Below are 63,158 nucleotides of genomic sequence, written 5' to 3' on the forward strand. Positions count from 1 at the left end.
TTTGAAAATTAAAGGTGACATGGTAGGAAACACATGTTAATAAACAGCAAAACGGTTTACAACAGTAGAGCAGATGCAGGCACGGGCTGTTCCACTCATCCAATTTTTTATCCCTTCTATTCACTCATCATGAAATTTTCTCACAATGTAAAGTACCAATGTTTTCAAATTGAGACAAAAACTGAAGAACCATATGAAAATCATACAGTACTGGACATAAATATTAGAGGAAATTCTTCTATGGTTCTGACCGAGTAAAACCAGAACTGGACTCTGATGAGCCTATGATTTAATTATGATCCACATAACTGAGTTTGAACGCAGTCTGCTAAGCAGGGGAATCACTCATCATGGGCGCAGCGGCCGGACCAATGCCATTATACTTGATGTGCTCTGTTAGGAACTTGCTTCCTCCATAGATGATTATGATAAAGGCCAGATGACCCACACCCTGATGTCAAAAGCATCTGCACATAAATGATTCACACCAGCACAATGCCCAGTACTGTAATATGTAACATTGCTGTGCTTAGTGTGGTCAGCTGCTCAAAAAATACCCTGTGCTTCTGTGTTAAGACTGTGAGCAGGGTTAAAAGGGGTAGAAGGTAACTGATAAAGGTAAGAAAGTAACTGATAAATTGTGTACAGTTTGTAATTCTACACCCATAAAACACACAAGATAGGTATAATGTTACCTAAAACAGTGGCCAGTGAGTAGCAATGCTTGGATAAGATACTGGAATAAACTACATAAAATAAAATAAAAAATTCTACACTTTGACACACAACAGGATGCTTCCAAATCACCTGTTAAATAATCATCCAAGTCAACTGACCTAACAAGTTCAGTATTGCTGCAATTCATTTGTTTAAGAACATGTGCAGACCTTTCAAGCCCATTATAATGTATAATAAATGGCTCATGAGACTTCATTTGGAGACTGGAAGTGTGTGATGATCTCATGTGCTGTGTGATGATCTCATGTTCTGTAAAGCCATCAGAAGCCAAGTATGACTGTATATAGGCCAGGATTGCGTAAACTATCTCATTGTTCTCTTTGTTTCCACAACGTAACACCCGCTCCTCGGGCTAGTGTGAGACATCGTTTTTAATATGAACAATCATAAGGTTTCAATCTAGCATACCAGGCCTACAAATGAAACCCTAATAAACAACAAAGACTAAAAGAACATTTGATATTGACTGATTATTGCCATATTAATAGTTACTACGGAGGCCCTGAAAGTCTCTGCTGCAAGCGAAAAACAAGCTGTAAATACGCAAAGCCAATGCATCAAAATGACAATGCGTGTATGGAGGTTATCCTGTGTCAATTTCAAGTACCTCGGAGTTGACATCACTGAGGACCTGTCATGGTCTTGTCACACCAACATGCTGGCAAAGAAGGCCCGCCAGCGTCTCTACCATCTCAGGCGATTACGGGACTTCAAACTACCAACCAAGGTACTCCGAAACTTCTACACCTGCACCATTGAATCAATTATAACTGGAAACATCACTACCTGGTTTGGGAACTGCACCAAGCAGGACAGGCAGGCTCTACACAGGGTGGTGCGTTCAGCTGAGCGCACAATCCAGACTGTGCTTCCTGACCTGCAGTCCATATACAAGAGATGGTGCAGCACAAGAGCCAGGAGGATAGTAAAGGACTCTAGTCACCCCAGTAACGGATTGTTCTCCCTGTTACATTCCGGGAAGCGCTTTCACGCCCTAAAAGTCAGGACAGAGTGGATGAGAAGAAGCTTTTTCCCACAAACTATTCGAATCCTCAACGAGCATGGTTTTTAATGCAAAAATGCACAATCTATATATATATATATATATATATATATATATATATATATATATATATATATATATATATATATGTGTAGATGTATATATGCAGGCATATGTAATGTGTATAGAGGTATATGCTTGTATACTGTCCTTATGCCTTTATGTACATATTTATGTATGTGTATAGATTAGAGCTGAATAACACCTATGAGGCTTTATAAGTATGCTGCACAACTTATGCACCAGCAGTCACTTCACACACCTCGTCACCTTAAACTAGCCACTTTAAACCTTGTCACTTTAAGTCATTTCACTTAAATGGCTCTTTTTAACTGTATTATTATTATTATTATTATGGTTTTAAATATTTCTATATTCTATATTTTGTCCATTTATTGTAGTTTAATTTAAGGTGGAGTAGTCACCAAAGCATTTCACTGCCTGTCGTACTGTGTATGACTATGTATGTGACAAATAAACCTTGATTTGATTTGAAGTTGTTTTCTGCACTATAGCCTATGTAAAATAGTAAAAGAAAAAATTTGTGCAACACCTTTATATTTATTTCTTGTTATATGGTAATATTTATAATTCATTTGCTTTTTATTTGTTTATTTAATACTGATGCAATCAAACCGATGATTGATGATGCAGGGGGTTTAACTGACATAAATATTGTCATTTGTTTTGATACTTTTTGTTAAATATTTATTTCTTCATTTAAATAATTTTGACTGTACTAATTTGGGTTGCATTATATGAGAACGACCATATGACAATCTGTGTTCTACATGGACCCTTTTTACTGGTGCTTTTTTTGTTTTATGAAGAAGGTTATGCACAAGTCAGACATTAAGGCACCTTGCTAAGCTAAAGGATAGCTAAAGTTAATAAACGGTGTGATGGAAATTTGATGATTTCCATTTATGCCAGGCTTTCTTAGTATACATTAAACACATTAGATGTATAGGTTAGAGCTCTTTTTCATATGTGTGTTTTAATCATGGCACTGAAGCCATCCTTGTGTTCTCTCTGGACGGCCTCGGCTCAGTCCTAATCTGATGTTCCTCTGGTGTTCCTAAACTGACCAAAACATCAAAATGTATGTGTAAATGAAATATGAATAGACGCCTACCACATTTCAAATGTAAATGAGATTATTGCATTTGAATTTGAATTTTGTGCTCAAAGTTGCTTGTATGATTGGAACATGTAAATGCAAATTTAGGATTACATTGCTATTTTGTGTATTACATTTTAATTTTAAAATTGACACAGAATAACCTCCATTTACAACTTCCAGTTACAGAAACACTGTGGCTGTGTTCGAAATAGTCTACTACATACTACTGGCATACTGATCGAGCCCCAAATCAGTATGCCGTACGCAGTATGTGACCAAAATGAAAATTTCCAGTACGTGAAACATACCCGGATGACCTACTACTTATATTACTACCTACTACTTATATATACCGCAAAATATTCCAGTATGCGAACAGAGCTATCTTCGTGGTGTACTGCATCCCATCATGCAACGCTACGTTCACGTGACCCCGTAGTGTGCTTTGCTTTTGTTGCATACTGGAAACTGTACTGCATACTACTACGAGGACCAGTATGCAGTATCCAGTATATACTGAGTCCAGTATGCAGTATCCAGTATGTAGTAATCTATTTCAAGCACAGCCTGTAATTCCAGTCACGACACAACGGAAGTGGGCCACAACACAACGGAAGTGTTTCTGAACTGATTATTTTACGCAGGGACTCTGTAGGTTTTTATCCATAAACAATAGTTGTGTTATACAGTTTCTCATTATTTTGAATGGGATTAAGTATATTTAAAGAGCTTTATTGAATAAGTCCCCTAGCTAGCTATTTAGATAGACTAAGTTGTGTTAAATTGGATTTTTATCAGGGAGTTTAAGCCTTTGTTTCAGTCTAAATACCTAGCTAGCTAGCTACATTTAAAGAGCATTTATCCCTTTACCCATGATGTAAGCAGCGACTACCTAGTGATAAATAATAAGTACGCGATTTTATCACGGGTGATGCTATCACAACTCTTGTTTCTGGATAAAAACCTGCCAACTCTTGTGTTATTTACAAGATTGTTATACAATATAAAGGTTTTGATATCGTCTTCAGACATACATCATAGACACCAAGGTTCATAAACAGCATTATAAATGTGTTCAGCCCGCAGTGTGTTAAGTAGCTGGCGCCAGAAGAACAGATCCACAACACATGGGAGTCAAGAAAGTTTAATAAGAAGAGAGAGAAAGAAAGGTTGTAACTGAAGTAGACAAACAGATAAGGGAATGAACAAGATGTAGGAGTGCTCTGATTGAGCGTGGACAGTGGATCATAAATCCATTTACATTGTTCTGAATGTAGCGTTGTTCCGAATTCCGACTCCTCGCAGAATCAGAAACGACGCCCTTTCATGCTGAGAATTACGAAAACATTTAGCCTATATATTTTCATTCTCAGGACTGGAACAGTAGCTACTTGCTATGGCCTACCGAAGTTAACCTCTGACCACGGGACTTCGCAGTATTACTTGTCTAATTATCTAGACTAGAGTGCTCAATTAACTAAATTCAAATAACGTCTTATGACTTTTTTATGACGTCGTATGTGTTATTTTATTTTGGTGACTTGTCTGGATGTGTAGGCTATTCCATATAAAGCATATGTCTACGTTCAATAAGGGTCATATTGGGGGTTACAATTTTAGTGATGCCAACACAATGTCTGTCGAAATTATACTCCCGAATATCATATGCAGCGTCTTTATGCGCGTGCTAACGAGGGGAGTCTACATCTGTTTAGACGAAAACTAAGGATTAAAAACTTTTTCAGGCCTAATTAACTAGCTAGCTACATTTAAATGGTTTTTTCTAATTCAATCCCTTTCGACGTAATGAGATACTGTCTGACACAACTCTTGTTTCTAGTTTTAAAACTACAGTGTTATTCCCAATCTCTTACCAGTTTTTTTTTTTTTTGCAGTTTTGAGACATACTTCATCATTTTAGCTCCCCGTGATAAAATCGCGTACTTATCACTAGGTAGTAACCGTAGCTTGCCCTCCAGGCTGCATTATATCACGCAGTAGGGTGCTTGCCGAACATTGTCATATTGCTGAGTACGACCTCGAAAAGCTGCGTAATCACGCCACCACACGAATGGTGACACAGTGAGTTTGCACGGACCGTTATGTCTTTTTTTAAAGACATAGTACGATTTTAACTTGCGAGTGACACGGCACTTTCAAGTTTTCAAAAGCTTTTTATAAGGCGGTAACAGATCGTGGTCCGCTCGTTCGTGGTGCTGAATGGATAGCTCCAGTGCGAGGGTGAGGAGGTGTGAATTATATAACACGATTTAGACGTATTTTCATTATTGAATATAATCGGTGGCGATTAGCGTCTAATGGTATGTTAGTTACGTTTTAGAGCTAAAGCAAGTTTTACCGACCGATGCAAGATAGGTACAAAATGGTTGCATTAAAGTTCCATTTAAATGAGAACTTATATTCAGAACTGTGGACTTAAAGTTGCAAATACCTTTATGTAATGACAAGATTTCTGTTATTTATTAAAATGGTGGACTACATTAGAAATATTAGGTAATATTAGCCTTCCTATTTATTTAGAGCTATTTCTTGAAGCCTGGGTTCACGTTAAATAACCTAAGAGCTATTGCCGACACACATCATTAATGTACAATGCAAGTGTTATGCCATTGAAATCAGTTCTGTCAGACAGCAGTGTGGCGTCTGTCATGGTCCCTCTTTTGTTACTCTGACTCTCTTGACTGGGGCTTCCTAATCGCTTCATAAACATTTGAATGTGCTGCTAAATCATGCTACAGTTTATCTCACAGAATGTTTAATCAATGGCTTGTCCCTTACTCCTCAAAAATATTTGGATCACCACGGTCCCTAACCAAATCAAAGAGAACCTCAACAAACCCAAATTAGGTTTTTGCTCTTTTATGCTAATACTTATGTATGTTCTCATAAGTCTAACACTCCGAGTCTGCCTTTAGGTAGCATTAGTTAGATCTTTCATCTCTATGATATAACCTCTATTTAATCAAAGTATACTTCATGTGACTATGATTTCAAGATCTAGTGCTGAGGTCGGGTTCCCATTTTGAGCCTGGCCTCCTTCCAGCGTGTCTTCTGCGTGTCTCAGGTCTCCTTGCCACAGGTCCTTATAGGTCCTTTCATTGCTAATTATATAAATGCTCCTGCATTTCGTTTAACGTGTTAAAACATGTTGCAATATAGGACAAACTATAGCGATATTATTCACATGTGTTATTATTTCTACACAGGCCCCGGTTTTCGTAAAAGTGAATTAATTAGAAATTCGCTTTTCAATCATAAAAGTAAAACTAAAAACAAACAAAAATGTATTCCTGCAGTATTGAATGTAGGCTATTTAATATCCGATCTTATTATCTCTGACTGACTGGAGCGACACGTGAGGTGCGCTTTGATGCTCCGTGGGGATCCAGGACCACACTGCCACCTCGGGTTTTGGGTTTCCACTGCTGTTTAGTCCCCAGTGCGCTCGCACTGACTCAGTTCTTTCTCTTCTCTTCCAACCCCTCGCTGCGCAGCATGGCTGAACGTAGACACACTTTGAACAGGGACGATGACCTACCGGTTTATCTTGCTCGGCCGGGGACAGCGGATCAAATACCCAGGCAAAAACAAGGAGGGCTATTCTGCAACGTTGAAGGAGCGTATGAGAGTAAAACCATCGACTTTGATGCTTTGAGTGTCGGTCAGCGAGGGTCGAGAACTCCGAGAACGCAAAATAAAGGAGACGCAGTGAGCGAGGCGAGGAGTCCAACTAACGACAGGAAATGTTCACCCCCAAACACAGCAAAACAAACGAAAGAAATTAAAGACACCGCTGACAGGGAGGCACTTCAAAGCGGCAACGACGTAAAGGTAAGCGAGATGTCCCAACATATTTTATACTTTTTTCATAAACTCACCTGATAAACCTTTCTTCAGCCAATAACGACGACCCTGACGTTGTATACCTGTTGGGGAGATTTCTGATTGAGAGAATTCGTTGACTGAATTTTTGCAATGCAATACAAGCTATTGCATGGTAGACCTTAATATGTCTGCGTGATGTGTCCCTTAGATTTAGCTAAATAAATGTTTAGATAGGGAAATGTAATGAGAAAGGTGATGCTACGGAATCTAACATCACGTCGGACACATTATAAGTGTGTTGCAAGGAAAGTTTAACGTCAGTCAAACACTCATTATCATGATCTGATACATGTCTAGTGACTTGTGATGTTGAAGATCGGTGTTAGAGCCAGGAATTTCATCAAGTCATGTTTTTACACATTCGCAGGCTGTTGAGCAGCAAATATAGTTTGAATGAGTTTTAATTAGCGTACCCAAAAGAAGCTAATTTGTGTCATCATATTTCTTGATGTCAGTAAGTGATCTCGAAAAGGGCCTACTCACAGTCTTCCTTTCAAAATCATCCCCTCCAGCGTTCAAATCCCCCAATAAAACAAATAAAATAAACAAATAAAAAGTATCATACAAAAATCTATGTCAAAACTAAACTCATTGTGTCATCATCAGCAACCTGCTGCTGTTTTCTTTCTCTTTAATTATTAATGTTAATCCTTTGTAGTTAAATTAATAATAACTAATTGCAGCTTTAGTAGTACCTGTGTCTCACATGGTAAAGTTGGTAGAGTATGGCCATGATAACAGATTATGGGTTAAATTACCAGTAAAATGCTACTAAAATAATGTTGCTACCAGCTTCATTTCTCTAATTCTCCCACAGTGAGAGAGCTGTTTTCAAACTTTCAGACTCTTTATTGAGTTTTTCACTGGGTGACTTCAGTTAGTGGAACATGTAAAACACAAACTGACTTGTTTTCAAACGTAGTTTGTATTTTCATCAAAAAGATTATGTGAAATGTAAAGCTCTAATAACGCGTTACTGCAAAGTGTGTGTGTGTGTGTGTGTGTGTGTGTGTGTGTGTGTGTGTGTGTGTGTGTGTGTGTGTGTCTAAATGCAAGTGTAAGAAGTGCTTGCAGAACACTGTTCATCCAATAAATAAATTGCACTGAAAAGACTTCAATTAGATTTTAAATGACTGCTCAGCCAAACAAGATGGTTGTTGTGGCGCATGACTTGAATGACATGATTGATTTACTGCTGGTGTTTTCCCCAGAGGTGAAGCAGCAATTAGCAAAATTAGCATTCTATGGTAAGGATAAAGACAAATACAAGCAGTATTTTGAATGAGAAAATGACAGTAGTGCTGTTCAGTTAAAATTGATTTTAAATGACCTAGAATCACTTTCGCAGTTTGGTTCAACATAATGTTCAAAGGGCAAATTGGTGCCTGGGGAAAAAACTAGTGAGGGCAGTCACCACTTCTCTGGCTGAACATAAAAACCACTTAGGTAGGAGAGTGCCCCCCTGTGGATAGATCATACCATTACAATCCAGATTAAAATAGTCTGCAAAATCAGGAGGAAAGCAGGACAAGGTGCACTATGATAATGAAGAACTCTGTCCTATATATTATGGAGACGAATTGATCTACAATAGATAAAATAGATACAATACAATAGATAGAATAGATAAGAAAAGAAGCATATATTTTTTAGAAGCATTAGTTTTTACTTTTTACAGTATTTACATATGTGATCAGATTTCTTAATGTTATTTGATTGTTATTGTTCATATCATATGTTTTGAAAAAAGTAACATGAAAGACGTGAAATATGCTTGTCCTAATGAACATTGTAAATTTTTTTGCTACTACGGAAGATTACAAATCAATATCATTAGTATATTGGCAACAACTCACAGACTGCTGCAGAACATTGGTAATTCATGAGCTAATGGGCGAGGTCCTGAAAGTTGCCAGAGCTCGCGCTATTGTGTCCCCTTCTTGTGTGTGTGTGTGTGTGTGTGTGTGTTTGTGTGTGTGGGTTTGCTTTTGTATGTACATGGTGCATGTGTTGACATGACTGAGGTCAGCTAATGTAATCCAGGACAGGGTGGCAACACTTGGCAAGTGCTTACGGTGACACACTGGCTTGTTGTGGACTTACTCGGTATCTCAGACATTAGTTATTCAAACTGAAATTAGCGATGTGAGGTGTGTGTGTGTGTGTGTGTGTGTGTGTGTGTGTGTGTGTGTGTGTGTGTGTGTGTGTGTGTGTGTGTGTGTGTGTGTGTGTGCATGTGTGTGTGTGTGCATATGTGTGTGCATATGTGTGTGTGCATATGTGTTTGTGTGTGCATGTGAGTGCATATGTGTGTGTGTGTGTGGGGGGGGGGTGGCTGGTGGGGTGGGGGGTGGAGGAGGCTATAAAGGGGGCGTGGACGACAGAGGCACATGGCAGGAAGGGGCTGAGCAGCTGTTCCCTGAGCCAGACTGCATCCTCTTTGTTTTTATTCACAGCCTGTGTAGTCAATATTCTACAAGTTCTTTAAATTCAGTAAATTATGTTTAAATATTGTTAATTATTAAAACAAAACTGACTATTTCTTAATTATTCCTACTCCCATTCCTGTTCATGTTTGTTAGTTTTTCTTATAGTCTAATAAGTCATGAACAATGAAATTTAATATTGCCTTAATCCAAAACTATAAAAATGTAATATAAAAATGTACCCTACCATGACTTCTGTCTACAACAAAATTAGCTAAATTGTTTAAAGAATAATAGATTTTAAAATTACTATATTAGAAAAATACGTAGCCTACATATTGTCTGTCCTGTCGTGACTGTATTTTGTGTTTTATAAGTATGTACTGCGTGTTTGTTGCCCGCCTAAAACTTGTGGCATTGCTATATGCTAGTGTTTGCCAAATGTTATGAAAATTGAACAAAAATAAAAATAGATTTGGATAACAAGCGAGGCATAGTTAAGTAGTAAGCCTTAAGTACAGCAATCTTTTTGCTAATTTTGCTAACTCCCGCTGGATGCTTTAAGAAAACACAAATAAAACATTAATATATAAAAGAATAAAATAATAATAAATGAAGAGAAAATGGCTAGAGCGTCCTCTTGTGGGATGAATCGTCGGACGACGAGGGAGGAGCCCGTGGTGTAATGCTCTTACTGCGAATACACGGTCCACTCCAGTGTGTGCAGCTACAACATACAGGTCAATTCCCCTGTTTTGCACCAGCTGCAGATTGAGCACAGCAAAAAAACAGTCCAAATAAAACCCTTGGAATAACGTCCACATCCACGACGCATAAATCATGTCCTACCAAGGCAAAAAGAATATTCCAAAGATCACAGTAAGTAGATATATTTTCTTTGTCGAAAAACGAATCTTTGCAACGCAGCTCTTTTGTTGTCTGTGTTTTAGTAAAATCTTAAACAGAGGCGCGTAAATGCACTATCGATGAACTACAGAAAGATATCTCAGTCATGGGAATGCTTTTGTTAGACAAGATTTAATCTGCAGCATGGGACGGCATGACAGGCTCCCATAGCGACAGAGAAGCAGAAATGAGGCGTTTTCTTAAAGCTAAATTGCACCATTGTGGAGGTCTGTGTACATATAATTGAATATTTTGCATGATACACTTGTTAATATTACCCCGATGTTTCGTTTTTGCATTTGTTTACAGTTTTAAAATGTCAATTGCCGAATAAATAAGGTAGGCTATATAACCTTTTTACAAAGGTGCAGAAAAGTAAGCAGCATAATGCATTCATGGTCGATATATATTGTTAAAAGTCGAAACATTAATCGGCTGTTTTATTCAAGTGTATGTTCAAAAAATCTGAATCTCGGTTTATGGACTGCAGCAACAGAAATACACGCCCATAAAGGCTGATAACTGGCAAACGCCGGTATTCCCCTGCTACAAAGAAGCAAACGGACGTAAAGGCATTGTCCTAAAATATATGAATTAAGAACATTACGAGAATTATCAGCACATTTATTTTAATGCGGAGGCTTTTGTTGGTTTTCCTCCAGCTGCTGTATAACGGTTCTTTGTTCTGTTCCGTACCATGCAAATTGCTTTTAGGATGCTGGGGCGTAATCTCTGGCTAGTGCGATGTAGTTTATAGCCTACAGTGTAATGACATAAGTGTGTATTTTAATGGCTGGCTTTGCTGGCGGGTGAGGCAGCTGTTTTTCGCTTGTTCTAGTCTACAGAAGCTTCGTGTGTGTAGAGGCAGAATGAGGGTATGGTCAGATTTCTAGGTGTGGTTTGCGTTTTTCCCGTCTCCCCACTCGCAGTAGCTCAGTGTTTGGTGCGCTGCTCGTGTCATCAATAATTTTCTCCAGACGTACATGTGGGTAGGACTGACGGGACCTACCAGACGCGGGGAAGACTATTTGCCCATTCTGGCAGAGCAGAAAACGGGGTTGGAGACTGCAAACCATCTGTCTGAGGGGTGCTGAGGGCGAGCGAGACAGGCAGCTGTGCTCCTGCACCACCCTGACCAACATTCATTCACCATGGAGACTAAACGTGACGATGGAAATAGACGTGCGGGTGGATGTTGACCTGAAACACGCTCCATGTTTTTACATGTTGATTTTTGAAGGTTGATTGGGGGGTATTTTGCGCGCTTTGCTCCTAGGCTGCCTGCAATTAAATGTCAACAGTAACTACAACTAAATACCAGATTTGGGGGGTTTAATTAGATCACCATAGTTAGTTGCCTGATAATTCATTGGCAGGTTTTAGGGCTGATCTAGGATCAGTCGGAAAAGGCATATCTTGATCCTTTCAGACGTAATGGTTTACTGAATAGATGGGCAAGTCATAGTAACCACAGCTTTAGCTACCATGGCAACCACACTGCCTCCGTTGTAGGAAACGGATATTTTGTCCCTGGTGCATAGTATCGAGTTAGTGCAACTTATTTAGATTGATATGTTCCTTTGTGTCAACTGCTATGCCGGCGAAAAAAGAAAAAAAAAGAGTTTGAGTATTTACCATGAGTGTATGGTAAATATTTTGGTCACTAAGCAACAAGGTTGCTGTACTGGCTTTCATGCCGCGTTGGTTTTCTTCCATCATCCCGCCCTAACTTACGAGCGGGGCTAGCACAGCTAATACCACCGGTCATGTCCTCTTGGCTCAGAATTATGCGATTTTTTTCCTTTCTTCATTTTGTACAAACGACACCACTGTTCGCATTCAGAGTCCAGACAGATCGTTAGTATCTGTTGAACTGTAGGCTACGTGTTTTACATTAGACCCAAACAATTTACCAAACTGTTTCAGTTAATTCCACCGCAGATGTTGAGAAAGTTACCTTCACAGGTTTAGGTTACTCTTGATCTTCCTGTAGAGTTATGTTTGTGAACAGTTTACAAACATCCTCAGAGATTTATATTAGTAGAACAGTTGATTCTGGACTGTTGATTTTTAAAGCGTTAAAGGTGTGTAAAGAATATGAGAAATCTGATCTCAGATTAGGCATCCTCTGCTCAACATTTATCTCTCTCTTATTCTTTTAATGTCTATGTGAATCAATTCACTGTGTTGAACATGCTCATTCCACAGTTGGCCTACGAAAAGCACAATGAAATTCATGCTGTAATCACTTAAAAGCAAAACAACTTAAGGTAGCCACTTAAACTATTTGAGAACATCAATACCAGCTCTGCCATTAACGTTATTAGCTGATACCAGTTACATGCCAGTTAGGGTGTTTCTCAATTGATTTTATTCAATTTCTTCATCTGGCACAATGAATTGCATGCAGGTGAAATGTGCTGAAACATGATTTTCGTAGTGATGACATTCTTTAATCCACACTACTGTATACTGGAAGCCTTTTCACTCTTAACTACCACAAGCCTTCCGTGCAGAAAGACAATGAAAGGAATCTTTTGTCCATGTCTGAGAGATTTCCCCCTGTGCGGCCTTCCTGTTTGCCTGTGCTTCATCAATGTGGAAAACAGACGCTCTGCTTGATTTCTGTACAATCTCTGCATAAAAGGACATGTGTCCTTTATCTTCCCTTTATTGTCCCATGAGTCTCGTTTGTCCTTTGCATATTGCATAAATTATTGAATAGAACATTCCAGTCCACAAACAAGGGAAAATAATATAATATCAAGTCTGTTGATTTTGAATGTAAAATTGAGATCAAGTACAGTATCATTCTGTGGTGATGCTAGCCTTCAGCTTGGCACATGACTGGTTGGAAAGCGATCTTAAGGAAGCTGCCTTGTGTCATAACTGGGAATATATACAACATAAAAATTCCAAGAGGTTTTCTAAGAGCTGTTTTATAAGAAAATGAACACATTGGATTGAGGCAAGTAATCTGATTAGGTTATTGAAAAGGTCATGATTCTGTCTGTAAGACCTGTGCTGGTCCATTGAAATACAAGTTCCCTCGGCAGGTGTGTTGATTTACGGGGGACCTGCAGTTCTATCCAAAGCAGAGCAATGTGAAAATTAGTGATAAGTACCTGTCAGAAACATTCTGACATTTATAAATTGTTTGTTAAAAATGTTGGGACCCAATAAGTGATCTGAAAAGTGGTTTAAGAAATACAACTGCAAATGTGAAGTGTCACCAAATTGTGTCCACTGTGTTTTCTTCAGTGTTGTCTGAAAACTACCTATGCATTTTCACCGTGAAAGCTTGAATGGATATACTCATGATACATGAAGGAAATAGGTCACCATATCTCTGGATTATTGATACCATATTTTTACTTCACAGTTAAAATGATTTATTTAAAATGTGATTGAGTTTCAAGGCCTGTGAATGTCCAAAATTATAATGTTACCGTAGTCATTTCCAGGGAAATATGTAGCAATTGGAGTCGATTATGAAATAATGTCCTTGACAAACATAGTTATGGCACTATGTGTCAGTAAATGGATTTGATTACTAACAATCATAGAACAGACATCCCTTATTACATGGCTCAACAATATAATAAATTTGCTGCTTATATGTAATGAGACTCCACCAGCTTACGTAAAGTGCGTAAAGGAGAAACCATGCATAGACTGTGTGAGACTAGTAATATGATTGAGGATCAATCAACACGGCACTTTTGAAAATGCATGAAAATAGCATGCCTTTTGGACATGCCCTCGTGTGGTACTTTGTGTCAGTGTTCAAACAATTAGGCAGGAATGTGTTGACACAAGTTATTGAGATACCAGTTAATATCCTCTTGCAGTAATGTGCAGCAAATGGGGTATGAAAAAGAAAAGTAGCTATGTCTAAAAATGGCAAATTTGGCTGATATTGTAAATGTGGTCATATTTTTTATAGCACTGCTGTAAAAATACCTTTTAAGATGAAAAAAAAATGTTAAACAAAAATAATTTGTACCAGTGAACATGGTCTAATTACATGCACAACACTATAAACCTGTAGGCTGGGAAACCGAGTAGCTCCACCTCTACTTGTCGTGTGAAAGCTAACCAGACTGGATTTCCCCAAGTGTTTTGAAATGAACTTCGATTAACCTGTAGTGTCTAAACAAATTGACCACCTACTTATAGTCTGTTATAGTCCACAATGTGTGCCATACAAAAGGGCTGAAAGCCTTTAGTCCATTGATAGCATGGCTGTCCTTGATCATACTGTAACCCAAGCAGTAGTACCTAAGTCCTTTACTGGGCAGTGATGGAAGGTATTGATCCAGGGCTCCATGTCCCTGTAACTGCAACTGCCCCTGCAGGTCAGAGAGGGCAGCGCAGGCTTTATGGAACTGCACCACTACTGCTTCACAACCGGCACTGGTGGCACGCATGCTCACCCGCCTGCTGCGGCAAAAACCCGGCAACACCCTGCCTTTCGCCCTGTGACATCAATGAGTAATTGGCCAATGGCCATTTCAGGTGATCTGAGTGGGGGCAGCCTTGCTATGGTGTATGTACAGGCTGTTTTTACCACGCAAAATATTTATACTTATTTTCAATACACTAGAAGTTTGTTAATTTCATCATGATGTTTCATGCAAACATTTGCTAACACTTCTAAAAATTGTATGATATTAAACAGTTCAGTGCAGAGCAGCTCCAAAGCAGCTAATCATAGCTTTTAAACATCTTGATCATCATATTCTCCAGATCTGCCTCATTGGTGCTCAACAAATGAATGCAACCAATATTTTACACAGCGTGTGTTCATACTGTTACATAGAGTATAAGCCTTTCCGTATACATTTCTAGTGCAGATGACAGATGTGCAGATAGTTCAAGATTGTTCAAAAGCTGGTATTGAGGCACAAAGCTTGAGAAATGTGGTGTGGGTGAGACTAGTGCTGTCAGGGAGGAGAAAGGAAGCATCAGGGTTTAAAATATGAAGTCCCCAGCACTGCAATACTTATATTACTGTAAAGAACACTTGACTTCTTAGAGAGCTTGTGTCTAATTCCCAAGCATCTCTTGACTCAACTGTCAGGCTTCACAAATATATATATATATATATATATATATATATATATATATATATATATATATATATATATATAATTTATTTTTATTATTTAGCCTACACTTATTCAGAGATGGAGTGTGTGTTGGATGTGAGGTGTGCGGGGTTCTTTGGCTGTCCTTCAACCCTCTGAGTCATTGTAACGTTCTGTCCCTCTGCCAAGAACGCAGCCCTTGTGATTCAGTGCCTCTGCATGGCACAAAGGCAAAGTTCTGTGTGAAAAAAAGAAGAATCCATGCCTTCTGCAGTGCCGACGAGATGGTGTGTCTGATAGAGAGATGTTGGTAACAATCTAGCGGCTGTTGCTGACTGTTGGAAGATGTGACAGTGGTTTGCATAGCTTGCTATGATGCCACTAATTATGGGAGGCATAGTGTCACTAAATGATATGACATCAAGTTGTCTCAGCTGATAAATGTGGGTTATTGAGGACATCGACTTCGTCTCTGTTGATTCATATCAGTTAGTCATGTCCCTTAAATTATGTTTGTCACAGAAAGCATTCTTTTTTATCTTTTCTCTTCCAGCTGTTGGCTATGGTTTTCCAGAAAGAGCAGCGAGAATGTTTTGAAATATGCATCTAAGACTGTCACAGTGAAATGACATGTGGCTCATATGTCCTCCTTCTGTGCTTTCAGAGCGACAGGCTTCTGATCAAGGGAGGCAGGATTGTGAATGATGACCAGTCTTTCTACGCTGATATCTACATGGAAGACGGACTCATTAAGTAAGCTGGATACCAGAACACACACTCCCCCACCCCACATAAAGGCACACACATACAGGCACATGCATTTCCTGGGACACAAATCTAGGCTTTTGGCTCCAGCCCTAGTTTTCACATCCTCCCCTGTGGCCTCTGTCCAAACACAGCACTTGCATTCTTCAGTCCTAATGGAAGCTCACTCCTAACCACATGCTCACTTTCTAGGTACTCAGCTGACTAAAGTTCCCTTATTTGCCTCAGAGGATCAGTGCAGATCTGTTCACCATTTTTTAGCCAAGAATGAAATAAACAGTGATTCATAATGCAAGAAAGTCACTCCAACTACAAATGGAATAGTCACAGACACTCCTATATAGGCCATACCTACTGTGCTAAGTGATTACAAATAATTTAGATGGAGTTTATATTGTAGCCTTTTCACCCAGCTCATGCTGATGTTTTTGCTAATTATTTGTCATGCTGAATAATAATCCAGCATCCAAATACATTTGTATTTATTTAGTCACGGTACCATAGCAGAAATTGAAATGCTACATGACCTTTCCAGACAGGCACTGCATCGAAATGTGTCAGTCATTTCATTCTTGCTATTTCTTTGCCTGTAACAAAAGTTTTTTTCCTGAAGTACAGTTCAGCTATGAGTCCTGCTGTCTGTGTGAAGTAGTGACGTCTGCAAAAGGAGACCATGTTTGAGCAGACCCTTTCCTTAAGGTCATATCTCCCTCTGATCAACAGGCAAATTGGGGATAACCTGATAGTCCCAGGGGGGGTAAAGACGATCGAGGCGAACGGGAAGATGGTGATCCCTGGGGGGATAGACATCCACACCCACTTCCAGATGCCTTATCGAGGAACCACTACTGTGGACGACTTTGCACAGGGCACAAAAGCAGCACTGGCAGGTGGAACCACCATGATTGGTAAGAGGACATGCAAGAGGACAAATAGCGACAGAATATGTTAATATCTTACCAATTCTTGAGGTTTTTGAATGTTTTACCATGGTAGTTTAATTTGAAAATGGGTACAAAGGGCCTTTAGTGTGAGGGGCTTTTCAGATTAAGTGGACCTTTTAGCTTCTTTTTGACCATCACTCCTGCAGAGCAAGGTCATCCTTGCTTTTAATAGGCAACCAGGGTTCTCACAGTGTGACTCAAGGTGATGAGGTGAGCTAAGGGACCCAGGGATAAGTCACTGGCTGTAAAATGTATGGGGGTGGAGGGAATGCTTACTATGGTAAAGTGGTCTCAAATGGCATGAAGCACGCAGTGGTACAGCAGACCACACAACGCTCACGTGAGAGCCAAGGGAGACCCACTATGAAACACTAGTCCCGTGGAACTCCAGCAGCACTACGAGAGTCTCTACAGACCATAGAAACAGAAGCAGCAGCTGGTACAACAACATTCTCTCTCTCTCTCTCTCTCTCTCTCTCTCTCTCTCTCTCTCTCTCTCTCTCTCTCTCTCTCTCTCTCTCTGTAACTGCTTTGCTGGAGCACTGATGAACCACTGACTGCTTAATGCACTCACCTCAGGGAAAGCTAGGTCTGTTATTCTGCTGACAAGCAATGTCTTTCTCTGCTCTGTGCTTTTGTGTTCCTGGAGATAATGAGTGCTAAATTACACTGAGATGTATAGACCGGGTTAATCTGAGGCAACATTGCTGTGTAAGACTGGGAGGACCTTAGCTGGAATAGGTTTCACTTGATGGAAGTCTTTCAGTTCAGATTCAGTTGTGAAGGTGAATTTAAGACCTTTAAGACTTATGCTTAAATGTTTTGTTCATAAGGAGGATGGGCCTCTTTTATCTGTTTGGCATAAGATGTGCACTAGCTGATAATGAATGGTATACACATCTAATCACATATCAGCAATCTGTAATGAAACATTTTAGGGAATAGACCCTTCGACCAAATATGAAAAAAACCAGGATGCACTTTAGTAGAATCATGTTGTAGGTGTACTTACAGGCAGGGGATGGGCTAGTCATTAGCTATAAATGCACCTATAAGGCATGAGGACTTCATTAGTGAGCAGTGAATGTAGGTGGAAGAATGTGCTTGTAGCATAATGTCATTAGCATAATATTCAGTGTCAACCTTTAGATAACGCAACAGATAATGCATCACGCTCACTCTGTGAGTTTTTGAATTCAGATGATTGCTGGTAACAATGGAAACCAGCGGTCATGTTAATGTCACCATGGCACTATGGCTAAACTGTTGTTAGCCAGATTGAGAATGAGTGTCATCATTCACAGCCACCCTCTCATCCATCTTTCTCCCTGTTGCCCATTGTGGTGTTTGTCTGAAGTCGACCATGTGATCCCCGACCCTGGCTGCAGCCTTGTGGAGGCATTTGAGCGCTGGAGGGAGTGGGCGGATGAGAAGGCGTGCTGCGACTACTCACTCCACGTGGATGTCACGCATTGGAACGACAGCGTTAAGCAGGAAGTGGAGGTTCTGCTGAAGGAAAAAGGTGAGAGCTTAGCAGGGATGGGATGAGTGTGGCGGTCTACTTATAAATATATAAATATTATTAATACTTGATGAAAATGTACTGAACCCATAAGGCAGTCAGCACAGACTGTGTCATTTAATATTCTTCATTTTTTCTTTTTTTTCTGACTCACTCTGTCTCCATCCATCTCCCAGGAGTCAATTCCTTCCAGGTCTACATGGCTTACAAAGATCTTTATCAGATGAGCAACAGTGAGGTAAATTGGCCAAAGGAATGGAAACTTGTGGTAAAAAAGTCTTAAGTCCTTAATCAGAAGCATAAACCTCACACTCACACATGTGAAGTATGTAAAACACTTAATTGTGAAGCTTTTGAGTGAAAACATGGTAGTGTTTGTGTAATTGTTTAGAAGTGCCTAGCAGTCTGGACAAAGTTGCATCTGGTGATCAGCTAGTGATTCATGCTGATTAATGTGTTCTCATTCTCTCCTAAGATGTGTGTATATTTTAGGAAAGAAATGTGAGGATTACATCATGTAAATCTTTGCCTCCAGAAGTGTGTGTCTGCGTGTGTATGTGTGTGTGCTTCTGGTGCTTGCGTGGGTAGGGTTGTATGTATAAGGGAGGCCACTTAGGGACCAGGCTTATGTTTCTTTCATCTTCATGCAGCTCTATGAGATCTTCACTTTCCTTGGAGAAATGGGAGGCATTGTGCAGGTCCATGCAGAAAATGGAGAGATCATTGCTGAGGTATGGGCAGACGAGTGCATATACTTACAGACACAAACTTTATCCTTTAGCACTCTGTCAAGCCTGCCTTATATTTCATAGCTAGACAAATAAAAACACAGCTCAAAGGTACAAAAAGCTCCTTCGTCCTTTTTAAGATGTTAGTATACTATCCTTATTATAGCATAGTACCCATAGCTTTATTTTTGGTTGACTATTCTTGAGAACAGGAGAAACCTCCTAAACACCTCAATGTTTTTAACTCCTCTGGTTTTTGTCTGTGGGTGAGCACAGGGCATTTCAGGGCAGTTATTTTGTATAGATGATGGATTAAATGACACTCCTAGGTCCTTTCAGCATAACATCTCACTGTCTGGATCATGTCTTGTCATTGACTGGACCTTGACTGTGTGATTTTGTGTGATCTTGTTCATGCCAAGTCTTCCATTTCTCTTTATTCCAAATAATACTAAAGGTTTTAACTACCATTAAACGCCCCTGGCCAGTAAAGTGTAGTTTAAAATGAAGGCACAAAGAGTTCAAGATGCTTTGAGATTACAGAATAATCTTCACCTCTTCTGTCCATAAGACCCAGAACTCTTGATATGTTCTTGAAACAGTTGCTTACTGAATGTAATGCTTTTGTTATCTGTTGCCCTAGAGTTCTCGGTTTAGCTGGATATTTTGCCATTGTTAAGCCCGTCAACATGCAGTGGACACGTAACAACTAACATTGAATGTTGTAAAGTTAACCTCAAATTAAAGATAACAGTGTTGCACTATGTAATGAACACTCAAAGAAAACATCTAAATGACAAGGAAGGTTAAATGAATACAGTTTGGGTTGCCTGTGATTCCATACAAACCTATTTTATACTAACACTAATTCTGGCTCTGTTTGGGCATTTAGCTCTTGGTGAAGGACTGGATATGTCTCAGCCCTGGAACTCATTTGTAAATTGTCACTTCTGTCCCTGTGACTTTATGAAACTGTGTCTGACTGTGTGTGTCCACAGGAGCAGGCTCGCATGCTGGGGATGGGCATTACTGGGCCAGAGGGGCACGTCCTCAGCCGACCAGAAGAGGTGAGTCTTCAGAATGTATGGAGAAGTACAGCTTGCACTGATCTTAAGCAGTCTAGCTGTTTCATTGTGCTACAGCCTGTCACACTTGGTTTAAGGTCTGGTGTGAAGAGTCTCACATACCAAATATGAAAGCCATTAAACAGGCCACACTAAATGCTGAGACAGTCTGTCTGGATTGTAGGTGGATTACTATAATTAAGAGCACATGTTTCTGTTTGCTCTACTAATAACTAGAACAGTAGTTTTCAATATTCCTTATTTTGATCAAAAGAAATTAAACAAATCATCTAAACATCTAAGCTCTGTGTAGTGATTTTAGAATCTATTTATGCAAATTATATGTTGTGTTATGAAGTCATTATAGGTCTGCTGTTCCTTGGAATTATGTTAGCATGTTCACTAGAAAATAATACAGTATAACAATAACTATCTGTAAGAGGGTTTGTCTAATTCACTCCAATTCATTCATAACACCAAGAAAATCTGATCTGGCATCTATTTATCAGTGATTTCTTCCAGACTAGGTCTTCTAGTGCAGCATACTGCAGGCAGCCAGTCTCGATAGATGGATACAGATGGATGTCTGGTTATGATATGGGTGCTGTTTCAAAGCAAGAAGGGACTGTGTCAAACATATAAAACTATTCAGTTCATAGTGGGCCAGTGAATGAGAGTGTGCATCGTATTTAGCTGGTAATGTTATTTGCTTGAAAAAGATAGTAATTGTAGAAACACTCATAAGTGTAGTTTTGGTTGTGTGTGTGTGTGTGTGTGTGTGTGTGTGTGTGTGTGTGTGTGTGTGTGTGTGTGTGTGTGTGTGTGTGTGTGTGTGTAGTTGGAAGCTGAGGCGGTGTTCCGCGCCGTCACCATTGCCAGTCAGACCAACTGTCCCCTCTATGTGACGCGTGTAATGAGCAAAAGTGCAGCTGACATCATCTCACAGGCCAGAAAAAAAGGTACCGTGGACATCACCATGTTGACATATTGGTGAACATTAGTATACAGCCACTGATGTGATACAAGCTTATCCCTATATCCTCATCATGTTTCTTTCAGATGCTTACTGGCACAAGCCCTAATCAGACTGGTCATACATATTTGTCAAATAATACTACTCAATCTAACACAAGTAGTTCTCACAATTTCTAGAACTATATCCAGATTGTAATGTGCAGTCAAAGCCAAATTAAATGTTCATCACGTCTACTCTAGAGGAGCAATTAAAAATAGATTGGGTAAGTGTTGAGCCAATTCAGTAATGCACTAAAGTCATGGCAAGAACACTTGGCGTAACCACTTACATAAACACACGTTTCACATTCACCACCCTTGTTGTCAGCTGTGGTTCTCCTCCAAAGCTCTAGTACATAGCCAAAGGGAGAATGCTGCAAAAGAAGGTCAACTGCACAGTGAGAGAACATAAGTGAGTGTTAAAATAGGTAGCAGCCCTGTTCATTGCTTAAGGGTTGGGAAGATACTTGTTATATCCAAGCATGAAGCTGTACATTTACTTAAGCTCTCCAGCCATGATAAAGATTTATGAGATGGCTATAGCTGAAAAAGTGGGCTCCATCAATAATGACACGATGCTTCGTCCTGCTAGCTTTGGGAATCACATCTGACATTCATCAGGATTTTTTGAACTTAAGGTGATCCAATATGGTGGGTAGAATGATATATATGAACAAATCCAAAGCAGTGGGTGAGTTGTTGATGTAGTGACATGTTTTTCACTGCCATATGTTGGACTCAAATCTCAGACTCTGGCTAATTTATCAGTGGAGACCTGGATTGCACGCCAAACCATTAGCCTAACCGGCTGTGTGTTTTACCAGATACTGTAACTGCAGGTGAACATCTGTTCGCTTCATTAGCCTTTAACTAAGATATTCCTTGTATTTATACGTGTGTGAAACTTTGTTATTCACCAGATACATTTGTTTGACAAGACACTTAGTTTTCTCAGCATTGCATGTCAATGTGAACATTTTCAAAGCCCAAACAGCTTGACATGCTAATTTGCTTTTGGACTTCGTCCATAGGTAATGTGGTGTTTGGTGAGCCAATCACAGCTAGCCTGGGTACAGATGGGACTCACTACTGGAGTAAGAACTGGGCCAAGGCTGCCTCTTATGTGACATCCCCACCTCTCAGCCCAGACCCTACCACTCCGGATTACCTGAACACACTGTTGGCCAGGTGATAGGAATCAACCAATTACATTCAACTAAATTTGACATGATTTGCATAATGTAAAGTGGCCTGCCACTCGCAAGAAACTGAGCCACAGCACTTGCATCCATCTCATCAAGATTCATGTATTGATTCACTGATTCAAAGTACTGATATTGAATTGCATGATCATGCTGACTAATATAATTTCAAACGAATGATTTAACCAGATCAAATTTAAATAATTTAGATTGACTTTATGCAAAATTTTTATGTTTTCACCATATTGTATTTGCATGTCATTATTAATGTCAACAGAGAACATCATTATGTGACGTGTACCATCTAGACTTCAGAAAAGTGAAGATACACTACATGTCATAAAAAGGGGATTTAGAAATAAAACAGCAGCTCTTGATTTAATCTGTTCTGGTAGTAAATCGTGTGACTTTCTGCTAAGTCACCATTGGAGCACAGATCACAGCTACCAAAGTATCACTACTACCATATGTGCAGCTACACAGGGGCGCGATCACAGCCTACTTTGGGTATAGGAGACATACAGTACTTCTCATACTGTATGTACTTGGAAAGGCCCTTGGTTAAAGCCAAAAATAATAGGCTTGGAAACACAGTGGCTTTTAAAGTGTGTTTCCTGTGTTTCAGGAAGGCCAGTGTCATAGCTAGAATAGTGGTTAATTATATCCTTAGTTTTTAACTCATTCCCTGCCAGCAACCCTCCAAATTCCAGACTAGCTTAAAGGCATGCCAAGAATTTTGGATATAACCTCTACATTACACAATTCGTCAATGCAATACTACAGTACAGAATGTCACCAAGAGGATTTGTGTGGTTTTGATCTCAGTGTGTTAATAGATTACTCTGTAATCCTTTGCCAGTGGTGATCTGAATGTGACAGGCAGTGCCCACTGCACATTCAGTGTGGCTCAGAAGGCCATTGGGAAGGACGATTTCACCCAGATCCCTGAAGGAGTGAATGGAGTAGAGGAGAGAATGTCCCTCATCTGGGACAAGGCTGTGGTAAGGCCCTTAAGCTGATTCTTGACAACAACTATGACTCTTCTGTTCTATTGGTGCAACCATCACGTTGAGACCAGATGTGCTCCAAATGTTCATTTATTTAGCTATTTCTCTGTTTGTTTGATCATTAATTTAACAAAACACTTCAGTAACAGGGGAATGTAAATTCCATATTCTATCTTGAATAGGGATCTGTGTGGATATGTCTCTCTTGAAAGCTCCATTTGCAACTTATACAGCTATAACAAGTCATAATATAACAAGCTATAACAAGTCATAATTCTTACAGTTCCCATTATTCAATATTTCACCTTCGTAGCCATCTATAATCAAAATGATTTGTTTTACCTTTCACTTTATACTATTAATTGATTTTAAAAATCATATCAGCTCTATGCTTTTGTTTAACCCCAGGTTTTGTTTACACTGATGGAATTAAGTCATCTGGTCAGAGGTAGAATGTGTGTGTGAGAGAGAGAGTGAAAGAGAGAGAAACTTTTGAAATAATATGTCTAGAGTAGAAACATGTGCATAATTAGTTGACAGTCCTACAGTGAGATTGCTAGTGAGAGAAATGGAGAACCTAAAAAAAAAGATTTAATTTGCCTATGTTATGTGTTGTGTTACATGCATACAATTGTAAATACATGCAATGTAAAATATTTCTAATTTAAGCATGGGTCATTCTTCTAGGAATAATAATAATAATAATAAGGAATAATTTGCTACAGATGTGTCTCAAACATTATTATTTCCAGCATACATGATTTTTTTGTTCAGTTTTGTTGATGAAGCAAATTCTTTTCTTTGTTTCAGGTTACTGGTAAGATGGATGAGAACATGTTTGTGGCTGTAACAAGCACTAATGCAGCTAAGATCCTGAACCTGTACCCACGCAAGGGTCGGATAGCCGTCGGCTCTGACAGTGACCTGGTCATCTGGGATCCGGATGTAGTCAGGACAATCACAGCAAAGACACACAACTCGGTAAGACAACCGGACGGCAACAGAGTGGATAGCCTGCAATTTTTTGCAATTTGCATTTGGAAGAGACCGGAAAGATCAGACATAGCCAGAAGGGGACAGGGAGCTTTCTAGCAACAGAGTGAGAGAAGCATTGAGGCAGTCCTGGCAAGCTTCCACTGACCTCCTGGTTCTTCTAAGAGGAAATTGAGGTCTCTGTGGAGGGTTGGTATTAATCGAGCATGTGATGGATGCACTTCGTCCTCATAAGGAGCACTCCTAACTGCTCACCATTGAAAAGAAACATGAAGTGTCCAACGCATGGGAAAACCTGCATTCCAGGCTTTCTTTGACTTACAAGCCAGTCAAATGTCACTAAGTGTCTCTCATCATGCTGTCTTATGGGGATTTTATTGGTCACCTGCAGTTACAGTGGGTTGTAGAAGTCATAGCAACCAGTTTGAACTGTGCACTGAAAGTTGATCAGAGAAAAGGGAGATTTGAGGCAGGGGATGAAATTTCAGAAGAATGTATTCCAGCTTTTCAGCCACTTTTATGTTAAATAGTGCCAGTCGAATTGAGAGCAGCAAAGGAATCTCTATTGGATTAGTAACACATGGGAATGCAGGCATAGACAATGCCCTCTTGTTTTTTTAAATGTAAACAACAGATTTCTGAAACTTCACACTGTTTGCAGTTACACACAGGGGGGCTTGGCTATGACATAATCCTGGGCAGTGCTTTTTGCTTTTTTTTTTTTTTTTTGGTGATCTCCTGTTGTCCCAATACAAGAGTGTCGTGTGCAAAGAACTTCACAGACAATAACAGGACGTGGGTTCTTTCAAATTTCCATGGATTTTGAAATGGTGAAGAACGTGAAATAGTGGAAAGGGGATTGGTGAGAGAGAGAGAGAGAGAGAGAGAGAGAGAGAGCTGCAGAATGAAAGTCTTGAGCAGAATAGCCTACTTGTTTGAGGAGAGAGGGATAAAATATTGGAAAAAAGGAAAAAAAAACTTATTAATGGTAGCGTTGTGTGAGAGGAAAGGAGATATCGGATAGCAAGAGAGAGAAAGAAAGGAAGATAATGAGAGAGAGATAGAAAGAGAGACTGAGAGAGAAAGAAAAAGCACATGGAGGGCGGGAGAAGGAGGAATGTTTTTGCCGTCGCTGGATCTGGCTGTGTAATGTCAGCTGCTGGGATTTCCATGTCCAGTAGACGACTGTGAGAACAGGATGGATAGATGGTGTAAAACAGATGAATAAAGATGGGAAGGGTGTCTAGGATCAGCTATATCCCTCTGCTTTCTTCACTCTTCTCTCCTCACATGCTGTTAATTAGGGTGTAGCCATGGTCTCATTCCCAAGTCACTCACTTCTTTTCTCTCTGCTATTTTCCTCCATTTCCTCTTCTTCCATCATTCCCCCTCAGTTAATGCAGAAAAAATAAATGCCAAGCATTTTATGAGTACATCAGTAAAGAGGAATTACACTGCTGTTTGTATTCAGAGCAGATTTAGTTCTTGTGCTGTTTGTACAGAGGATATTCGAATAAATCCTTGTGGGAAATTGCTCAGGAGTAACTGATACACTACCATGTTACTTTTAAATTTGGAAAATACACAAAGTTGTAGTAGAAGATCCATGAAAGTAAAGATATCAGATCAATTTTGTGCTTATTACACTGGCATCCCAGAATCTTAGCTATTTAGCTGTGCAATTCAGGTTTAAATTTACACTGTGGCTAGTGTAGTTTTGATCTGGGAGCTCAAACATTTATTTTAATAACCAATTATGTCAGTTTAAATACTGAATAATTATTATTGGCATAGGAAAAGATGTATAGCTATTATCTTTGACTGTATTCAACAAATGCCTTTTAATTTAATATTGTGCCCAGTGTATCTAACATATCTTAAAAGTCCTCAAAATTCAATTTCCACACCAGAATTTGGCTGTAGAAATTGCAGTACTTGGCTTTAACTATGACCACATTTGTTCCAGGACCTTAAATATATGTGGAGATCCTTTGTTATAGAATCCAACACATGTTGCAATAGTATGGACCCCAAGAATAGAGTCAGTGTTACATTAATTTGTTGTACATGTCCTGTTGGGTTACCCTCTAATGTATCTGACATGTGTTGCAGAGAGCATTTTTGTGCATGTGAAAGTTTCATAGCATCTGTTCATCATTCGTGTCAGGTGTAAATTCCATAGATGAGGTCAGTCCCAAAGGAGCTGAGGAAATGCAGGGAACTCTTGTTCTGACTTTGTTGAAATGCATCCTACTGCTAGTGTAGCCTACTGTAAGCTTCATGACATACGGCTCAGGCTGAAGTTCTGTGGGGGTTCTCCAGCCTTCATTACCCCCCATGGTATGGAATGTAAGAGACACTGAGTTGCGGTTTGGGGTGGGGGGTGAAAACTAGATCTACCCTGACCCTAGTAGTAGGTGGGGAATATAGTTAGGAGGGCAGAGTCTCAATGTGGTCTTTTTCACCAAACATCAGGCATTTGCTGCATTTGTAGCATAAGTTCTACAGAACAACATACATTTTTAACATAATGATACTGTGTGTGGTCCCTGGAAATCGGACCCATTATACAGTGTTTTTGACACATTCTTTTGAGAAATAGGGAGAGCTAAGTTTCATAGGATGATATAGCTAAGTTATTAATGAACTGTAGATCGTGAAAGGATCATATATACGAAGCCATAGAAATCCCAGTCAGAGTAATATTTCATTTATTGGCTACTTTACAAAAAAGATTAGTTAGCAAGCTAGTTGGCTAACGAGGTGACTTACAATTAACGATTGAAGTGTGCAAACTGTAAGTCAGTAACTAAATTTAGGCTTCTGACAAATCAGTCAAAAGTGCTGATGCTCAAACAGGTTGGATTATATCTTTTCAATGGTATCTCTCCATTATGAAACTTAGCTAGCATTTTATTAGCAGGGGAAGCTGTGGAAGGACTGGGCAAGTAAAAGGTTTCCACTTTCATAGAATCTGGAGGTCTCAGTGAACGTAAAAGTGCTTTGTGTCCACAACAAGCAATTAATCATTCAATTACTCAGTCGATGTCAGAGGAACCTGATGGTTTTGATAATGAGCTTTGAGTGACTGTAAGCCCATAACTTTAAGCTCTGACTTGAACTGCACTCTCTGCGACCATGGAGGCTTCCTTACCTCATCTTGCTGATTGGATTTATCTTCTTCTGTCCCTCCCCAGGCTGCAGAGTATAATGTGTTCGAGGGCATGGAGCTCCGTGGAGCCCCCATGATGGTGGTGTGCCAGGGCAAAATCATCCTGGAAGATGGGAAGCTGCAAGCCACCTCCGGATCTGGCCGCTTCATCCCTTGCTCGCCTTTCCCAGATTTCGCCTACAAGCGTGTCAAAGCCAGGAAACAGGTGTGCCCACGCTACTGGCCACAGACCTAACACTGCTGAGTGCAGGAATTAGTTTGTTCTTGCACTACTACGATGACAGAGGTTCTTTCTATGATTTAATCCCACAGCACATGTTGATGCTCAATGGTTGAACTTAGTTGTCTAGAAATTAGTTGTCTAGAAGACCAGGTTTTCTTATGGTTGGATGCCAGTGCATATTCGTCAGCTTTGTAGCACAGCTGGTGACCGAGGCCACTTTGTGCTTTGACTGTGATTAGTTTATTAATTCCTGAGTGGTAGGTTCCATTTTGGTCCGAGCCTCTTGGCTGAAATGATGTGATTGTCAACCGTTCCTGGTACAGAAACTGCAGCTGGACTTGGAACAGTTTTTTTAGCTGATTCTTTGACATTTTATAGCAGATGTGTTTTGTATTGTACTGATTGAAAGATAAAAATGTATTAACCAAACTCAGACACAAAAAATGCTGAAGCTACAAAGAATATAAAGGGGCTATGTTTTTGGCAGTGATGTAGTCCAGCAAAGGACCATGGTGCCAAGCAGTTGCCTTCACAGCTCTGTTTTGTAATTGGATTTTTATCTGGCATGCTGCCCACACTTACACCATTTTTCTTCAAGATATAGTCAGCTGCAGTAATTAAAACCAGTGGACGTCATGCTAGCAACTCCACTACTGTCAGTTTAGCTGAACACAGCTGTGAGAGAAGAGGGTCAAGGCACCTCCTTTGTGTTCATAATGGATGCCCTGTTTTTACTGTGCAGTAGTGGAAGATAAACTGGTCAGGTAGTTCTAAAAGGAGTAATTAAACAGTAGGAAGAATTTCTTCGATGGGTGATGTGGCAAGTGAGCATTGTTGAGAATTGCTGCAGCTTCAGGAACAGTATCGTGTTTCAGTAATGCAGTGAATGTGCAATTTGTGTCAACACAGTGACATTTTGTCACTTGCCTTGATTCCACCCATCATGTATTGCACAAAGAGTTATTTTTCATTAAGGCTGTAACAGCTGCACAACAAAAGAGGCCATGAATAGTAGCCTCAGATCTTTATTTATTTATTTGCTGTTGTGGTCTACTTGGTAAATTATACACTCAGGCATGGACTATGAATTAACAGTACAGATGTGACACTAGCAGTAACAAATCTGTACTGCTAGTAATTCAGCAAGTTAATTCAAACTAGATTCCTGAGGGAAAAGCTAGCTTCCTGTCTACAAGTTATGGTGGGGTTATTTTATGACTGCCTTGTCTGCCCTTCAAGTTTTTTTTCTGCTCTGCTTAGTTTGCAGGCCATCAGAGCTTGTTTTAGGTGCTGTTGTTAAGAAAACAGCATTTAAAATTTCATTTTGGGGGAGCTCCTGCTGAGTTTTGCTACAGCAAATATAAATGCAGAAATTCCATCATGTCTTCTTTCTGCAGCTGGCTGTGTTAAGGGCAGTCCCCCGGGGCATGTACGATGGACCAGTCTCAGACTTCACCCCCATGTCCAGGGGGGGCACCCCCTCTGCCTCTAACCGAAGCTCTCCCACCAAGGCCCCCGTCAGGAACCTCCACCAGTCAGGATTCACCCTAGCAGGTAATCCTGAGCTTTGCTGTTTCTCTTCAAATGTTAACTATCAAACCACTAAACTTAACAAAACAGATAAATATATACAATTAGCAGTTTATGCTACACATAAATTATAGATGCTGAATTCCAAACATAAATCAATAAGGTCTTAATCATGATTTGCAAATAGGATCTAATTATAGTTTCTTGTCAGATAAATTGTGTCATTATAAAATAAGTACAGAGCTACATATTTCTACATACATAGTTATACAATTTAGCTCTATTTGAGTAATTGTGCATTTTTATTAAGATGTATTCCTTTTATCTTTTTGCCTACATGTCTAATTTATGTTATTCCTTTAAGATAACCTCTTTTACCTTGTTGCTCTGTTTCCCATTTTTCCTATAACCATTTTGAAATACCTCAGTGTGTGAAACAAGCTTTGCAAATAAACTTGTTTTGCCTTGTGTAGAGCTCCTGGATATATTTCACCTCTAGTAGTAACATTTGTAGTGTTATCTATAATAAGTAGTTTTGTGTTTTAAAGATTTCTCTATTAGCCCAGTGTGTTTACATAGCCTAAGACGTTCCCTATAAACTGTAGAGCCTGATCCTACATGTATACCCTTTTACTTTAGGATGTTTTTAGAATAATCACCTTGACTCTTACTGAAAAAAATTATTAGCCCTTTTCATACAATTTGCAGTCAGTCATCTGCCCCCAAACTTTGGCTTTAATTAGACCAAGTCCTACTTGATGAAGAGTAATCAGAATTACTTCCCAAATGCATGTGCCTATACTTAACTATGCATGGGAACAAATACCCTTAAACTGAGCATCTGCAGCCTGTTAAAAACTAAAGTAACCTGTCAGAGTGGATGGGTATAAACAGCGTTTTATGAGAATGGTTTATGCGTGATGCACTTATAGTGGATAGTGATCTAGATTGGAAAGTATTCATCCCCCCATCTCTTAAGTAGGGAGGGTAGAGAGCTTATTTCCCATCACCAAGGCCAGTGAAGACTCGTGTGCTGTTTATATTGCATCACTTTGTAAGCTTAAGTCTGGCTTCACTGCAACACACTGAGAACTGAAGTGATGGGATGCAACATTATCTTGCAGGACAGGCCCTTCGTAATATTCTTCATCTTTCTCTCCACCCATGCTATTAGACCATCACTATGGGTTAATGCAAAGACCATATGTAAAAGTGTCTTTACCAGTTAAACATTTCCTAAGATATTCACCTGCTTAGACTGCAAATGACCACATTTTAACTACATAGAAACAATGTAAAACATCCTAAGATTCACGCCTGAAGAAAAGGTGATGGGGAAAGTAATTAAAAAAGAGTGTGATTGGAAATTGATCACTTTCATATTAATTTAACAACATAAAACAATAAAACATCAAAGATCATGTTTACACAGAAACACAAGAAATATGATTCTTTCTAGTATAGGTTATAAAAAAATATATAAAGGATTTAAAATTTGTTTTACTGCTACCTTATGAAGCATGTGGTATTTACATTTTAACTGGGTAGAACAGAATTTTCTTCAACACTAACAGATGGATAGGTGTGTAAATGTGCCTATGGAATGTTGTGATAAATGTTTTTATTTATTCATCAAATACCATTCAAGGGACATCTCAAGACAAACTTTGTGAAATTCTTTGATTCCTGCACTCTTAATCATACCTCACTTTCTGCACATTCTTTCTCTCAACTTTGTCTCCCTCTGCACAGGTCCTGAAGAAGCCCCCATCAGGCCAGCTGGAAGGCGGATTGTGGTGCCCCCTGGTGGCCGCTCTAACATTACATCCCTCAGTTAAGAAGGTTGGTTAAGATAATTGTTCGGGGCAGGAAGAGGTCATTAGTTAAGAGTTGAAAAAAAAGAGAAGATAAGCAAAACATGGAATCCTCATGCCTTACCTTTCAAATACATTACCTGCATTACGCTTTAAAGAGTTCTGTAGTTCTTCTCCCAGGAAAGGATACATTAGCAACTTAGTCAATGTAGAAACTAGTTCAGGGTTACAGACGTTTAGTTGAGAAATCACAGGAGGGCTTCTGTTGATGTCATTCAACAAATTCAAATGCAAATTAAGATAAATAAGGAAAATGGTGCATTCATTATTACAGTTCAGATATATGTTTTCAAAACCATGTTTACCTACAAAACACTAGGAATTGTTTGGAATATTTAACTCCTGAAAGGTTTTCCTGGAGAGGGACCGCTGCCTTGGTCACGGTGAAGCACTCACATTTTGTTTCCATCATGTTAGATATTAGTGACTTCAGACATTCAACGCTAGCTTGCAGTTTTATCTTGTGCTACCATCAGTTGTGGAAAACCTACAATGTGATCACATACCTTTGTGAATGAGGCTATTTTTCATATGTTTGGTTTTTTTTTTTGGTCACTTGACCAGCAGCAGATGAGTGTGTGAATCCTTGTAGAAAGGCATCATAAATCAGCAGGTCATCCTGAACATTGATTGGTTTAAAAATGCCATTCATATCTGCTTGTCAACCTTATTTCTTTTTTGTGAAGTTACTGAAGCAAACTGAAAATCCATGGAAAATCAAGGACAAAATTATGTAAAAGTTAGCAACTAAGGCTTTACAAATCTGAATAAGAGTAGTAAGAAAGCAAATGATGAAATTGTGCTATTGCTGAAAACCTGCAGAGAAAAGTTATGTTTGGACATTATTTTCAACATTGCTGACTTTCTTTCTGCTGAGCTAACTGACTTTCTTAACAGAGTGCTAAACTTTGCTTAGTGCAAAATGAGCAAGCATTTCCCCCCAGTAATTATACTGTAAATTGGTTGCTTTCCTAGCTGCAACCAGCAACAATTTCTGAGAGATTTTATTTCTTCATTTTGTTTGTTGCAATAGTAGTAGTAATGCATGCCTACCGCTGGGGGGCAGGGTCAAAATGAATGGGGCTCTGCAAAGTATTAGTCACACTAGAGGAAGTCAGCACTGTCAATCAGTTCACTTACCAATCTTGAGTTTATATTCAGTACTGAGGCTTACTGCATTGCTTTCTGGTTCAGAGTGCACAGAGTTGTTTTGTCTGTACAACTGGTTACAATAGTGTGAATTGTTTTAAGGAAATAACAGAAAATCCAAGTAGTTATTGTATTTATGTTAGTTTGATTGTCTTTGTTTGAAATTTTATGTTCTTTTCTACTGTTGAATCAAAAAATAAAAAATAAAGATAAAAAGGAGGCAGGTCTAAACTAGTGATGTCCTAATTTTGTTCTTGAACAAATAGTTGCAACAGTTGTTTAGCTTTTTTTAAAGAACATTGTGATGTGCTTTAATCAGCCATAACTATTTACAGTTGAAGCGGGACAAATGTAATGGGGAAAAAAAACAACATACAATGTTGTGTAAGTCTTTCAGACACGACTTTTGAAAAAATCATAGGTGTAACGGCGAGGCACAGGCTGAGTGACGAGACGGTTGCGGAGAAACACACACGTTTATTTATTATATCTGTGGAGCAGGCAGCACACATTACACTATATTACATCACATTATATTCACACAAACCCACACCCGCGGATATACACATATGGACGGAGATGACATAAACACATGCCCAAAGGGCATCAACATGATCCTCTTCCTCTGATCAATACCACAAGAATATTCAGGAGTGTTTTGGGGAAAACTGACATGGCTTTACATGCTCATACAATTGTAATTACTAAATGAAGTTGATGAATGATAATAATCGTGCTCACCTTGGGAAAGAAAGGATGAACCAGTTTCAGTTTGAGAAAGAGTGGGAAATGTGTCCTCACTGGATAAAGAAATAACCAATAAAGAGCAATAAAGATTTCACCTTAAATGAAGGTTTAGACTTGGGTTGATAGGAGCACCTTACCTCATCTGTTTTTTAAGAGAGAAAGAGGATATGATTAAACTATATAAATAATTTAATAATAATATTATTAAATTATAATAATATTTAGATGTTACTTTTATAATTACTGTATTGACTTATATTCCACACCATTCTTTTATGCCAAAGAGGTCAAAGTGAAAGCACCTTCAGGCCAGAACCTAATAGTCCTAGATGTCATCTTTGCACTTTTACTGAGAGGGGTGTATGCCGGAATTAAAAACAGGGACCTATGGTCCCAATGGCCCAGATGTGACAGTGGCCCTATAACCCATGTTTATGTTGGTGTAGACCCTGTCCAGTATGTTCTGTCCCCCGGAAGCACATTTCATGTAGTGGTGGGATTTGGGCATCACTGTTTTTAAATCCACGTGGTTAAAATCCCCTGCGATGATAAAAACAGATTCTGGATACATGCTCTGCTGTCTGCATACTCCAAGTCCTGGGAGCAGCGGCCGCTCACTGTTTTTGTGTTGGTACACCATTTGTTGTTTACATATATGCAAAGCCCTCGCCCACTGCACTTACCGGAGGCTCGGGCCCTGTCATGCACATGGAGCGTATAACCATTTAGCTCGATAGCTGTATCTGGGATTGATGAATGAAGCCAAGTTTCCATGAAGATAAGAGTGTGACTGTCTTTTATGATGTTCACTGTCTACCAGGAGTCTCAATTCATCCATCTTATTAGCGAGGGATCTTGTGTTAGCAGGCCCGTTGACAGTCTTGCTGGGGCCCGGGACAAGAAAGATTCATGTGCCCCCCCAGCGCCAGCGGCGCGAGGGTTCGCGCGAAAATGACGTAATCGCAGTGGCTCCGCCCGTGCGCGACGGCCTCGCGCGCTGTCGGTTCGCGAGGTCGTGCACCTCTCGAATTTTGTAACTTCGCGCGCGCCGCGCTTCAGCGCAATGAACAAAGTCATGTTTGCAGGGTTCATACACCTTTATAAGGTGGAATTAAAGCACGTGTACGTCACTTTAAAGGTCCATTTCAATATTTTCCAGCACGTTAAACTTAATTAAGTTAAATATTTATACATATACTCGAAATGATTCGAAATAATTGGCTTTTTATCACATTATTTAATGGTTGTTTATTTTCAAAACGCCCAATCTTAAAGTCTTCACGAGAACTGTTCAGTCAGACAGCTATTTGTTGTGAAACGAAGTAGTTACAATTTCAAGCATTTTCAAGTACTTTACCCTAAATTCCAGCACTTTTCAAACCTGGAACACGATGCAACTTTAAAATTCGTAAATGTTTTTTCTTTCTTTTCTGCGCTCCAGATTTCTGTATTTACTTTAACTATCCACCACTGTATTTCCCGCTGTTGTGCGGGTACCGGCCGGCTACAGTCTGTGCTGGATCAAACCATTTTCCAGTGGGAGGCGGGGGTGTATGCACTTAATGGAAAATATGCAGATAGGTAAAAAACATATATATTGAGCCATTGAGCTTATTATGAGTACATAAGTTTATATAAATGAAAGATTTCAAGATTATTTAAAAATTATAGACTTTAAATTAAAAATAAATTGCTGGGCTCTTTGATGGGCCCCCCTGGCCCTAGGGCCCGGGACAACAGACCCGGTTGTCCCCCCCTGTCGACGGGGCTGTGTGTTAGCGAGGAAAATACTCTGAAGCAGCGGTTTGTGTGGCTGCCTTCGAAACCTCACCAGTACACCGGTGTTCTGTAGCCGCATTTCCTCCTCCTCTCCTTATGCCATCACCGCCACCACCCTACTGGGATAGACATCCATGTAGAGTTGGGGCTCCTCACAATGTCCATCGGGATGTTGTGAGTGTGACGAAACTCAGCTGCAATAGTTCACTTGCTGTGTAGACCTATCTGCAGAAGTTGTTGTCGGCTGTAGATGTTGTTCACCAAGCAAAGTAATCCTGAAGAACAGACAAATAGGCCTGGAAGACAGCTACAGATTTTTTTTATTGAGAAAATCTACATTTGAGAAATGACATTTAAAATGTAAATAATGTTAAGTATGAACATTGAGAACATCTTTGAATCCTATTTTAAACCCATGAGTTATTATTTTTACAGGTCAGTGAAAAACGAGAGGGGAGACCAAGGCCATTTGATCAACAGTGGTCTACAAACAGAGCCTGAAACTTCAAAGTTGTGTTTGCTAGTGATGTCAAACTCAAAATGCGTTTTAGTCCTCACTTAAGTTCAAGCAGCTGGTCTGAGATCAGAATGTTTACTGATTACTTGTAATCATTTGTGATTACAACTGATTACTTGTACTGTTTAATAAATAAAGTATTACACAAGCACTTACACTATTTACACCACCTACAGTATTTACACTACATTGCAATGTAAAAATGAATAATATCAGCTATATCATAGCTGAAAAATACATCTTAATGACATCATTAAAACAACCCTGTTCTCTGTAAAATAATGTTTTCATGACTAAAATTTATTTAGGGACACAATATGCTATGGGGGAATACTTCATGTCATTTTTCATTAAAAAAAACACATTAGCCCTTGTTGCCCACTAGATGTCACTGTGGCTGTGATGATTTGGATTTGTATGATTTGAACGTTTCACAAGATCGAATCATTTTCTGAATCAACTGGTTCATTTGATTCGATCTCGATCAAAGCACTTAATTAACAGAATTAACGGATAGTTTGCGTTACCATTGACGTTTGGTCTTAATAGTTCGTTTTACTATTTACGGCTTTACTATTGAATTTATAGGCCATGGTAAATGTGCAGGTTACCAATGATGGTAGGTACACAGATAAAAAATGGCATTTACAGGGTTGCCAAATTTTCAAGATCGCTTGGAGTGAGATTTGAACCTGGAGGAGGTGGCGAGTGTGAGAGCGTGTGAAGACGGTCGTGTGAAGACGGTCGTGTGTCTCACGGTCAATGCGTGAGAGTTGGCAACCCTGCATTTATCTAAACCAGGTATGGGCAACTTCCATGACAAAGGGGGCCAAAAAATTATCAGCACTATTATTGGAGGGCCACATGACCACGCACTTCAAATAATTGGATATGAAGGACACTACAAATTATTCTCAATAAGAACATTTTAAATGAATTCAGATCTGTATGTTTATTGCACCAACATACATATATTTTCTGCATATAAATGCATTAACATGTCCTTAATAAGCACCAAAGACAAAACATTTGCTTAATAAAAAAGTGCAAAAAGGAATTTGAACTGAATTTGAACTTCATATCAAAGAAGTGTAAAGCCTGGTATATATATCCGGCATCAAACGTAAATATGGCTTTGCAATGTTGTTCGAAACGATATGTGGTAGTACAAAGAAACACCCCTCAAAAAAGGGGAATGAACATTTACCTGACGCATTTTGATGTTGCTTTATGTTTCAGGTTTGAAAAGTGCTGGAATTTAGGCTAAAGTACTTAAAAATGTTGAAATTGTAACTACTTCGTTTCACAACAGCTGTCTGACTGATCAGGGGTGAGTTTCCCGAAACGTTCTTAGCGCTAAGTAGGCACATTACATTCTATCGCCTGACATGCCAACTTCACAGGTCAATAAAAAAAATATTCTACAGTAAAAAACTTCTTCTGGATTTATACAGTCACTTATGTGGTCAATCAAACCTGCTTGTCAGATCTCTGAGACGATGTAAGAATCAGGAGATACAGCCATAGAAACTAAGACCAATGCACTGTATGCACAGTACATTCTATCGCCTGACATGCCAAGTTCACAGGACAATAAAAAAAATATTCTACAGAAAAAAACCTTCTTCTTCTGGATTTATACAGTCACTTATATGGTCAACCAAACCTGCTTGTCAGATCTCTGAGACGATGTAAGAATCAGGAGATACAGCCATACAAACTAAGACCAATGCACTGTATGCACAGTACATTATCACCTGACATGCCAACTTCACAGGTCAATAAAAAAAATATTCTACACCGGTGTTCTGTAGCCACATTTCCTCCTCCTCTCCTTATGCCATCACCGCCACCACCCTACTGGGATAGACATCCATGTAGAGTTGGGGCTCCACACAATGTCCATCGGGATGTTGTGAGTGTGACGAAACTCAGCTGCAATAGTTCACTTGCTGTGTAGAACTATCTGCAGAAGTTGTTGTCGGCTGTAGATGTTGTTCACCAAGCAAAGTAATCCTGAAGAACAGACAAATAGGCCTGGAAGACAGCTACAGATTTTTTTTTTTGAGAAAATCTACATTTGAGAAATGACATTTAAAATGTAAATAATGTTAAGTATGAACATTGAGAACATCTTTGAATCCTATTTTAAACCCATGAGTTATTATTTTTACAGGTCAGTGAAAAACGAGAGGGGAGACCAAGGCCATTTGATCAACAGTGGTCTACAAACAGAGCCTGAAAGTTCAAAGTTGTGTTTGCTAGTGATGTCAAACTCAAAATGCGTTTTAGTCCTCACTTAAGTTCAAGCAGCTGGTCTGAGATCAGAATGTTTACTGATTACTTGTAATCATTTGTGATTACAACTGATTACTTGTACTGTTTAATAAATAAAGTATTACACAAGCACTTACACTATTTACACCACCTACAGTATTTACACTACATTGCAATGTAAAAATGAATAATATCAGCTATATCATAGCTGAAAAATACATCTTAATGACATCATTAAAACAACCCTGTTCTCTGTAAAATAATGTTTTCATGACTAAAATTTATTTAGGGACACAATATGCTATGGGGGAATACTTCATGTCATTTTTCATTAAAAAAAACACATTAGCCCTTGTTGCCCACTAGATGTCACTGTGGCTGTGATGATTTGGATTTGTATGATTTGAACGTTTCACAAGATCGAATCATTTTCTGAATCAACTGGTTCATTTGATTCGATCTCGATCAAAGCACTTAATTAACAGAATTAACGGATAGTTTGCGTTACCATTGACGTTTGGTCTTAATAGTTCGTTTTACTATTTACGGCTTTACTATTGAATTTATAGGCCATGGTAAATGTGCAGGTTACCAATGATGGTAGGTACACAGATAAAAAATGGCATTTACAGGGTTGCCAAATTTTCAAGATCGCTTGGAGTGAGATTTGAACCTGGAGGAGGTGGCGAGTGTGAGAGCGTGTGAAGACGGTCGTGTGAAGACGGTCGTGTGTCTCACGGTCAATGCGTGAGAGTTGGCAACCCTGCATTTATCTAAACCAGGTATGGGCAACTTCCATGACAAAGGGGGCCAAAAAATTATCAGCACTATTATTGGAGGGCCACATGACCACGCACTTCAAATAATTGGATATGAAGGACACTACAAATTATTCTCAATAAGAACACATTTTAAATGAATTCAGATCTGTATGTTTATTGCACCAACATACATATATTTTCTGCATATAAATGCATTAACATGTCCTTAATAAGCACCAAAGACAAAACATTTGCTTAATAAAAAAGTGCAAAAAGGAATTTGAACTGAATTTGAACTTCATATCAAAGAAGTGTAAAGCCTGGTATATATATCCGGCATCAAACGTAAATATGGCTTTGCAATGTTGTTCGAAACGATATGTGGTAGTACAAAGAAACACCCCTCAAAAAAGGGGAATGAACATTTACCTGACGCATTTTGATGTTGCTTTATGTTTCAGGTTTGAAAAGTGCTGGAATTTAGGCTAAAGTACTTAAAAATGTTGAAATTGTAACTACTTCGTTTCACAACAGCTGTCTGACTGATCAGGGGTGAGTTTCCCGAAACGTTCTTAGCGCTAAGTAGGCACATTACATTCTATCGCCTGACATGCCAACTTCACAGGTCAATAAAAAAAATATTCTACAGTAAAAAACTTCTTCTGGATTTATACAGTCACTTATGTGGTCAATCAAACCTGCTTGTCAGATCTCTGAGACGATGTAAGAATCAGGAGATACAGCCATAGAAACTAAGACCAATGCACTGTATGCACAGTACATTCTATCGCCTGACATGCCAAGTTCACAGGACAATAAAAAAAATATTCTACAGAAAAAAACCTTCTTCTTCTGGATTTATACAGTCACTTATATGGTCAACCAAACCTGCTTGTCAGATCTCTGAGACGATGTAAGAATCAGGAGATACAGCCATACAAACTAAGACCAATGCACTGTATGCACAGTACATTATCACCTGACATGCCAACTTCACAGGTCAATAAAAAAAATATTCTACTGTAAAAAACCTTCTTCTTCTGGATTTATACAGTCACTTACGTGGTCAACCAAACCTGCTTGTCAGATCTTTGAGACGATGTAAGAATCAGGAGATACAGCCATACAAACTAAGACAAATGAACTGTATGCACAGTACATTCTATCGCCTTACATGCCAAGTTCACAGGACGATTATAAAAATATTCTACAGTAAAAACTCTTCTTCTTCTGGATTTATACAGTCACTTATATGGTCAACCAAACCTGCTTGTCAGATCTCTGAGACGATGTAAGAATCAGGAGATACAGCCATAGAAACGTACAATACATGGGTCATTCCAGGATTTTGGTACATTTCCTGTCCCACCACTTAAATTTCAAATGTACATATCCAAAATATCTAAATGACTATTTTTTTTTAACATTGTACTTGTTATAAGACAAACTGTAAAATTTGGTGGAAAAATAAGCACCTTAGATATTATTCAAAAGACCGAATACCTTTGAACCACCTCAAAAAATGGCCATTTTCTCTTGTCCCACACATTGGGTGACCAACTCCTTTGCCAAATTTAACAATTAAAATAAGCTCTAAATAAATTACTTCCTCTTGTATATTGTTGAAATGCATCTCCTTTACTTATGAAAACAACTTCTTTGGTCTACGTTGTATTGCATGTCACAGTTTTTACACTATTAAGTTGTGTCCCACAACATGCGCGCAGCCCTGTTACCATAAGGAATTTTATCTGGCAGAGAAAGGGTTAAAAATATTTGTGTGCTGGCACAAAGGAATTTGCATCACAAGGACATTTCCTGCCCACATGGCAAGAAAAATGGTAAGTGCTCTAACAATTTTCAAGGTTTTTTTCCAAATATGTTTGTCCAAGTTGTGTGTGTCACTCAGTGAATGCAACCCTGTTCCTCATATTGTAAGACTAATATTGAGTAGAGTCAAAATTTACTTTATACACTTATATAACCATATTTGTCCTTGATCTTGTATACATAGCTAAATTTTACAGTGAGCATCTGTTCCTGGGGTAGACCACAACTTAGCCTAAATTTGCAACCCTGTTAGTCGCAACCCTGTTACTGCATACCAATTTACTGCACACCAATCTAATAACGAAAAAACTGCTTCCATATCTGAGATTGACGAATCAAATTTTTTGATAGTTTATAACCTGTAGATTATAAATATATGATTTTAAATGATCAAATTGAAGATCAAATTTTCAGAAGTTACCACCCCTGAAATGTACCAAAATCCTGGAATGACCCACATTCTATCGCGGCAACATAATGAAACTACCGCTTTATTTTTTTAAGGTGGAAAGGAAAGTGCGAATAAGACACTGGCGAATAAGGAACCAACTTCAGCCTCGTATGCTAGCTTGATTTTGATAAAGCTATGTCGAGTAAACCCTCTTAAAAACAAGTTTTCTGTTCCAACAAATTATTATGTGTGATTATTAATATTGTTATCATGTTAGGATAATGTTGTAAATACGATGTTCATTAAAATGATCTCTAAATCTGTATTACTGGGACCGATATTCAGTCCAGTTGGCATTATTTCCCATAGATACTCTCTCACACAAACTGAATAAATAATGAAACTGAATAAAAATTTAAGTCAATTAAATTTGTCATAATTATTTTTTAAATGAAAAGGTTAATACAGGTTTTTTTTTTTTTTTTTTTATAAATGCCATTTTTCTACACAGATTTCCCAACAAACAAAGAAAATAATAGCTGTACAATCTGTGGGTCAAAAAGTGTGGACGTCTGCCATTTTTCTACACAGATTTCCCAACAAACAAAGAAAATATCAGCTGTACAATCTGTGGGTCCAAAAGTGTGGACGTCAGAAAGGATATGCAGTGCTCACTTCTTGCCCACTGATATCAACCGTACACTGAAGAGGGCACATGTTAGAGAAGGAGCAGTGCCGCAGATTTTCAACCTTCCACCCCATTTGCAGGTAGTATTCCTAACATTTTTACCGTGTTTTTAACTATTAATATTTTTGCTGGTGTCATCCATGTTATCATACAACTTAAGGATGTTATTTCATATTTCTGTCAGCAAAAGCTACCAGCTAAGAGAAGGAGCCATAACAGTGCATGTGCCCTGAGACCCCTTCAATGCAGTGAGCTAAGTACTTCATACATACAGTATGTGTGGTAAGTGTTGTGTTTTATTGTCAGCAACTAGATGGAGCAATGGTTAGCCCATCACTAACCTTTGCTCCGTCCATGACAGTGCTCAGATCTGCATCAAAGATTGGCAGACACCAGAATTAGAACTTCAAACAAGAATTTTTATCATTTATTAGACCTCTTTCTGAGAGCTGCTTTTAAGCTTGGCATTTACAACTAATGATCAAGTATTCTTGATCATACTGTCATTTTTTGCAGGAACATACCTATCAAAATGATGACCAAGATTCCGTTCGCAGCAATCAGGTATCCAAGCTAGGAGAAGACTTGGAAAGGCTCAGGAAGAAGGCAAAAAATGCCAAAGACAGAGAAAAAAGAGCAAAGTCTCTCTGCAAGACTTTGCTGCAACAGCTTTCAGAGAAAGACCTGATAAACTCTGAACTGGAGCATCAGCTGCAGTCATATAGAGGTACATAAACTGCACAGTAAGCATTAAAGGACAGCACAGAATATGGTGTAATCATGTTTTATACAGAAAAACACAAATAGTTTAATTTATTAAATTATGGATACTTCGATACATTGTGGATAATTATGGATACATTCTTCCTTGCTGCAGAAGCAGAAGCTGCATCAGAAGTGCACAAACCTGGTTCTTTTTAAAGGCCAGTAAAGTTCTGAGAAGAATGATTTTGTTTTTTAGGTGGATATCAAAGTTGTGTTGTTATTGTCAGGAAATCTGAACTGCAAAGTAAATATTTTATTAAAGTTGATGAAATTCTGTAGCCAATGAGAAGTGGCTGCAATAAATGATTTTGAAAACTGTATATTGTGTCATGTCAATTTATCTAATTATGTATTTGTGGGAAACTGAATTGTGTAAGCTCTTTTCTGCTACTTGAAGGTGTCACGGTGAGCGGGCCGAGTCGCCACAGGTGGGCGCGCATCCCGGCCAGCAGCCGATCCCAGCACACACCCCCGAGCACGCAACCACTCCCACAGTCACAATCACCAGAGTACTGAAACACCTGTTTTCTATTATGTTGCTGTTTTTAAGCTTGCAGGTCGTACCGGTCCAGTGCTGCACATTGCCGCTACGAGCGTCTCTGGATCCGGCGAGCTTTTCACAAGAGTTCTCTTCCCGTGTTTGCGCTACGAGCATCTCTAAAGCTTCTCTGTTGGTGAACATGCTACGAGCATTACTAAAGCATAGCTGTGTGTGTGTGAACGCGCTACGAGCATTACTAAGGCTTCGCTGTTGTTACTGCTCTACGAGTATTACCGGTTTGAGTCATGGAGAATAAACACCCTACTGTTCCACCCACGTCTCCGGGACCGAATATTAAAAAGACGAAAAACCGGGACAAACCGGGACAGCCCGTGAAAAGCGGGACAGTTCAGGGAAAACCGGGACAGGTGGCAACACTAATCATTATGTGCTGTGGATGTTGTGTGTGTGTGTGTGTGTGTGTGTGTGTGTGTTCAGTTCACGGCAACGAATGACATTAGTATCACACAGGAAAGCACATCATTATATGTAGCAATCCCAGCTGAAGAATGGTCAAAAACTCGAAACTGATGATTCGTTAGATTTATTTGCTGTCTTCGGAATTCACCGTAAGAGCTAGTTAAAATGGAACAAAGTTTGCAATTACCATACAGAACAGTACAGACCATAAAAGCATGTTCAGTGCAAAACAAGTTCACAATCGCTTCTCACAATCACAATCAATATCGGTACAATGTATACTTACTTAAGTGCTCAGACCAAACAGACAACAAAAAAGAAATAAGCTTCTGGCAATTAAGCACCTTCAACTCAGTCAACCATATAAAGTATTTACCTTGTTTGCCATTCAGCTAGGTGCTAGTTTTCCTTTATGAGAGTCCTAACCACCTTTCTTGATGTCGTTTAGCCTTCTTTTCGCGGCAGTGACATAAATACGCTGCACAGCGTCACGAGTGGGCGGTGCAGCAGCAACCACCAAAATAAGAGTCTTTTCTCTTGCATTAATAAGCAACAACAACAAAAAAAACCAAAACAACTGAATATGTCAGATCCTTTACACTCCCACCAAATCACAAATACGACACACTGGGAATAATTTACTAGTCATGAGTGATTTCTCTAGATTAAGGATCTTCGAATGCTAATGAGTTTACATACAACCTGAACCTGAATCAAATATTTCATTGTTAAAGCTAAACCTTAGACTGAGAAATGTGGACGTAAGAAAGTAAGTAAAACATTATTCAGACTCCAACAATAGTACAAGTTTCTGAATTGGATATTCAACTATAGAAAGTGTATTGTTCAGGACTGCTCTTACTGTCCTGATCTGCCGTTCCCACACTCCGCCCGCATGACTTGAGTGAGGTGCATTCATGCAGAAGTCACACTGATTCTGTGCAAGAAACACGGCCAGTCTTTCTGTATTAATTTCATTTAGTGCTCTCTTTAATTCATTTTTGGCCCCAACGAAGTTGCTTCCTTGATCAGACTTGATCTGCCGTACTGTACCTCTTATCGCAATGAAACAACGCAGCCCATTAATGAAGGCATCGGTTGACATGTCAGTAAGCATCTCTATATGGACAGCACGAGAGCAGAAGCAGGTAAATAGGAGACCGTACCTTTTGTGAATGCTTCGACCCTGCCTTGTTAGAAAGGGACCAAAACAGTCCATTCCACAATAAGTAAATGGTGGTGATGGTTTCAATCGCTCTGGTGGAAGGTCAGCCATTTTTTGCTCCTCTACAGGTCTTCTTTGCTTCCTACAAGTGATGCAGTTGTGAATAAAGGATGCTACAATCCTATTGATGCCTGGGATCCAAAAACCGTTGGATCTAATCTCATTTATTGTAAGACCCTTACCTTGATGGCAGACCCTTTCGTGGTAGTGGGAAATTATCATTTTTGTGATGGGGTGATTTTTAGGAAGAATTGCAGGGTGTTTAAATTAGTTAGGAAGCGATGAATTATGAAGTCTACCTCCCACCCTGAGCACACCATCCTTATCTATGAAAGCATTAAGAGAATGCAATTCATGATGAGATGGCAGACAGGTTCCTTTGCTTATTTTCTTCAACTCGCATTGATACACCTCTCCCTGCAGGGCCTTGATTATGATGCATTGTGCATTGTCACGTTCAGTCACAGTAGTTAAGCTGTTAGACGTGTCCTTGTTGATTCGTCTGAGGATGCGAGCAACTGCCTGTGTCAAAAGTTAGACAAACGATCTATCAGGCTTAGATGTTCTGCAGCTTCCGTGTTCAGAGTGTGTACCACTTTGATTTCTGGGTCTCCAATGGGTAGTTCTAAAATAACATCTGATGGAAAGTGCATGTCTTTCTCCCATAAAAACCTGGGTCCTGTGAACCAGTTGGAGGACAGCAGCTCACTGACGGTCAAACCTCTCGAAGCATGGTCTGCTGGGTTTTCTAAGAATTTTCCAGAATTTAAGTCCAAAATTCCACTCTAAGAAGTTTGATAAATACAGGCCCAGGCAAAGAGCCGCATGCGGCTCGCGAGCCGCGGGTTGGCCTCCCCTGGCCTAAGTTTTAACATTAACATTTTTGTCACGTAGGGTTACGCCCCCTTCTCCTCGCTGTCACTCTGGTGTCTCTGTTCCTCGTGGTTCTGTTGTTCCTTGCCCGTTAGCCCCGCCTTGCTTGTTTGTCACCCTGGGCCCGTATTTATCAAACTTCTTAGAGTGGAATTTTGGACTTAAGTGCTGAAAAATTCTTAGATTTGCTCCTACTCACAGAGTTAAGTGTAAGTGCCAGTTATCAAAACTCTCAAGTATAAGAATCACTCTTACTCTCCCGAAAAGTTAAGACTGCTCCAGAGGACTCATAAGTCGTTAAGAGTTGCCACTAGGGGGCTGAGATAGCACTGAGAAGACAGTGACACGTGCGAACCTTCATTTTAGGTACACATTTCAATTTTATAGATATATAAATATGCACACAAATATGCACAATGCACAAATATGCACAATAATTAGGCATTAATATAAGCATGGGTTACATTTTTTTTTCTTTTTTTCGTGCAAGAGTGTAATATTCATGCTGCGATTTTCATACTTTAATTTTAAGCTTTGACTTCTGCCTTGTCAGTTATTGTATGTCATTTGGGAGTGAGTCCTCTGCCAGACTTCCTTCAGACGCTCACTTTTCCTCCGGCCATTCATGACTGGTGGTGTTTGGAAGCGCTGTCAGAGAGGGAGGGGCAGATGGAGAATCTGCGCTCAAGCCAGCAGGGTCGGGAGCACGAGCTTTAATACTGACAGATGCAATTATTTTATTAGCATCACAGTGTTTATGTGCAAATCTAAATAAATTTTAAAAACATTGTCTTTGAGATATACTTTAGAATTTCATTAATGCAGGATCCATTCCACATATCACCACAGTGTCTTCCCCCATGATACGCTGCACCACCTCACAAACTGCGCTAAGAGGCTTGCCCGGTGGTCCTCCGCCTGAATGTGATTCAGTTAGAATGTATGCAGTATCCAAAATAAATCAGAGAAAACATATGAATAACAAAAGAAAGAAGGAAACAAATTTTTTATAAAGATTATTTATTAACTACATAAATACGCTGTGTTATTTTACAAAAATCATGACTGCAACATTATTAAGTTAAATGTGAAGGTATTTCAACATTTTCTGAATTTTATCTTGACATTTCTCAGGAAATATTCTTGAACATGAAATCCGATCCAGTGATTGGTTCTTGCAGGGAGTTTTGAAACGACGTCATCCAGGATCAGCTTTGCGGTACAGCCAGGTGTCGTAAATCAGCTCTGAGACTGACACTTACGAATTGCTCCTACACTTCGCTTAAAGTGAGACTGAGAAGCTTGATAACTAACTTTTAGTCTCAGCTTTTAACTAAGAATTATTTTAGACATAAGTCAATTCTTAGCAGCATTCTTAGGAGTAATTCTAAGAAGTTTGATAAATACGGGCCCTGGTTTCTGTCAGTCTGCCACACCCGTGTTGTAATCGTCCTCAGCTGTGTCTTGTTAGTTCCAAGGGTAGAATAGTGCCCTATAGGCCCTGTGACGCTGCGTGTCTGCAAAGCCAATAGATGACACCGCTCTCAACATTTTCACCTCATCTAGCACCATGCACCAGTTCTCCATCATCACTGTGTCTCTGCTTGGGTTCTTCATTGGGTTAAACAGTGGTGATGAGGGTGGAGGGATTGAGAGGACCAACACAGGACTGATCACTGTGGGTAATGGACAGACCTGGGGATCATGGGGCGATGCAGAGGTGTGTCCACTGGGCACCTACGCTACAGGCTTTAGTCTTAAGGTGAGTGTATCTCACTGGGTGAGATTTATTATCACAGCATATACATTATATACAGTCACATTATATACAGTGCAGAGGAATAAGACAGAGACTGTGTGGGTTCTGCTCTCAGTCGGGTCATGTGCAGCCTTTCCCCTAATTCACCAATTTCCAACGAGTTTTACAAATTGCTTTTGCACTTTGTAACCTTGGCAGGTTGAGCCTTCGCAGGGGTCTGGGGACGACACGGCCATGAACGGAGTTGCCCTTCGCTGTACAACACAACTCTACAATGATTGTTCATATGAGTCCTATTCCACAGTGAGATCTGAAACGGGAAGGTAATTCTTTCATCTCAGATCGAGTTTTGACACGTTTCAGCAATCAAAGATTTTCATTTCAGTCCCTATGTATTTTTACCCTGTTGCCTTTTTGTTTTGTTTGGAATTCCAAAGACACCTGGACCAGGTTGAAGAATGATGATCATTAGCCTCAGGATTTATTAGAATATGGGATTTCTCTAACTGCTCCATCTCACTAATGGCAAACCAGTTGTTCTTGCGTCTTTCAGTTGGGGGAAATGGACCAGAAATAAGTGGTGCACAAATGGATATCTGGTGGCTTTTCAGCTGCAAGTAGAGGGATCTCAGCAGGATGGTGATGACACTGCTGCTAACAACATAAGGTACTCTCCTCAACACATTATATTGAATCTGTAACGTTCGACCCAAGAAGTAAAACGTAGACATGAACATGACTGACAGGAGGGAAGGGGTTATACGTTACAATCTTGTAATTTTGAGTAATAAAATAATTGTAAATGTGTTTAGTGTCTTATCGTGCCAGGGTAATGTTCCAAATGCTTTCTTGTGCAAATTTAACCAGTGATTATAATGAGTGCAGTGAAGATGAATACAGGGCATATTTATCACCTGTCCAGGTTCAAATGCAGTGATGGTGAAGTTCTGGAAGGTGATGGCATGTCCTGGGGGAGCTGGGGGTCGTGGAGCCCAACCTGCCCTGGGACGGGCATCTGTGGTATCGAAACAAAGGTGGAGCTCCCTCAGGGAGACGATGATGACACCGCTCTCAACGATGTCCATTTCTACTGCTGCAGATAAGGTGAATGGCATTTTGGAATGCATGAAAAACTCTACTGAAGTGGTCTAAAGGGGCCCCCGTCTGTTGGGTTTTTGATAAACAGTTGGGGCAGGACAGCTAGCAATCAGGAAATACTAGCGGTCATAAAAAAACATTTTAAATCTCCTTTGTTTCCAGATTATAGGATGCAGTAGTGGCAGATACAGAAGAGCTACAAGTCTGAATAAGCCACTGAACAAACCACAAACTTCATTAAGATGAAAGGGTTGTAGTCACAATTGTGCACTTTACTTCTACACTGTGCTCGTATTTGTTGACAGTATGAACATCAAAATAAAAATGATGGTCAATACTTTGTAAACTCTATATTTGTCATTTTTCAATATGAACTCCAATTCAACAATCATATTTAGCAATAACCCTTAGTTCTTCTCAAAATAACAATATTAATTTTGGTGTTTACACACACAAATTGAAGTGAAGATTAAGTGTCATGTTGGAAGGGGAGATGTGAACTGACTCACTAGAGTTCTTGTTCTGTTTGCTGTTTCTGCAATAGCTAACGAGTTTAAATAGTGGCCACGTCTGGTTTAATTTGCTGCACAATATACAGGCTAGCTAGCACTAGCCTTCACTGGACCAAAATTGGCTTCACTGGACTAAGATTACCTTCTCTAGGCTAACACTGCCTTCACTTGTGTAGCATTAGCATCACTGGGCTAACACCCTAGTTACACCTTGACCATGCTCTTAAATTTGATAAACAAATTAACTCTGTTGTAAAGGAGGGTGGGAGTTTTTCCTTGCCACTGTCGCCTTTGGCTTGCTCATTAGGGATCTGGACCCATATGATTGTAAAGCTGCTTTGTGACAACATGTATTGTAAAAGGCACTATATAAATAAATTTGACTTGACTTGGAGTAGCTTTTATCAGTTAAGAAACATCGCCAAGTTGAAATCTATTTTATCATTTAAGGACCTTGAGATAGTCATACATGCTTTCATTACCTCACGCCTTGATTACTGTAACTCCCTTTATATGGGAGTCTGTCAGTCTTCTTTCGCCCGTTTGCAGCTTGTTCAAAATGCTGCTCCCAGATTACTTATGGGTACAAAAAAGGGAACATATTACACCTCTCCTGGCCTCATTACATTGGCTTCCCATTAGTTATAGGGTCCAATTTAAAGTTTTACTTTTTGTTTTTAAAGCTCTCCATGGTATGGCACCGTGATGCATCAGTGACATGTTACGCCCCCACAAAGGACACTTTGGTCTTCAAATAAATCATTGCTAGCTGTCCCACAGTCTCGTTTGAAACTCTAGGGAGCCCGTGCTTCTTCTGTGGAATTCATTACCCTTGGATATTAGGTCAGTCATAGAGGAATTTAAAAACACTCACATTCCTACATCATTACCTGAACTCAGTACAACACTCACATTCCTACATCATTACCTGAACTCAGTACAACACTCACATTCCTACATCATTACCTGAACTCAGTACAACACTCACATTCCTACATCATTACCTGAACTCAGTACAACACTCACATTCCTACATCATTACCTGAACTCAGTACAACACTCACATTCATACATCATCATTACCTGAACTCAGTACAACACTCACATTCATACATCATCATTACCTGAACTCAGTACAACACTCACATTCATACATCATCATTACCTGAACTCAGTACAACACTCACGTTGCAACCCGGTCTCATTCCCCATGCGTATGAAATCGTACGCAAAACTATGCACTGAAATGCGTACTCATCGGTACGCAGCGAGCCTGCATACAAATGTTACGCCGCTATCAAATACATGTAAATACTCGCGCCGATTCCCGACCAAAACGATCCCTAGGCTATAGTAGGTGTCCAAAATGATCGTAGTATCTACTCTGTACAGTATATTAAAGCAAACGCTAAAAAAGATTAGACATTTGACGTTTTGCGAGTTGAGAGAGGGAGATAGAGACGCACTTCTTGAGCGTAATGCCCAGTGGCACGGACGTAGTTTGGGGGGGGACGGGGGGACATGTCCCCCCCACTTTTTCAAAAGTCGGTTTTGGTCCCCCCCAGTTTTTACAGTTAAAAACAAATATCTAAATAGCGACGAATCTAGCACTAGGACCATGCAGAAAACGACCGCTCTGAGCTCAGCTCTGGTAATACCCCCCCCCCCCCCCCCCCCCCCCCCCCCCGAGAGAGAGAGAGAGAGAGTGATAGAGATGTTTCATAGTTTAAGGATTGTGTTTGGCTACTTTTCTTTGTGTAGAGACAAACGAAATTTTCACCTAAACGTATTCATTCTTTTATTCTGTTTCTGGTTCTTCTCGGGTTCTGATACGCCTAAATGAACTGATTAGTATCCAAGCTTAAATAATGATGGATTAAAAAAAGATTAGACATTTGACATTTTGCGAGACCACCTATGGAAACATCCCAACATATGTATTTTATGTGCTCAGACAAAGACTCTTACTGTGAAGTTCTGCACACATTGGTAAGGTTGCTATCCAATTTGAGCATGATTGCGACCATCGATATCAAGGATTTGAAGCGAAGATTGTTTAAGGGCACTACAATTCATACAGCCTGAAGTGAAAGTGAGCGCCTCCCAGCTGTCGGACTGTGTGCACTTCCGCCCAAGTCACTGGACACAGAATCACAGCGCTAGTGATGGGCAGACGAGGCCTCATGGGTGTATGGCACATTTCCCCAAACTGTGTTGACACAGTGTTGAAACAGTGTTGCTGTATCACTTAATGGCGACATCTACTGGATTTAAAGAGTCATTGCAGGCAACTTCAATAAAAACGGGAAACGGACTGAACAAGGTTCATTCACAAGTTTTTATTTAGAAACATCAGCTGCTTTAAAATATTTGGGCTCAGACGATTGCGCCGTTTACATACAATTTCTCCTGCTTTTGAAAAGACCCTTTCACAGGGCACTGATGATGACGGCGTACATAGATATTTCATTGCCAGTTTATATAAAGTAGGGTAATGAAGTCTTTGTGTTTCCCAGTATTTTAATGGATCCTGTGATCTTGGTGTGTTCGCCTCAGAGATGTACCTTTGTACCTCAATAATTGAATCAGTGGTGACATTTGATTTGGACTGGCTCTCCTTGACGTCCATGTCCAGCTGCTGCCACAGGTTGTCATCTGATGAATAAATGTAATGCATCTACATTACTAATTATGTATTTCTAATCACATGGAATGATTTGCAAGAATAATAAAATACAAATAAACACAATTAACAATCATGAAATACCTAAACTGGGAGCAGACATTTGAGTTGAAGGTCCAGCTTGGTCATCTTCCATTTGTGTTGGTATAGCCTCTCATTTCTGTTGCGCACTCAGATTTTAATCGTTTCACTGCTTCATTGGCTTTTGACGCACTTAAGAATGCCATCGTCTTGAACCGAGGGTCCAACAGTGTTGGTATTGTCATGACACTTAATGACTCCAGGTTGCACAGTGTTTCTAGCAGTCTTCTTTTAAGGTTTTCCACAAGATTAATAGCAATTTCCGTTGTTACATTTAATGCATTTCGTTGCAGTGAGTGGTGCAACATTTTAAGCATTGGGATTACTTTTGATCCAGACACTCTTTTTTCCTCAGAGAGCTCCACTGTTGCTTGATTAAATGGAGCAAGCACACGCAGCGTCTCCTATTGTAAGTGCCAATTTTAATGTAACATTATTTGAACATTGTATTTGAAATGTGTGTTACTGTAACCAATCTGTGGACAACAATTATAATAATGACGAATAACTCAGTTGATCATTACGTGAAGGAATTTAATGTTGGGTTTGGTAGCAATATACTACCTGTACCTGATAACCTTGTTATCGGGCTGGAGCGTACCTCACAAGATGTAGTCACTCAACAATTTTTAACAATTAAACAGTATGACTAAACACCCTTGCAATTGCATCAGTTATTAATATACAGGACAATATTCGAAACCACATAACAATACATCTCAACTGTCAGATGGGAATGTCCAAAGTACATGACAAGTGTCCTTGGATAATTACACCAACATTTCTGTTGATGTCGAGTTGTCAGATTTGTAATAAAAATAAAATAAAAAAATAAATAAAATAAAATAATGAATGTGTGTGTGTGTGTGTGTGTGTACTTGTAGAATGTCCAGAACACTGAGGAGCGTTGTAGACTGCTCTTTGCTCAATCCTCTTATCCGACGTCTCACTCCAAACACAGTCACAGCAATAACTTTACAGCAGGCTAACAGGAGGGTGAAAAAGCACAATTAGCACGACGGTTGCACATACGACCAACAACGTCGTGATGATCTTTCTCATTTCGCGCCGAAAGTAATCTGACAGGCGCGCTTTGTAGCACACTTACAAAAAATAATCACAATAACAAAATACCACAAAGTTAACTCAACTATATATATATACAGACCACATTTTAACATTAACAAAGTTAAGCTAGATATTTTTGTTCAACAGAGTTAACTGAATTGACTAGCGACAACTAACCAACTCCTAGCATGTAACCAAAATTATTACTCTTGTTAAATTGAACAGATTAATACAAAAATAATATCCACAGTCACATTGTTTCATATTACAACACACTACATTAATATTTACTCAACAACATAGAGTCTGCTCACCTAACAGGAGGGTGAAAAAGCACAATTAGCACGACGGTTGCACATACGACCAACAACGTCGTGATGATCTTTCTCATTTCGCGCCGAAAGTAATCTGACAGGCGCGCTTTGTCCTCCAGTGACGTTCTTTCCAATCTACCGTAACGCAATCCCCATACTCGCAAACTGCACTAGTATACAGTAAACTGACGCAAAGCTCTTAAAGGGCCAGCATCTATTTAATAATGGCCTTGATCATTTTTAATGAAATTCCATGTAGGTTACATCCTCCCCCACTTAGAATATGACGCCCCCGTCACACTCTATAAGTAAAGAATGAATCAAGTCCGCAATCTGTTCTTGCCATGACATCAAGAGATCATAAATCTTTGACTGAGGTGAAGATGTATCAACCCTGTGCTGTCTACACCCAACATGGTAATCTGTCAGATAAGATGGAGGAACTCGTTTCCTCTGTGGTCTACCCCGTGGTGGGGTGGGGCTTACTACCCACTCACTCTCAGATGATCCTGAAAGATCCATTACTAAATTTGGTGCTTCATTATTTAGAGACCTCTGAGAGGGGGTTGCAGCTCTCTCAGCTGAGCTCATATTCCCTTCTTCGGAAAACAGCAACTCAAGGGTGTCATCAGGCTTCTGTGCTGCGGAAACATCAATAGAGTCTACTTGCTGCTTTTCATTTTCTCTCGTGTCTTGCAATGATGCATTACACTCGTGAACATCCATTCCAGCTTCTAGGTTTACTGGTAAGAATCCACAGGGAAGCAGCAGATCACGATGAAGAACGCGTTCTCCCCCTGCTCCATTCTCCTGCTTTACCACATACACTGGAAGATTCTCATCAGGCTGCCGGACCACCACATGGACGGCAGGTTCCCATCGGTCGGAAATTTTATGCTTCTTCCTCAGGCCCAAATTTCTTATAAGAACACGGTCACCTTCCTCCAGAGGCATAGCAGTGACTTTTGCATCCCAACGCTGCTTATTTAGTGCCTGTCTCTTCGCCATATTACTGGAAGCCAGGTTGTAAGCATATCTAAGCCTGTTCTTCAAATCCCTCACATACTGAGAGTGTGTTTTTGGGTTATATCCCCTTGGGTTGGTACCAAAGCAGAGATCTATTGGAAGGCGTGGCTGTCGGCCAAACATGAGGAAGAAAGGCGCTTCTCCTGTCGCATCGTTTCGCGTACAATTATAAGCATGTACTAAAGGCCTGACATATTTCCTCCACTCTTCTTTCCTCTTTTCCTCTAAAGTACCTAAGAGGTCAAGAAGCGTCCGATTGAACCTCTCAACTGGATTTCCCCTAGGGTGATAAGGGGTAGTACGTGACTTCACTCCAGAAAGTGCACACAGTTCTGCTACTACTTCTGACTCAAAGCTAGCTCCTTGATCACTATGCAACCTGCGTGGAAACCCATAATTACTTATGAAATTTTCCCAGAGAACTTTTGCCACCGTCTTGGCGGTTTGGTCTCTTGTAGGATACGCTTGTGCATATTTTGTGAAGTGATCCGTTACAACTAGGATGTTACGTGTATTACTTGAGTCAGGCTCTAAGCTCAAGAAGTCCATGCATACGAGCTCTAGAGGGGCAGATACCTGAATATTAACCAGTTTGGCCGCTCTTTGCACATGCGACTTCCTCCTTATACACCTCTCACATGTTTTGCACTTAGCTTCAATATACTGAGCCATTTTAGGCCAGAAAAATCTGGCTCTGGCCAGCTCTATCGTTCTCTCTATGCCCATGTGACCAGTTTCATCATGGACACCATGGAAGGCTCTTTCTCTGTGGCTGCTTGGTATAACCAGCTGGTAGAAAACATCCCCACTAGAATCATTAACCTTGCGGTGTAATACTCCATCCTTTAACAGGAGTTTTGTCTTTTCTCTCAAGAGCAATTTAATTTCTGGATGATGAACATACACTTCTGGGGTCTCCTGAGGGTTCTCCAACATCTCTATTAGGTAGGCCAAACTGGAATCCTCCCATTGCAACTGTCTCCAGTCTTCTGCGGACATCCCAGGAAGTGTTTCTTGACCTGGCCAAAGGGCCGGATCCAGTAGGTCGTCAGGAACGGCTCCCTCACCACACAGTAATGTTTCTACTGCTGGAATTGCACTATTAACTTCCTCACTTCCCCTTGGCGATTCTGTGAGAACATTAGCGTTGTGGTACATGCACAATGTACCTATCGCTTCTCCATCATAGACACTGTATTCTGAGGGCCGTGGGCTGGCACATTTTAACAGCTGAGCAATCCTTTGATCCAGTTCATCCGACTCCTCATCTGTCAGTGGCTGTCCACAAGGCCTCCTCGAAAGCCCATCAGCATCCGCATTATGCCTCCCAGACCTATAATGGATGTCGAAGTTGTAGATTGACAATGCTGCGAGCCACCTATGACTCGTAGCATCCAGTTTGGCACTCGTCAACACGTATACCAGTGGGTTATTATCTGTTAGCACCTTGAATTGAGCTCCATACAGATAATCGTGAAATTTTTCACTCACTGCCCATTTAAGAGCAAGGAATTCTAATTTGTGAGCGGGATAGTTCTTCTCACTCTTAGAAAGTCCCCGGCTGGCGTACGCTACTACCCTAGTCTGGCCATCTTGTACCTGGTACAACACTGCTCCTAACCCACTGGTACTTGCATCCGTATGCAACACATAAGGGAGCCGCCAGTCTGCAAAGCCAAGAATGGGTGCGGAGGTCAGTCTGTCAATAATCACCTCAAAGGCCGCCTGCTGCCCATCTGTCCACCTGTCTCCTAACACTGGTGACTTTGCTCGTGGACCATGTCCAGGGTGCTTATGCCTGGAGACAAAATCCCCAGTCAGTAGATCATTAAGGGGCCGGACAATCTTAGAGTAGTCACGGACAAACCGCCGGTAATAGCCAGCAAACCCTAGAAATGACCTAAGTTCCCGAACTGTTTGAGGGCAGGGCCATGTCTTTACAACAGCAATCTTGTCTGGGTCTGGCTGGATTCCTAGTGCGGAGATTTGATGTCCTAAATACTTTACTGAGGTTTGGAAAAACTTGCATTTTGAGGGAGATAGCTTAAGGCCAAAATCTGAAATGCGTTTTAGTACTTTCATCAACCTGTCCTCGTGCTCCTCTAACGTGCTAGAGAATATTATGAGGTCGTCGAGGAAAGTGATGACTTCTTGTAAATTCAGTCCCTCCATTACTTTCTCCATCGTACGCTGGAAAGTAGCTGGTGAATTGGTGAGCCCTTGCGGCATTCGCCGGAACTGCCATGTGCCAAATGGGGTTGTGAAAGCTGTTTTCGGCCTATCGGCAGGCTCTACTTCCAGCTGATAGTACCCACTCTTTAAATCCAGTACACTAAACCACTTTGAGCCAGAAAGTAAGGTAAATGTCTCCTCTATGCGAGGTAGTGGATACGCATCCTTCTTGGTGAGATTGTTTAATCTCCTATAATCTACTACCATCCTCAATTCACCATTTTTCTTTCTCACTAGTACAATCGGTGATGCATATGGGCTGCTAGATTCTTCAATGATGTTTGCTGCTAGCAGATCTTGTAAATGTCTCTTTAGGTCATTGAAGTCAGCTGGTGAGACTCGTCTGGTTCGTTCCTTGAAGGGAACATGTGGCTCCAACTCTATGCGATGTCGAACGCCCGAAGCAGTGCCCACATCTATATCACTCCGGGAGAAGGCGTGTGGGACTTCCTCCATGATTCTGCCTTGCAATCGCTGTCTGAGATGTTGGCTGATGGGGCTCTCATCAAAATTCAGTTCAAGGGGCTCCATGACCGGGGCAGTATCCTCATTCTGAGAGACCAGTAAAGAGTGTGCCTGTAGCAGGGTAGCCTCGGGAGGGCCGTCTAGATCTCCAGTAATGGGAATAGCCCAGTCAATGGGGGAGCATTCAGCTATGATCATCTTTGGAGGCAGAGTAATGTCATGATGGGACATGTTCTTTACCAGCAGCTCAACTTTAGTATGAGACGTGGTTTTCAAGTCCACTAGTTGGTCATAGACTATAAGGCCTCCGGGGGTATTTACTGTATCGGCTCTTGTGATGAGAGCACGAACCATGGCATTATTACGCTTAGGACGACACATCCCCTTTACCAAGTTCGTTTCACCCTGCTTCAGGTGAACTGGCCCCCTACTACTGAGCCTGACCTGAAGGACCTTGATATTTTCTGATTGAGGTTTTGACTTCTCATATGTTGCATATGCCATAGCCCATGTGGACTCGATGGGCAAGGTCTTAATAAATGCATTACCCCCTCTCTTTCTACACTGCTGCGTCAACTGTCTTAGAACATTAGTGCCCACAAGTAAAGGAAATTTTGCATTATATGACTGATCTGGGCTCACTAATACCAGTGATTTAAATATCTGACCTGAGCCACATGCACTTTGTGGAAACTGCAAATCCGCCTCCAAATATCCTAAGTAGGGGACACGTTGGCCAGCTGCACCCTCAATGCTGAGGATGCTGCCTATCGATTGCAGTTCACGGTGACCTAAATGTTGTGAGAAAAAGGACTGGCATACTATTGTTACTTGCGAGCCGGAGTCTATTAAACAGGGGCATTGTATTCCATCTAACCAAGCGACACTTCCACAAGTGTCACCGATAAGGCCATCGGGGATCTGAGCATGTTCATCTGCAGGGGTTGACCCTCCAGGAGTGCAGTGGTTTAAAAGAGAGGAACTAGTTTGGTTTTGAGCTCCTGCCTGTTCCGCAGCAGGAGCCCTTACATGTTTAAAGGCTGTCTTGGTCCTAATGACTGAGACCGATCTTGTTTACTACGATGTCTCGCACACAACTTGCTTTGCACCAGATCTGCATTTGAAGAGTTTGTGCATTGAGGCAGCAGGTGGGAACTCTCACCACAATTATAACAGAACCTCCCCGTCACTGTATTCGTCCCTGAAGAGGAATCAGAGGTAGTCATGGGTCTCTTGCTGTTCTGTGGGGATTTGCGATTAACTCTATCACTCTTAGTGCATTGTCTACTCCATGCAGGCTCATTCTTGAGCATTTCAGCCTCAAGGTGCCGAATCCTCTCCTCGAGTTGCTCTCGGGTTGGGACATCCTGATCATCGTTATCTGAGGAATTGGGCTCTCTATAAGTCACATGCGTTTTAGTATGAACCTGGGTCACTACTTCTCCTAAATGCCTTCTTTTTCTTACTTCTTTAAGTAGTCTTTCCTTCTCATATGTTCTGATCTTAAGTAAAAGCTCAGAGAAGGTGAGTGTACCCTTTGTAGTTTCACTCGGTATACTTTTTAACTGTAGGGAGGCTATCAGATGATCATCCCAACAGCCCCTGAGGAACTGCTTCAACAACTGAGTATCAGCATCCTTGGCATTCACACCCTTCCTCTCTACAGCTTCATGCAGCAAGGTCTGAAGACGGCACAAATAATCACTAACCCCTTCTCCTCTATTTTGATGCGTCTCCAAGAACTGTATGTACAGCTCCTCACCTTCTGTGACATTCCCGTAGGCATTGTCCAGTTCCTGGTGGTAAGCATCTGGTGAGGCGTGTAAGCCTATCCGTAGTGCTACATTCAATGCAGGGGAAAGCAAACTGTCGAGCAGTGCCCTACGCTTCAGATTCTCGTTCAAACTTGGATCTTGTAGCATCTGTTCAGCACGCAGTCGCCACGTGGCGAAATCTACCTCATTAGGAGGTTTATGCGGTTTGCCCGAGAACAAAGGTAACTGCCGCATAGCCGAGGCATATGTCTGAGGATCCTGCCTTACGATATGTTCAACCAGAACGCGATGCGCGTCTAATGGTATGGGTATTACCAGTGAAGAGTCAGCCTTAGCATCTGGAGTGTGGACGGAAGAGTATTTCTGGCCACTCGCTGCTGACTCCATTTCATCTGGAAGGGCCTTCTGTTGGAAATGTGTGGCAGGGGTTGATGTTAACGGGCTATGTGTCTGGTTCCCCTTTCCATACATGTAACTCATAGCCTTCTGACTCAGAGTATCGGGGTTAACATTGTATGCACTTGCTAACTCACCAACTCTCTCCCGGAAGTTGATTGTCATATCATTAAGAACGCGAGCTAATGGGGCTATTCTCTCACTGCTAGGAGATGCTACTGTTCTATCAGGATGGTATTCCTCTAGTTGGAGAACTTCCCAGTAGGAGCCACTGCTATTTGCATACTCAGCCTCTAGGAGTATGGGTGTTACACATTCCCGAAATTGACATAGTAGGGTGCCGGGTTGCACGTCAATGTACTGAATTTTAACTACCCTATCCAGTGATGTGAACACTTCTTGCACTCCCTCTAAGCTGACCTCGGGTGCAACCCCTTTCAGTATTACTGTGTACTCTGGGTCAAATCCGTACTGTTCACAGAGCTCCATTTTACCTAGCTTCCTATTAACGTCTACAAAATGTATAATTTCACGTCACCCGAAGGAACGCTCCAGCCCCACGTTGGGCGCCAAATTTTCCTTATGTAACCAATCTGTGGACAACAATTATAATAATGACGAATAACTCAGTTGATCATTACGTGAAGGAATTTAATGTTGGGTTTGGTAGCAATATACTACCTGTACCTGATAACCTTGTTATCGGGCTGGAGCGTACCTCACAAGATGTAGTCACTCAACAATTTTTAACAATTAAACAGTATGACTAAACACCCTTGCAATTGCATCAGTTATTAATATACAGGACAATATTCGAAACCACATAACAATACATCTCAACTGTCAGATGGGAATGTCCAAAGTACATGACAAGTGTCCTTGGATAATTACACCAACATTTCTGTTGATGTCGAGTTGTCAGATTTGTAATAAAAATAAAATAAAAAAATAAATAAAATAAAATAATGAATGTGTGTGTGTGTGTGTGTGTGTACTTGTAGAATGTCCAGAACACTGAGGAGCGTTGTAGACTGCTCTTTGCTCAATCCTCTTATCCGACGTCTCACTCCAAACACAGTCACAGCAATAACTTTACAGCAGGCTAACAGGAGGGTGAAAAAGCACAATTAGCACGACGGTTGCACATACGACCAACAACGTCGTGATGATCTTTCTCATTTCGCGCCGAAAGTAATCTGACAGGCGCGCTTTGTAGCACACTTACAAAAAATAATCACAATAACAAAATACCACAAAGTTAACTCAACTATATATATATACAGACCACATTTTAACATTAACAAAGTTAAGCTAGATATTTTTGTTCAACAGAGTTAACTGAATTGACTAGCGACAACTAACCAACTCCTAGCATGTAACCAAAATTATTACTCTTGTTAAATTGAACAGATTAATACAAAAATAATATCCACAGTCACATTGTTTCATATTACAACACACTACATTAATATTTACTCAACAACATAGAGTCTGCTCACCTAACAGGAGGGTGAAAAAGCACAATTAGCACGACGGTTGCACATACGACCAACAACGTCGTGATGATCTTTCTCATTTCGCGCCGAAAGTAATCTGACAGGCGCGCTTTGTCCTCCAGTGACGTTCTTTCCAATCTACCGTAACGCAATCCCCATACTCGCAAACTGCACTAGTATACAGTAAACTGACGCAAAGCTCTTAAAGGGCCAGCATCTATTTAATAATGGCCTTGATCATTTTTAATGAAATTCCATGTAGGTTACATTACCACTAGGCGCCTGTAGGTGGCAGTTGCGATTTGTTTAATTACTGTGTGTGGTTTAGGTTCGTGGGCAATAGGCACGTTCAAGCTACAAGACATGCGGTTTGGGGTGACGGAGCCTCACCTATTCTGACCGCAGTTTTAGGATTTAGGAATTAGAAACATGAATATAAGTACTTAGTTCTCAGTTTATACGTTTAGTTCAGCTTTCTTGTGATATTTTTTGAAGAAATAAAATTTTTGTTTGGAAACCTAAAACGCGAGTTGGAATGTGAGTCAAAACTGCATGTGTGGATCTACAAATAGTCAGAAAAGAGCTCCAAATAGATGAAGAAACCCCTTGGATGTCCTGAAGAGTGGATTCAGTCATCTATATGCAAGTATTGACCACAAGTTTGGATTTTTGTCGAAGGAACAAGTAAGAAATGTATTTGGCTTTGCTAATGGAGTTAGCCAATGACTCAGCAAAATTGTCCTTACTGCTATCTGCTAATGCTAGTTCTGAGGAGTATGGAAACCTCCCTTATGGAAAATAACCACATATAACGATTATTGGAATTGTGTTTGTGGAAAAGAGGAATATCAGAGGATTTAAAATGTATGAACAAAATGATGCTACTGTTCGTCCTAAGAGGACATTAAAGCTAACTGCTAAAGGCATTGAACAAAAGCTTAGCACGACATTGGCAGATAGGAAATCTAAGTTTGCACACCTCTGTGGAATAATGAAGGATATTGATGTCCTAATGGAAGATGAAAATAATGCTCGTACAGTTTCTCGGAAATTGTCAACAGAGTTTACAGAAGTGTACATGGAATTTTGCAGTCTGAATGACACGGTAAAAGAATATATGTCTGAAGAAGATATGATTAAAGACCAGAAAACCTGGTATGAATCTAGGGCCAAACATCTTAATGGTTTTGTGAAGGATGTTGAGAGATGGTTAAAAAGGGCTGCTGAGCAAGCTAAAGAAGCAAGACAGTATGATTCTGAAATAAACCCTGCAGATAGTGCTTCAATGGTCAGTTCATCACATAAGTTGGGTAAATCTCCTCATAGCAGAGCAGCTTCAGTTGTGTCTTCAAATGCCCCATCCACAAAGCTTAAGTACGAGGCTAAAAGAGCAGCTTTGATTGCACAGGCTACTGCATTGAAACGAAAACAAGAAATCGACAGAGAATTGGCCCAGTTGCAAGCAAAGAAAGAGGAGCTAGAATTGCAAACAGCTATTGATGCAGCAAGTGCTAAAATTGAAGTGCTTGGTTTGCATGAGTTTGATGTGCAAGAGCAAGAACAGTGGAGGCCTCCTGTGGTGAGGAATTTGCATGCTGAAGCGGCATTTTCTGATGATTATGAGAAAGGTGAGGAAGATGATGTGGCTTTTCCTCTACAGCAACCAACAAGACATTTTCCTCAGCCAAGGCCACATTACTATGTGAGTGGAAGGCAAAACGCACACAGTAATGTTTCATCTCTCCCACGCTCACATGCTGACAGTGGTTCTTATGTTGGTGGAAGACAATGTGATGATATACAGATTAGAGACCTGCTTGGTGTTATGAAACATCAGAATGATATCACTGAACTGCTTGTGAAACAGCAACGGTTGTCATCCTTACCATCAGTGGACATTCCTGTTTTTAGTGGAGACCCAACTGAATACAGATTTTTTACTAAAGCTTTTGAGCATGGAATTGAAGACAGAACCTCCAGTAGTAAAGATCGTTTATTCTTTCTGGAGCAGTATACAAGCGGTCAACCCAAAGTGCTGGTACGAAGTTGTCAGCACATACATCCTGACTTAGGGTACAAAAGGGCTAAAAGGCTATTGCACCAGCATTATGGTAATGAATACACCATTGCTATGGCGTATGTGGAGAAGGCATTAAAGTGGCCTGTCTTAAAATCAGAAGACGGAGCATCTTTGACTGAATTGGCTGTTTTTCTTACAAGCTGCCTGAATACAGTGGAAGGAATGGAGTTTAAAGAAGAAATGGACAGTCCAACTAACATGCGTGCAATAATTGCAAAACTCCCTTTCAGGCTGAGAGAAAGATGGAGGGGATCCGCATGTGACATACAGGAAAGGACTGGTGTTAGAGCCAGGTTTGAAAATTTGGTGCACTTTGTGGAGAGACAGGCAAGAATAGCTACTGATCCATTATTTGGCAACATCCAAGAGTCTGTGAGTTCAAAAGACAAAGGTATAGCTAAACCTGGCCACCCACAAAGGTGCAAAGAAAAGAAAAGCACATTTGCCACAATTGCTGAACTTGTGACTGACACTAAACAGGCAATAAGCAAGGCAAAGGACTTGAGTTCCTCTAGTGATAAATGTCATTTTTGTCAAAAAGAACACAAGTTGGCATCTTGCAAGTTCATTGTGCAGAAACCTCACAAAGAGAGGCTGCAATTTCTGAAGTCTAAAGGCTTATGCTTTGGTTGCCTGTCACCTGGGCATATGAGCAAAACTTGTGAGCAGAAAATAACATGTAAGAAGTGTTCATCAAAACATCCTACTATTCTGCACATAGCCAGCAAGCTTACTGGCCAAACTGAGACAGTGACTGACAGCAGTCCACCATCATTGGATAAGGAAACTTGTGGTTGCACTGGGGCCGGAGATGCAAAATGTGCCCTTGCTGTGGTTCCAGTGAAAGTTAAGTCTGAGAAAGGAACACATGTTGACCTACGCATTTTTAGATTCAGAAAGTTCAGCTTGTTTCTGTTCTG

General features: G+C 40.2%; 2 protein-coding genes across 3 annotated transcripts; both read left to right on the plus strand.

The window, feature by feature from the left end:
* Positions 1-6,425: 6,425 nt before the first annotated feature.
* dpysl3 (dihydropyrimidinase like 3) lies at positions 6,426-32,658 on the plus strand. 2 transcript variants are annotated; one of them, XM_076979777.1, is made up of 14 exons: positions 6,426-6,776; positions 15,917-16,005; positions 16,741-16,925; positions 18,319-18,483; positions 18,660-18,721; positions 19,134-19,214; positions 20,210-20,278; positions 21,114-21,234; positions 22,321-22,477; positions 23,351-23,492; positions 24,309-24,479; positions 27,689-27,868; positions 29,284-29,440; positions 31,169-32,658. In XM_076979777.1, exons 1-14 carry the CDS (start codon positions 6,441-6,443, stop codon positions 31,252-31,254), a joined length of 2,001 nt encoding a protein of 666 aa, XP_076835892.1. In that variant the 5' UTR covers positions 6,426-6,440; the 3' UTR covers positions 31,255-32,658. The 2 variants fall into 2 exon arrangements, with proteins under 2 accessions (XP_076835892.1, XP_076835891.1); XM_076979776.1 differs by lacking the exon at positions 6,426-6,776 and adding an exon at positions 9,947-10,135.
* A 14,099-nt stretch (positions 32,659-46,757) lies between these two features.
* LOC143481854 (vitelline membrane outer layer protein 1-like) lies at positions 46,758-48,456 on the plus strand. The gene is made up of 5 exons (XM_076980019.1): positions 46,758-47,015; positions 47,211-47,335; positions 47,566-47,679; positions 47,935-48,116; positions 48,273-48,456. Exons 1-4 carry the CDS (start codon positions 46,824-46,826, stop codon positions 48,113-48,115), a joined length of 612 nt encoding a protein of 203 aa, XP_076836134.1. The 5' UTR covers positions 46,758-46,823; the 3' UTR covers position 48,116; positions 48,273-48,456.
* Positions 48,457-63,158: the final 14,702 nt, after the last annotated feature.

The sequence above is a fragment of the Brachyhypopomus gauderio genome, chromosome 18 (genome assembly GCF_052324685.1).
Source record: "Brachyhypopomus gauderio isolate BG-103 chromosome 18, BGAUD_0.2, whole genome shotgun sequence".
Taxonomy (NCBI): domain Eukaryota; kingdom Metazoa; phylum Chordata; class Actinopteri; order Gymnotiformes; family Hypopomidae; genus Brachyhypopomus; species Brachyhypopomus gauderio.

What these genes read in the sequence shown, in the direction of transcription:
- dpysl3 (XM_076979777.1), top strand. Translation starts at nt 6,441, where the DNA reads ATGGCTGAACGTAGACACACTTTGAACAGGGACGATGACCTACCGGTT. An exon ending in GGTTCTGCTGAAGGAAAAAG is followed by an intron (nt 18,484 to 18,659) that starts GTGAGAGCTTAG and finishes TCCATCTCCCAG; the next exon opens with GAGTCAATTCCTTCCAGGTC. An exon ending in CAGCAAAGACACACAACTCG is followed by an intron (nt 24,480 to 27,688) that starts GTAAGACAACCG and finishes GTCCCTCCCCAG; the next exon opens with GCTGCAGAGTATAATGTGTT.
- LOC143481854 (XM_076980019.1), top strand. Translation starts at nt 46,824, where the DNA reads ATGCACCAGTTCTCCATCATCACTGTGTCTCTGCTTGGGTTCTTCATT. An exon ending in CTACAGGCTTTAGTCTTAAG is followed by an intron (nt 47,016 to 47,210) that starts GTGAGTGTATCT and finishes TAACCTTGGCAG; the next exon opens with GTTGAGCCTTCGCAGGGGTC. An exon ending in ACTGCTGCTAACAACATAAG is followed by an intron (nt 47,680 to 47,934) that starts GTACTCTCCTCA and finishes TCACCTGTCCAG; the next exon opens with GTTCAAATGCAGTGATGGTG.